The sequence below is a fragment of the Aegilops tauschii genome, chromosome 6 (genome assembly GCF_002575655.3).
Source record: "Aegilops tauschii subsp. strangulata cultivar AL8/78 chromosome 6, Aet v6.0, whole genome shotgun sequence".
Classification (NCBI taxonomy): domain Eukaryota; kingdom Viridiplantae; phylum Streptophyta; class Magnoliopsida; order Poales; family Poaceae; genus Aegilops; species Aegilops tauschii.
In genome coordinates this window covers 494,682,641-494,754,729 of record NC_053040.3, presented here as the reverse complement: position 1 = coordinate 494,754,729, position 72,089 = coordinate 494,682,641, and the positions used below count along the sequence as shown (strand labels likewise).

Here is a 72,089-nt window from a genome sequence, read left to right as displayed (position 1 = left end):
TTCGGCAAAATCAGCGGTCCGGTCAGCCGCCGGACCCTCAGCCGCCTGCACATGAAAGCAGTGCGATCATTACCTGGGATTATGATCCTCTGTTTGCCGCCTCTGGTCGGCAAATAGAGTCTCAGGGGCTACTGTCTATACAGGGCATACCTAGCGTGTACGGTAGAGTCAAAAATATATATAATACTTTGCGTACCTAAAAGCCTCTTAGCAGGCTCGTAAAAGCTTCATTTAACCCGCTTTTGACGGATGAAATCCTTTCAACCACCATACCCATCAAGGTACGATGTGCCTCTGAGATAGCTGCTTGCTCCAAAAGACTTATCAATGTGTCCGGTTGTATACCGGATAGTCCCGGGCCTTTTCTGTTGGTCTCCTTAGGAGCCGAGAACCCCGAACTTCGGGCGGCCGAAGAGTTACCTTCTGGCCTTTGCGGATCAGGAGAAACTCTCCGTGATGGCACTTCGGGGTCGTCTGCCCCACGAGGCGGGGAGGCAGGAGGGGGCGTTTCGCTCTCCATCATCTCCGGAAGAAGATCCCCCGAAGACGAACTTTGTTGAGAAGGGCTATGAGCCGGACTGCAAAACGTATGTCCCGGTTGTTATTCTCAGAGAAAAAAGATATATTTATCAAAGTGCCTTTGTTCACTTACGGCTCGGTTGATGGCTGGCCCCCTTGCGGGCGCTGTGCGCCAAGGATGCCCTTCGGCCCGGGGCCCCCTGGCGAAGGTTTCTTCCCTCGCTTGGAAGCCTCCGTTTCCGAATCTTCAGGGGCGCCCCTTTTCTTCCCATGGGGAGAGGGGATTTTGGATTTACCTCCCCGATCACCCTCCTTTGCGGAGGTACTAATTCCCCCAGTTTGGATGCGTAATGTATGAAGCCCGCTCTCGGCTTCTCTATTCCTCCCTTCATCTTCTCCTGATGGCACTTGATAGGGTGCGCGCTCAAGCATCCTGGTTAGTACAGGATCCGGCGAGCCTTCGGGAAGGGGGGCCGAACACCTGATCCTCTTCGCCTTTCTTATCCAGTCCTGGCCGAGGGTAGTTTATCAGAATAATGTGGTGACAGATATAAAGACAACAAGTTCGGTCGCGGAATTACTTACTTGGGTATCTGGACGATTGTAGTTGAGACCTGCATCCTCGGTGGTGTCCGGAAACTTTATTCGCGATCTGAAGAACAATCCATACATCCCTTCGAGCGTCATGCCGAAGAAGTGTTGAATGGTTCGCGGTCCTTCCGGGTTGAACTCCCACATACGGAGAGATCGAAGTTGGCATGGCAGGACCCGACGAACCAGCATTACTTGCATTACTTTGACAAGACTGACATCCCTCCTGAGAAGATCTCGGATGCGGCTTTGCAATGTCAGCACGTCATTAATTGGCCCCCAGTCTAGCCCTTTGTTGACCCATGACGCCAGTTGGGGCGGAGGGCCTGGGCGAAAGGCTGGGGCGGCCTCCCACTTTGTACCCCGGGGGGCTGTGATGTAAACCACTCCCGTTGCCACAGGTCGGACACCTCTGGGAAGGAGCCCTTTGGCCATAGGGCGTCGGCACCCTTGCTTATTATAGCGCCTCCGCACTCCGCGTGTCACCCATCGATCATCTTCGGCTTCACATTGAAGGTCTTGAGCCATAAGCCGAAGTGTGGGGTAATGCGGAGGAAGGCATCACACACGACGATAAACGACGAGATGTGAAGGATGGAATCTGGAGCTAGATCATGGAAATCTAGCCCGTAATAGAACATGAGCCCTCTTACGAAGGGATCAAGACTAAAGCCGAGCCCTCGAAGGAAGTGGGAAACAAATACGACACTCTCGTTGGGCTCGGGAGTGGGGATAACCCGCCCTTGAGCAGGTAGCCTGTGGGGGATTTTGGCGGTCAGATACCTAGCCTACCTAAGCTTTTTGATGTCCTCCTCTGTGATAGAAGAGGCCATCCAGCGGCCTTGAAGGTTGGATCCAGACATGATTGAAGGTCCGAAGTGCTTAGCCTGAACCTTGGGTGTTGGAACTCGAGGTAGGGAAAGGGAAGGATTGGGCGTGGAAAGAAAAGGACGGGCCTGGACCTCTTTATAAAGAGGATGAATATCAAGCGTCCTCCGCGTGACCGTTTGGAACTTACCTAAAGCCGAGGAGTCATACTAATAACACGATTGGGTTACCCATGCCCGTATTGATGAGAATCCCGTGATAAGGGGGACACGATCTCTGCTTCGACAAGACGTGCCAATAAAACCGCCTCGCAATACGTGCAGTAGCAGGCTGGGAAAAACGGTTCGTATAAAGACCGGGCTGCGGCGTGATGTCACGCTGTGAAAAGTTGTCAGCAGATCAGATTTGTGGAATATTATACTCTCTAGGGTGGTATGTGGAATTTGTTTTGCAGAGCCGGACACGATTCTTGTGTTCAAAATCTTCTATGGAATATTCGGAGAAGGAACCCGCCTTGCAATGCCGAAGACAATTTGCGCGTCGGACTCATCGTCATTGAAGTCTGGTTCAGGGGCTACTGAGGGAGTCCTGGATTAGGGGGTACCGGACTGCCGGACTATATACTTTGGCCGGACTGTTGGACTATGAAGATACAAGATTGAAGACTTCGTCCCGTGTCCGGATGGGACTCTCCTTTGCGTGGAAGGCAAGCTTGGCAATTCGGATATGTAGATCTCCTTCTCTGTAACCGACTCTGTGTAACCCTAGCCCCCTCCGGTGTCTATATAAACCGGAGGGTTTAGTCCGTAGGACCAACAACAATCATAATCATAGGCTAGCTTCTAGGGTTTAGCCTCTACGATCTCGTGGTAGATCAACTCTTGTAATACTCACATCATCAAGATCAATCAAGCAGGAAGTAGGGTATTACCTCCATCGAGAGGGCCCGAACCTGGGTAAACATTGTGTCCCCCGCCTCCTGTTACCATTAGCCTTAGGCGCATAGTTCGGGACCCCCTACCCGAGATCCGCCGGTTTTGACACCGACACCACCTACTTAGGCTACTTGAACCGTTTTCTTCGAGATTTTTCCTTTTTTATTCTTGTATTTTTCTTCTCCGTTTTCTTTGGGTTTTTTATTCTCCTTTTTCTTTCTTTTATTTTGATATGTCAACTCCATTTTTTGTATATGTCAACAATATTTTTCAAATACACGTCTAACATTTCTTCTCCAGTTTTTGCTTTTTATTTTTTATTTTTTCTTATGTTTGTTTTTGTTTTCACTCTATGTTTTCTTATATGTCAATTTTTTAATAAGTGACCAACATTTTCTTATACACATTCAACATTATCTGAACGCTTATCTGTCACTATTGCACTTTGTGTTGGAGCAAAATTATATAAGGGATTTTGTAAACCCAAATATAAACTTGCTAGAGATACCTCAAGCGTGCACGCGTATGTCGACTCGTAACAATACATGAGAGTAGTACCTTGTAAGTACATTAAAGATTCAGTTAAGCCGTACGTTGCCACTCAAGACTAACAATCAAATCCTGTCAGCATACAGTGATAAAAAAGGGCCCAACACAGTTACAAGAGATGAAAAATCATCCACAAGGAAGATCGATCGTCGTTCATTCACAAAAACAAAATTGGAAATTATAGTAGACACTGTCACCACAGCCCCGAACCCAACCCCAGAAATTTCCATGGCGCGATGGCCAACACCCAATTACCACGACTCAATGGCCGTGGACACACAGAGCAGGAGAGTAAGCATGCAAAGGAAAAGAAGCAAGTGGCTCACCTAGGCCGTAGTCGGGGAAGAAGCGTTCGTCGGAGGTGTCAAAGGAGGAAGGGGCCTCGGGGAGAGCAGGCATGATTTTGCACCAGCTCCCAGCTCTGACGCAACCTAGCAAACAACAAAAAATGTTTAGCTAGAACTCGATCATGTAGCATAGCAAAATAAAAGAAGCGCCCATTTGTTGAACTAGGATAGAAAACATCTGACAATCAAACATAGAGCAAGACTGCAATAATTTTGTTTCTGGCAAAACAAAAACCAATTTAAATGAGCTAAGAGTCTATATCTAACTTGGCAGCAAGTGATTTGGTGTCCTTTGTAAGTAAAGAGCACGAGTCTGACTAAGAGCGGACACCAAAGCTTGTGAGCAATCTTATCCATAAAAATATAGGATTGGCCAAGCAAAGCCGCACACAAGTGAGAAACATAAAAATAGATTTGCACACAGTTTGCACATAAGCAAGCAACAAAGGCAAAAATAGAATTCCACTGGAAGGGCATACAATACAAGAGGAGTTAACATGAGCAGCATGGTTGATGGCAGCACATCAGAAGCGACTCACAAACAAACAAACAAACAAACAATGCCTGAATTAATTAGGATAACATGACAAACATGCTAAGGACTCATTTGAAAGGAAGCTACTCCAGAACTCTAAATTCATGTTACCATGTTTAAGAAATCATGATAGTGACCAAACAAGAATTAGAAACGATGGCTACACTCTGGAACCTATTCAACAAGAGACATCCCTGACCATGTAAGAAATACACATTACACAACACTTACACCACACATGCCTTGCTAGAAGGACTTAAAATCATCGAAATGCCTAACTGCTACCACGGCTCGATGGCCATGGGCACACAATGCATACAAGAAAGCGTGGGAGATCAACTTAAGTGGCTTACATATGTCGGATTTGAAGAAGAAGCGGCCAGTAGAGGTGCCACACAGGAATGAGCGTTGGCACATGCAAAGCTGCTTTGGCGACCAAACTCGTGTTGGACATCATTGTTTCCGCGCCATCTTTGGTGTACAACAAGTTCCTTTGATTCATATAAGCATACGTTTCATCTAAAGAATATCGTAGATTTATCTAACCCGTGTTCTTACTCCTGGGGCATACAGTATATCTAACCTGCAAAACATCATCTGCTTAAGTCTCTTATTTTGTTATAAGAAGCTTGTGGTTTTGTTTTATTGTGTGATACATAAGCATACATTTCATCCGAAGGATATCGTATATTTATTGATCTAGGGTTCTTATTCCTGATGCATATCAAATTTGTTTGATAGATAGACAATCATGTACTTTAGCAAACCTGCAAAACATCATTTGCTTATCCATGTTGTAATTAACATGCTACTTATGTATCTCATTTCATAAGCAGCTTACATTTTCTCCACTGCTTGCAAAGTTTGCCATCAACGGAGTGCCATGCGAAGCCCCATCAAACTAACAGTAGCTAGTATCGATTAATGAGTTAGATTTGAAATTGTACCACCAGCCACCATATGGACAGATTTGTATTGTATTATCCATTGATTAATGAGCAGGAGAACAAGAACAAGAATGATGAAGATATTTGAATTAGCTTTTAACATCAGAGTAGGCGACGAATTTTAGATAGTCAACCATTGAACATGTACGCCAAGCTAGATACTTATATACTTATTTATAACTCATCTGCATAAAATAACAAAAATAAATATTATGTGAACTTATAATGTATAAATATGACTTACATTAATTTTGGTATTTTTATATGCTACATCTTACAAAACTTGTACGAGACCTCTTAGATGTTACAAAAATAAGATATACAAATTAACATGCCTTCTCATAATAATTTGTGACACTTACAAGGATATAGTGTGTGTGTGTGTGTGTGTGTGTGTGTATCCTTAAGTATCTTGGCAGAGATCTTTAAAGTTAACAGTATATAAAACATCTTCATAGGTGTTTCTGGTTTATGATTAGTTAACACAAATAGATAATTCTTTTAAAATATACAAGGTGTTTACGAGGAGCTTGCCATCCAACGACTGACATGTTACACAATGTTTATATTTGTAAGTTAATAAAAGGTGAAGCCGTTGATGCAGTTTTCAGGGAAAACTGGTGAAAACGAAAAAAATTCAAAATAGATAGAGGAAGATGAGAGGGAGGAGGGACGTGCATAAGGTTGGATGAACAACGAGCTGAACACAGAACCTTACGTTCTCTTTAGGTTGAAAGGTTAATTATGTAGTGTAACAACATTTAAGTTACAAATTCACCATTACACTTAATTACTTTGTACTCCCTCCGCCCAGAAATACTTGTCCTCGAAATGAATAAGATGGATGTATCTATAGCTAAAGTAAGTCTAGATACATCCATTTCTAGGACAAGTATTTTCGGACGGAGGAAGTACTCTCCAACTATATTTATCCAGCTTTTGCGCAAAAAAAACTGTATTTATCGAGCTATGCCATGAATGAGAAGAAAGAAGAACTAAAATTAGACTGATTTAAGTTTCTGTTAAAGATTGATTTAGCCCTTTTGTCGCTCTTTCTTCATTGTATCTGATAAATCAATTGCGGGAATCCTTGTCATCGCAAGATCCCCAAATCCCCTTGAGCTTCTCATCCTTTGGTCTCGGGGCATCACAAGAGGTTTCTTAGGCCACATGATATGAAGATTTTCTAAATATGGGGCCACCATGCCATGTATTTTGACATGGCGAAAGGAGAAGGCAAACACACGAAAGACGATATTGGACTTTACACTAAGGGCAACACTATCTGTCAGAAAAAGGGTGACACTACACTTTATATTAAAAAACACTAACTAAAAGGGTTCAACTTCAAACTCTACTACTAATCTAGCCTACCACATGCTTGAACATCTAGCCCTATCATAAATTGCAACCGCAGCATAGCAATCAACCATATCAGCTCATAGATTAGACCACTAATCAACCATGCATCCAGATCAAACCCTAACTGCAGCTCAGATCTAGCTAGAAGGAACAGAGAGAAAGGGGGATTGAACTCACGGAGGCCATGGCTGCAGCTTGAGGACGAGGGGGGACGGTCGTGGAAGATGAACGCCGGCCGGTGAAGGAGCGCCGACGCCGTGGACCGCCGGCCGATGAAGATGCGCCGCTTACTTGCTCGTCGGTGCTGATGCGCGTCGGCGGGAAAGCGCGAACGGAGGAAGAATGATGGCGGGAGTTGGGGCGGTGAGGGAGGGGCTAAATAGGGGTGGACTCGACGGGAGGTGAGCCGAAATCCTCCCGCCGAATTTTCGGCGACGCGGGCGAGCTCGCGCCATCTCTCCTGCTCGCACGAGGGAGAAGCGCGTCGCCCTCCCCTGCCTCGCCCGAGCCAGGCTCGCGAGCTACTGCCGATTCGTGCGTTTTCCCTGGGCCTGGCCTGGACGTGCTTTAAGTTTCGTGCGATGCGGGCCGCACAGTTAACACAGGAAATCAAACGAGCCAAATTCTTCCCGCGCGGGCCAGGCTGGGCCTAATGCGGGCAACCAAACACGCCCAAATTGTGCAGGCATTTGTCTGCCTGCCTTGGCCAATTTGGGAGCAAGATATGGACGGTTATTCGGTCCGTGGAAAAGAAATAAATGATTTTGTTTTTATTTATAAATAGCAAAATTTATAACATATACTCATTATACTTGCCCTTTTCAATCGGTTTGCTCCCAAAGATTAATAGTATATACCAATCAAGTAATAAAAGTGCCCCTTTTCGAAAAAAACGGTAATGATAACTCCCGAACGTTCGGGATTTAAGCATGGCAACCCGAACGTTTTAGATGGCAAGTTTAGTTTACATGAGATTAGGGAAACATGGCAATTTTCTGACAAAAAAACGAAAAAAGATAAAGTTGCCATCCCTATCAACTAAAGTTACCATCCCCTATCAACTAACGTTGCCATCCCCTATGAACTAAAGTTGCCATGTAAAAACGTTCGGAACGAAATGCTCAAAATCCGAATGTTCGGGAGTTATTGGATTCCAAAAAAATATATACTAATCAAGTATTTCCATATTTTACGTACGAGCAGGGCTATATATATTCACCATCGAAGTTCATACGATTTATTATCAAAGAAACACCATACATACATAAACAGCACATAGGGATACTCATCAATCAAGGTAAGGCAATCCGTAATCGTGGCACAAAGTAACAAACCATGAGGAAGCATTGGCAATCTCTCTCCTGTTGTATCCTCTTGACCCTCGTCTCGTCCAGCAGCGCTTCCACTCTAGATCACATGTGCAAGTACGTCGCCAGAACTAACAAGGACATCGGCTACGACTATTGCATCAAGTTTTTCCAAGCTGACAAAGCCAGCGCCACCGCCAATAACCACGGCCTTGGCGTCGTCGCCACACAGATCAGTCGCGCAGCAGCATCGGACACCCTCAAGCGAATCGACACCCTCAAGCAAATCGACACCCTCATGGCTTTAGAGAAGGACAAGAAGATCCATGCGCACCTTTCTGACAAAGCCCGACCCCCGCATCGCCAGCCCTTGGCGACACGGGGGAGAACGCGCCGCCGCACCCTAGGCCTCCTCGCCCCGATCTCCCTCCCGCCGCCGCCCGAGTTCACGCCGACGAAGCCCTGGCCGTTGGCCGTGACGGCGGCGGCGGGGACTTCTCCTTCGCGCACGGTGGTGTCTCCATCTGGCGTCGGCGACATGGACACTCCGGTGATTCGGCGGCGCGGTGCGGCGGGATCCCGGCGGCGGCAACAGCGGCGGCGCCCTTGTGGCAGTGGCCTGAACCTCGGATCTCGTCGGGCCCAGATGGGCTTAGGCGGACCGATGGATCTGGTGTGGCGCGGCGGGCTAGCGCGATGGGCCTGACGTAACCGGCTGCTCTGCCACCGTGGTGGTGCCGTGGCCGGTCATGCGGTGGTGGTTGGGTCCTTTTGGTCCGGTCCCCGGAATAGAAGGTGGCGATCCATGCACAAAAAGCCGGATGAAGTTCTTCGAACAGATCTCGGTGAAAACCTGCTCTCGGCTAGATGCAAAGACCTACGATGGCGGCGCTCTTCGGTGTCATTCCCTTCTTGAGGCATCGTCGTGGAGAAGTTCTCGGCCAATATCTGCTACTTCCGGGGGAAACCCTAGATTAGTTGATCGGAAGACGGCGGCGCTCGTGTCGTTTCCCCCTGGGGACGTCGTTCTTCGAGGTGTGCACGAACTCGAGGGACTAGTGGACCGCAACTTTGGTGGAGCGGTGCTTCATCCTACACATTGATGGCGACGGATCTCGACGGCGTGGCGCGGTGCAAATTCGGCGTCCGATGTGCGGGGATGAACTCGCGCAGGAGGACGAGTATCTGGCGTCGTGGTGGCGTCGATGACAGAGAGCCCTGACACGGTCGATGCGTAAGTTTCTGCTCTGAAGATGGATCGATGGAAGACGATGATGTCGGGCCTTGCAGGGTGCGCATGTGGTGCCCTCTGTGAGTGCGCTGGACCGGTGTGTGACCCAGTCCCGGTATGTGGCTAGGCTGGGGCATCCGACGTTAGATGTTAGACTTTGGTGCGATGTTTGTTTGGTATTAGGCTCGGACAATCGGCACCCCTTCATCAAAGGGATAGGAGTAGCAACAGGTGTTGCCTGGATGGTCGCTTCAGGCGTACTGATGTATTAGTTCGTACGGTCTTTGCGAATAATTAATAAAATGACTGCATGCATCGCCCAGATGCAGAGGCCGGGGATACATCCTCCTTTTCAAAAAATAAATAAAATGCGCGCCTTTCTAACTGCCGCGTGCTGTACTCAGCCGCGGTCAACTTGCTCGAGGTGGCGGCGAGCGAGAGCATATCCTGTACTTCCAAGCATGGAGTACTCCGGCTGCACCAGCCACATCCAGGGCCGGCCCTGAGGGGAGGGGGGGGGGGGGGGGGGGGGGGCGGCCGCCCCGGGCCCCCGAAATCCAGGGGCCCCTCCCCAGGTCAGCCGTTGTATACATGCAGGTAGCCCATTGGTCATTGGGACTTAGCTTCGTAGAAAATTTAGCCCAGTAGAGTCACAGAGAGGAAGGGACGTAATTAAGGTAGGCATCGGCAGGCAAGAAAAAAAGGCAAACCGAGTAATCACCTCGTCTCGTCTTCCTTACGATCGTGAGACGTGAGTTCGCACGATCCCTTAATTTCCTATTCCCTGTTCCGTTGGCTCCCAGACTCCCTCTCGCAAATGCATCTGTAGCCGGCACACAGTTCTCCAGGCGCTGGACGCAACGATGCACACGCGCCCAAACCCTCACAATTCACATCGCCGAGCGCCTCCGGTGTCCACTCTCCAGATGTTGGGAACATACGATCAACTCCAGATCCCGCCGGAAGTCCACATCGTGGCATCGTCGAGTGTCCGATTACCAACACCGATCCGACCAATTCTAGGTATAAATTGTTATGCCCCCTAATCCAATTGAGTAAAAGGGTGTGATCTGTGTGGGATACTGGGAAATTGGGACTATAACAATCATAATACTATTCCTTATTTCATATATATAATTTTCCTCCAATAATTAGCAGGAATCAACATTGTCGCTAATTAAATAATTTACATTCTCATACAAGATGCATAGCACGTTTTAACTTCTGGTGCAATTTTTTTTTTATTTCAGCTCCCTGTGTTATCTTGTCGTCCAGAAAGTATGCATGTGGTAATGAAACAAAAAAAAAAGAAACTTGAGGTTGGATTCATACAATCACAAAGGGGTGATTTACAATTTTTTTCAAGGAATACTAGTGCTTCTATTAACCCAGATGCTAAGTCCACGATAGTTGCCATGGATGAGAAGAATTGAGAAGGAATTGCCGGATGGGATTGACAACGACCACATCGTAAGTGACTTTGCATCGAGGAATGTCAGAAGATTTTTAAAGGTAATACGTACAAATTATTCAATATGATTGATTCGAATGCATTTTGAGTGTTTATTTGTAACATTTTATATAGACATGGATTACTAATTAATGCTATGATGCTTATACAAAGGGCCCCACAAACATAATTTCGCCCCGGGCCCCCAAATTCTCAGGACCGGCCCTGGCCACATCAGAGCCCTTGGTTGGAATATGTAGGTACAGGATAGAGTGTGGACGTCCCATCGTGCGGAATTTGCAGCAACCACCCTACATAAGTACAGAAAAACTGCAACAGTCCAATAATCTAGCTCCAGAAGTTGTGCTGCCCTGGGTTTGGAACAGAAATAAAAGGCACATCCTATACCTCGTTAGCTGATCGTTTCAGGCCCAGGAATTCAACTGATCCGCGCACACACACATATATACACAACAACAATTCTATGGTACATTTTTTTTGAGTGGTAGTTCTATGGTACAGATAGCTTCATGAATTTTGCAAGACAATATACAAAGTAGACATATATTCCGTAGGAAGTGCTCAACACAAACATTCAACAAATTGATTTAAGAAGGTAAAGGTGATTCAAAGAGTATAAAGAATTAGCAAGTCCATGAACCAAGACTTCAATTGATAAAATCAGCAGCAGAAAATGGAAAGACAACAACATCAGGTATATTAACCACCTTTGTCAAATTAGAAAGTAACACGTCATTGAATATTTCTCTTCCAAATCTGAAATAGTATATGAATCATCTCAGAACAAATTTAGCACTTCAGAGGCAAAATGCTTCCCGATGGAGCAAAATGACCATAGTACAGACCACGGGTTTACTAAAAAAAACTACACCCTAGTAAAAATTTAGCAAAATGTTGAAAAATTAAAGTGGACATCATCATGATAAACTAATTGTGCCGAAAAACTTTAGCATAGCAGGCATTAAGATGGAACATCACTGGTAGCAAATATATAGGTCCAGGTTTCACTTAATAACAGAATTAGTGAACATGTCCAGTAACACATAGTTACATAGTGCCACATTCAACCAGAGCACTTCTAGTTTTACAAAATATAAGCACGACGTTAGGTAATTGCTCCATATTGTTCTGAAGCAAGGAAGCACACGGGCCATCGAGGTAAGCACATACTAGGAACTTAGATAGTTACGACAGAGATGCACAAGAGTCAAATCTGGCAATGAATCTTCCTGGTCTCAAATCTGGCGATGAATCTTCCTGGTCTCAATTGTTGCTGATAAGGAGAGGCACTTCACGGTGCTTACCAACCATCAAGAGCATACGAAGGGGCATACGACCTTTATCAAATTAGAAGGTAACTAGAATAATGTACTGATTGATGGTGACCCTTCTCGGACGCTACTTGCTCTGCAAACAAGAAGAAAAGTGTATTGTGAAAACCTGACAAAAGATATACTATTTAAATTATGTCGTTCCAACAAAGGATTCAAATTATTGAACTTTACTTTGCTCCTAAGAGTTAGCTTCGTGTGATAGCTGCAGCACATTGTAGTCTAAAAAAACAACAATTCCATGGCAAAGTGGTGAAGAGAGAAATATCTGAATGCACTGGGCACATATATGTACTAAGCAACAAGAGTGTTGTGAAAATGGTGCTAAAGAGCTAAGATAGTTAATTCAGTAAACCAAAATAACACCAGCTTAGTCGAATGGAATATACTAAACCAATAGAAAGTGAACTCTCAGAAATTGGTGAAGTCATACACATTGCACGGGCATATGAATCTCGATCTTGCCAACAAGCACTTCATCTCCAGATACTTGAACAGGTAGATGAAATTAGTCTGTACTCATCACCTAATTGGAGTAATCAGTACAGCACTGTACTGGCAAATTGTTAATTTCAGCAATGAGTTGCTGAAATTGTACAATACCACTGAAATTAGTCTGTACTCATGTACAGGCAATGAGTTGCTGAAATTGTATAGTGTTTGAGAACTTTCTATGCAATGAGGCAATGAACAATTAATAACACCTAATTGCTCGAATACTAATCCGAGTAAAATATAGCATATATTTCAGTGATTAATTTCCTACGCCTGGTACAATACAGAGAGATATTGCTGCATCTTTTTTTTTTCAAGCTAGAATTAGCTACATCTCACAAAATCAGCATAAAGGGGACGATGGATTACAACCAAACTCACAAAATAACACAAGGTTGTAAAATCTAACAACATACCTGAAGATTGGAGTTCCTTTCTTTAGCGTCGATGGACGGCGAAGCTAGGCGCCGGATCGGGAAGAGGGAGGGCGAGGTGGAGAATGGCGGGGAGTTTCCCCAGGACGTCGGAGCACAGTACGTCAGCGCTGCGGCGACCTCGTTCGCCCAGCGTCGCAGGTCCGCCGACGGAGGCCCCAAGCCCTAACCTGTTCGTGCTCCTTGTCTAATTTGGGAACAGTCGCACGGCTTGGAGGTAGGTGACAGGGGAAATACACTAATTCTGTACGCATCTGGGGTGTCTTTTGCAAATTTCCAAGGATGGAGCGTTCGGGTTGGATCCTGTGCCTACAATATGTATCTAACGGTTGGTGTTCATGTGGTGTAGCCGGAGCACACCATCAGTTGGGAGTACACGATATTTTCCCGGCGGCGAACCTCAACGGTCAACGCCGTGGTATCGGACACCTACACGCGTGAGAATGGGTTCCGCGTGCTAGGCGTGACTTCACCACTGGCCACGGAGGACGCCAAGTTCCTTAAGGACTGCTCCATCGCTCTCATTATAACGAGCACGTTCTGGTAGCTAGCTAGCCCAACCGCCGAGGTTGTGTATGTGAATCTGGCTAACAGCTCTAGTTTTTGATAAAGGATGGATTTTATTGACTCAAAATGAAGCATCAAGTTCATCCTCAGATTCATCCTCAGAAATGGTCCATGGACACACCGCGGAGACGCCTTCTTGGTGACCGCAGTGGACGGGAGCGCCAGGCCAAGCGACGTGGAGATCGCGCACATGCCGATTTGGGTTCGCATCTATGATGCACCCCCGATCATGCTCTCTGAACCAGTGGCGCGTGTGATCGGCAGAAGGCTCGGTGAAGTGCTCGAGGTGCACACGGACAGGGAAGGTAATATATGGGCGACTATCTCAGAATCCGCATTAACCATGATGTAGATGAGCCCCTCTGTAGCACCTTAGAGTCTCATGATTTTGCTGAAAATGAAGTTTTCTTCCTAGAGGTCAAATATGAGAGAGTCCCTCGTTTCTGTAGCTACTGTGGTTTCCTCGGTCATAGCCAGCGCGATTGTAAGCTACCCGTAGACCTCCAAAAGATGAGGTTCTCGGTGGCATTGCACGCTTCTCCTTTCAAGCACAGTAATGGTAGGAATAGCTATGTCAACCTTGGCACTGTCAACGCCCGTCGCTATCTGCACTTTGACTCGGAGCTCGGATGTGGGATAAGAGCAGAATCGGAGAGGCATGCAGCAGGAAATAGCATGGACATCCCTGAGGATGTGCTGATGGACCCGACGGTGCAGGCTGCGATTGCAGCGGTTAGTGCCATCAGGCTCGGACCTGGAAAAAGCACGACGGAGGAGACGCCAGATTCAAAACTTGGAATGGAGGTGGAGGGGGTCCAACACCAACAAAACCCCTCCACATCCTACTTCGGACTCTGTCCCTGCTGCGATCGACGAGGGGGCCGCCACCAACAATTCCCCACCTCGCTCGATCGTTGATGCTCATGAAGCGAACGACGATCAGAGTTCCAAAGAGTCCAGCATGGAAGCCCCTCCGGGCTTTGGCCCCGTTCCTCGCTATCGTTCGGACCTGGCGACTGCCCCTTCACCAACCCTGGCGCCGCCGGCTCCCCAGGCCAACCTTGAGGGCCTGATCGTTGGGGGGCCTGAAGATCAGCTGCAGAACGGAATGCAGATTGGCGATGTGGAAAATGAGCACAAGCAGGAGGTACAGGCAGAGAACCAGACAGTCAAGAAGGATGCAGGCAAGCAGCAGGTTTGTGGCTCAGGGGAAAAGGTGAAAGCTAATGGGGTTCACAAAACAAATGACAAGAACACTCTGCTGGTGCTGAGGAAACCGGGTGTAAAACCAGCTGATGGATCATCCTCGGTTCTGGGAAAGCGTGGGGATCGTGGTACGGGCAGCGACAAACACAAGGATAGTACAGGCACCAATGGAAAGAGAGAGGACAAGAGCAAAAAGAATAAGACAGGTGATACAGAGGGAGAGGACAAAAGCATGGAAGGTTCAGGTGGAACGGAAGCGACCGGCTCAGGGGCTACCGGCACACTGACGGGCGCTAATGGCGGTGCCCGTCAGGGAAAATGACGGTCCTAAGTTGGAACTGCCGGGGACTTGGGCAACCCCGGACAGTCCAAGAACTCGTATGCCTCGTGCATACGTACAAACCCAAGGTGGTGTTCCTCTCTGAAACGCGGCAAAGCACCCCGTACGTTAATAATCTGAAGTGGAGGCTTGGCCTCAAACACTGTATTGCGCAGCCGGGCACTGGAAAAAGTGCCGGCATCGCGCTTTTCTATGATGAAAATGTGGAAGTAATAAAGCTTGCCGTTGGACCGAGGTATATTGATGTGCTGATCCGTTTGAGCTCAAATGGGATACAATGGCGTGGTACATTTGTTTACGGCGAACCAAAGGCTCATGAAAGACATAATATGTGGAATCTTTTGCGTAGAATCAAACCTAATTCTAGTGCTCCCTGGATGATGATAGGTGACTTCAATGAAACTATGTGTCAATCTGAACACATTTCAGTAGCAAAGAGGTCAGAGAGGAACATGGAAAACTTTAGAAAGGTACTGTCAGAGTGCAACCTGATGGACCTGGGATACAAAGGACCTATCTGGACATACAACAACAAGCAAGACGGACGCAACAATGTAAGAGCGAGGTTGGATAGAGGAGTTGCTACCCCTTCTTGGTCTGAACATTTTAAGTATGCAACGGTTGAACACATCTGTTCCTCCCGCTCGGACCACCTGCCAATCCTCTTGAGACTGGGAGGACGGAAGGAATGGAGGCCGGTAGGAGAAAAGATACAACGTCCTTTCCGATACGAGCACATGTGGGAACGAGCTGCATCCCTAAAAACGGCAATAGAAGAGGGATGGAACCACACAGCTACAGCAAACAACCTACAGGAAGTGTGCAGCAAAATCAGTCGCATGCAGCAAGATTTAAAAGGCTGGGCCAACAGAGACTTTGGGTCAGTAATAAAGAAGTCAGCATCGATTCGGAAGAGATTAAGCTATTTATGGAACGACCAATGGTCGGAAGCTAACCAGAGAGAGATCAAAAAACTCTCAGCTGAACTAGATGAACTCTTGCTGAGGGAAGAAATCATGTGGAGGCAAAGATCGAGGGCCATATACCTAAGGGAAGGCGATCGAAACACTAAATGGTTCCAGTGGAAAGCAACATGGCGGAAGAAAAAGAATGACATCTCAAAACTGAAGAATAGTGCAGGAGTGTGGATAGAAAACAGAGAGGATCTACATGATATGACGAGGAATTTCTTTCAGGAGCTATACAAGCAGGAGACTGATGTGGTCCCTGATGGTCTACTAGACCTTGTCCAAAAGTGCATCACAGAGGATATGAACATTGTCCTTACAAAACCGTTCTCACCCAAGGAAATATCCGACGCCTTGTTTCAGATTGGACCTCTCAAAGCTCCCGGGCCGGACGGTTTTCCAGCACGCTTCTTTCAACAGAATTGGGATGTGGTAAAGGAGGATGTGATAAGAGGAGTTCTAAATTTCTTTGAGAATGGTGACTTACCAGAAGGGATTAATGATACTATCATTGTTCTTATTCCAAAAGGCAAAGACCCACAATCGCTGAAGGATTACAGACCCATTAGTCTTTGCAACGTCATTTACAAAGTGATATCCAAGTGCCTAGTAAACCGACTTCGTCCTTTCTTGGATGAGATCATATCAAAGACTCAGAGCGCGTTCATCCCGGGACGCATGATAACTGATAATGCTACTATTGCCTTCGAGTGTTTTCACAAAATCCAACACAGCAGAATCAGTCATAATACCCACTGTGCTTACAAGTTAGATCTGGCAAAAGCTTATGATAGGGTTGATTGGAGATTCCTCGAGGGGACACTAGAAAGATGTGGCTTCCGCCAGAAGTGGATTAACTGGGTCATGCAATGTGTGCGTACGGTCAGATATTCAGTAAGGTTTAATGGGGAACTTCTGGCTCCTTTCATCCCAACCAGGGGGCTGCGACAGGGAGACCCTCTTAGCCCCTATCTTTTTCTCTTCGTAGCGGACGGCCTGGTCAGGCTCATCAATAAGGAGATCGAGGAAGGAAATCTGACACCTATTAAAATTGCAAGGAATAGCCCGGGCATATCCAACCTTTTGTTCGCCGATGACAGTCTGTTATTCTTCAAACCCACGGTGGAACAAGCGGTTACCATGAGGAAAGTGTTGTACATATTCCAGAAGTGTACTGGGCAATTGTTGAGTGAGAGCAAATGCTCACTCTTATTCAGTGAACATTGCCCAGCAAGTACCAGAGATGAAATCAAAAACGTGCTGGGGGTAGTGGCCGTGGCATTTGAGAGCAAGTACCTCAGACTACCCACACCCGAGGGCAGGATGAAGGATGAAAACTTCCAGCCTATCATGGACAAATTCGGAAAAAGATGCAGTGACGTCTCTGAGAACTTCATGTCGTATGCAGCAAAAGAAGTTCACGTGAAATATAGTTCAGGCACTACCGTGCTACACAATGGGTATGTTCCTCTTCTCGAAAGGCTTTTGCGAGAAATACGAAAGGATGATTAGAGACTTTTGGTGGGGAGAAGAGGAGGGCCATAGGAAAGTACACTGGATGTCTTGGGAACGTATGATAAAGCCAAAACGAGCGGGAGGTATAGGATTCAGAGACATGCACCTTTTCAATCTAGCTCTTCTAGCTAAACAGAGTTGGAGACTCCTCCAAAATCCGGATAGCCTATGCGCCAGAGTGATCAAGTCAAAGTACTACCCGCATGGCAATCTGCTTGACACTGTTTTTGCGTCAGATGCGTCACCGGTCTGGAGAGGGATAGAGGCTGGCCTGGAATTACTTAAGAAAGGAATCATCTGGAGGGTGGGAAATGGAAAGAACATCCAAATACAGAGAGATCAGTGGATTCCTAGAAATGAAGGTCTTAAAACAGCTGCGTTTGTGAGGAGATCGAGACTCCGATGGGTGAACCAACTAATGCTCCCGGATAGGAAGGAGTGGAATGTTGATCTCATTAAGCAAATCTTTCATGACTTCGATGCGGAAGAGATCTGCAAAGTCCGCATTCTGAGCGCCGAGGTGGAGGGCTGTATTGCTTGGCACTGCGAGCGGAACGGTGTGTTTTCAGTAAAAAGCGCTTATAAGCTTGCTGCATCACTCAAAGGCCAAACTGTTCCTGCAACATCTAGCTCATCCGGGACAGCGCAAGATAGGAGCATTTGGGAAGGGTTCCACCTAAAGTAAGAATATCTGGGTGGAGGATCGCAACAAATACACTAGCAACGAAAAAGAACAAGTTCAGAAGAACGTTGGAGTTGGATAATACTTGCAATCTATGTGGTTGTAGAGAGGAAGATGAATTTCATGCAGTCATTGAGTGTACAAAGAGCAGAGCCCTTAGGGATGCCCTGAGGAAAGATTGGGACCTGCCACCGGAAGCTTGTTTCCGGTGTACTGGACCAGATTGGCTGCAACTTCTGCTAAGCACTGTACCTGAGGCCACACAAACGAGGATTCTGCTGCTTCTATGGAGGTGCTGGTTTCTGAGGGATAACTGTGTCCATGGTAACGGGAAAGAAACAATCAGGCAGTCGGTCTCCTTCCTGTTAAAATATGAGGAGGACCTCCAGCAAGCTGCGCTAAATCCCATCTCTGATTCAGAGAAGGCCCCTGCCATGCTGACGGAGACAACCATCCGGGAGGCAACCCAGGAACACATGAGGTGGACTGCACCCGAGCGGGGAATCGCAAAGATCAACTCTGATGCAGCCTTCCTCCGGGACAGTGGGCAAAGCTGGGCTGGTGCCGTTGCTAGGGACTACAAAGGACACGTATTCCTTTCAGTGGGCAAGTATCTTGCGACCTCAAGCTGTGTCGAGGAGGCAGAGCTGCGTGCAGCCTTAATTGGAGTGCAGACTTTGGGAGCAAAGTATCGTGGGCCAGTGGAGCTGGAAATGGATTGCAAGGTTGCAACTGATTTGCTAAATGCCCCAGGTGTGCCTCGCTCTCCGCACTATGGGATAATCCATGACATCAAAGAAGCACTGTAGAGATTCGCATCTCACAAAATTACCTTTGTTGGGAGGAAATGCAACAACCTTGCACACGAAATGGCAGCGATAGCTAGACTGAATGGAGATGTACTTATGATCGCGTCAGTTCCTGATCCTCTTCAGACCCTGATGCTCTCGGAACGTACTCCTCTTGAGTAACTTTACTCTTGTTCCTCAAAAAAAAAATGAAGCATCAAGTGGATACAAACACAGTAAGCATACACTCGGCCTCTGGAGAGTTAGGATGCACACAGTCAACACCAACGCACACACACAAAAACCCGCCGGCACATAGCAAAGTCATATAAGACCAAAGCTATGCCTAAACGAGAGGAGAAAAACATCAAATCAAACAAAATTTGCAATCAACAATGTACAGCAACAACCGTATCCGCATCAACCATCTCATGACACATAAGACAATGAGGTTCCTCAACAGCAACGCCTTCACGAAGGGAGCAGCATTCTATGCCGCCGTCACCGGATCCAACCATCATTCTAGGTTTTCTCCCTGAAGAACCAGCCTGAGCTTATCTGAGCAATGCCTTCAACAAGATCACGACGCAAAGCATCGCCATTGCCATGTATGACCAACTCGTGTGAGACCTAGGTTTTCACCCCGGAGCTCAAGACCACATACTTGAGAAGCACCACCACCGGAGTCAATCATATGTTGTCGCCACCACTTTTTCGCTATCCTAGCAACTGCGTGTGATGGGCTACAAAACCAATCTCCGCCACTGCACAACCTTACCCTCTGCGTCAAGCTGTCGTCCATATATTGCATCTCACCATCAAAGACAACCACCGGATCTGAAGAGAGAAATTCTCGCAAAGATCTTTCGGTGGCCATTGCAACCCGGAGAGGCCACTGCACCAAATCGTGCAGCACATCACCGTCAATTGCCATCTCGCAGAAGAGAGTTTTGTCCAAGCCACCGACCTAGGGACCGACATGGCCGGATCTGAAGCCGGAAAGCAGAATTGTTCGGCAGCCAAGACCCACGACGCCGCATCACGCATGACAGCAACAACCATGGTCCCTTGGCCTAACTCCACCGAGACGTGGCAGGCCCAATGCCTAGTAGCAGCCAGCCTCCACACAAGCAGATGGATCTGGTCATCACGTCACACAAGCCTCCGCCCCCGACACAGCCTCACTGCCATGCCGCCGGTGACCGCTGTTGCACCCCACGCGAGGACGCCGAGAGCAGCCACCAGTTACGAGTCCATGATCATTTTGGGTTGTTCAATAAACTTTGTTTTGTGGTGAGTGGAGATAGCAAACATCAAAGCTATTGCACACAATTTGCGTATAATTGTAGTGATAGAAGGAATGCATATCGCTCATCAGTGCTCATGATTATTTAAGAGATTTGATGCCTTGTGATGAGATACCCACCCTAACTAATTTTGTAATCAGACTACTGATCCTAGCTAACTATCAAACCATTGGATGGAAGCTACTCCCCCTCCCCCTCCATGTCGCTCGTGCGAGCAACGCGGAGGGGAAACCCTAGCCGCTGCCCCCCGAGCCCATCCCCTACCTCTCCCCTCGCCGCCGCCGGCTCGCGCGGAACGGCGAAGCTCTGTCTGTGTCCGCGGCTGCATGGCATGTCTTCCCCTGCTCCAATGGTGGCTGGCACGGGTCGGCGAGATCGAGTGGTGGCGCGGTGCTAGAAGTGGGCGGGGCGGTGCGGCGGCAGGCTCGTGCAGTGTGGCTGGTGCATGGCGGCGGTGCAAAGGGCCTGTGGTGGTCGTCCATGGGCGTGCGTCGGGAGGTGGTTCCTGGCGTGATGCGCCAGATCTGTGATGGCGGTCGTTGCCGGGAGGCGCAGCGGCTCCCCGTCGGTGGGTGGTCGGTGTGGATGCGGAAGGGCGCCGTGCCTGGCCGCTTGGGCGGCGGGCCGACGGAGGACATGGAGCTGGCTCCTAGGGTCTCCCTGTTGGCCCCTTGAGAGGATCTAGAGTGGTGGCCTCCTCCCTTAAGCTTCTTCCTGCCCCGTCGGTTTTCGTTGCCGGCATCCATGTGCCTAGCTCTGGCGGCCGGTTGGCGATGGAGGGTTGGGTGGGCACCAGGGCTGCAAACGAGTCGAGTTCGAGCGAGTTGTATTAGGCTCAGCTCAACTTATACTAAAATTCGACAAGCTCGAACTTATCGAAGCTCGAGGTCAAGCTGTAGAAATTGGCTCATGCTCAGCTTGTAACGATCTCGAGTCCGATCTTGAGCTAAATAAGATGATTTTTTAAATTACCTATAAGAAAAAATATTAAACAAGACAAGCCAAAACACAATATAAGAAACCATTATATAATTCAACTTATAATTTTTCAACTGAAGACTAGTACTTACTACCTCCGTCTGGGTTTATTGGGCCCCTTCTCATATTTGGCTAAAGTTTGAACAAAAAATTTAACTAATAAAATGTAAACTATATGTCACAAAAATTATACCTTCGAAAAGCTCTTTGGAATACAATTCCAACCATGTACTTTTTGTAGCATATATTTTGTATATTATTAATCATATGAATGGTCAAAGTTTGGCTCAAAATACCAGGGGCCTAATAAACCCGGACGGAGGTAGTAATAGCAAGAGATCATGGATGAACTAGCAAAAGCGTCTAATCTCAAAATTTGACCAAAATAACATGATATTTTGCACATGGCTGACCACATACCATATTGGGGCTAAAATTTCTCCACACATAATTAAGCTTCTATGTATGGTAGTAGGTAATATGGAGAAAAATCGCACACAACATATATGGTAATGTTTTTATAACTGTCTATATGGTAATAATTTTCCATTTTCAAATATATATATATCAAATTTAGGTAATACAATTATATGATATCGGGCTATCGAGCTAAAATCGAGCGATCTAGTGTTGACTCAAGATCAGCTCATTTCTCAGTCGAGCCGCATAAAGTGTTCATGCTCAACTCATTTCTTTTCGAGTCAATCTCGAGTCGAGCCAAAATACGAGTCGATCTCGAGCGGCTCATGAGCCTCGAGCTTTTCTTGCAGCCCTAGTGAGCACGGACCAGGGGAAGCCCTTGGCCGACTGTTGCGGTCACGATGCCGGCGGTGGTCCTGCGTCGTTCTCCTCTGGTGGTGGTATTGAGGTCCTTCCCTCACCCTCTACCTCCGCGACCAGGTGAAAGCCCAAATTCTCCGGTTGGGTGGTGATGACACGTCATCGTCGTTGTTCTTCTTGAAGGCGCCACCTTTGGTTGGCGGAGGGGTGGCCAGGGCTTCGGTGCAGGGGGCGGTTGTCTTCTTCAGGGATGATCCTGCCCGACTGCTTTCTGTTGACGTTGATCCGGCAATGACATGGTGATGTATGGGGTGTGGCGCTGCGAGTGGAGGTGGCCGTGCTCGTAGTCTTCTCCCCGGCATCCAGTTGGTTTTGGCCTTCAGCTCGGTGATGAGAGGCTTTACCTGCCGACGGCGTGGCGTCCTACAATCCAGAGCGAGTGGGGAGTGGGACTTCATCGGAGGTAGAGACGACTGGTTGATCGACTAGGCCTCGGCGGAGTTGACGGAGCGCGGCCTCCTCCGGCCGCGGGTCACTACCCTGCCTTTGTCTTGTCGTGTGCAAGACCGTGTTCGCCGAGGGCCTCGATGCTCAGGCTTGCGCTTGTTGCATTCGACGCTTGTTAGTGGCTCTTTCGGTGTCTTGTATCTTTACTGTTCTTGCTCTTTTATTTTCCTTTGTTGTATGGTCGTTTGTTAGTGGCTCTTTCGGTGTCTTGTATCTTTACTGTTCTTGCTCTTTTATTTTCCTTTGTTGTATGGTCGTTTGTATGCTTGGACTGTTGCTTTATAATATAAGCGGGGAAAACCCTTTATCATGATGGTCGTTGGATTAGCATGGTGATGGCCTGGTGCGCACCTTTCGTTGGCTGTTTCCAAAATTGAAACCAGATTAAACATATTAGTGGGGTTTGGTAATAAGGGCATCTCCAACACTGACCTGGCAATTTTCTCTGGCATCCATCTGATAATCCCCAAGTGCAGGGAATCATCGTAGCAATTCCCAAAGGTGGAAGTGATAAGTATGGAGTGTCGAACCCACAAGGAGCTAAAGGTAAGATCAATATTCTCTCAAGTCCTATCTGCCACAGATACGACTCTACGTACACCGAATGTTTGCTTCCAACTAGAAACGAGAAATAAAACTATGTTGTGGGTATGAACTTTGCATGGTATCGGAGAGCTAAAATATAAAAGTAGGCGCTGTTATCATAAAGTTAGAATATATTACCAAATATTATAAATAGCGAGTGTGGAATAATGATGGGTCGGTGTGCGGAATTATCCTAGGCAATCGTTAACAAGACCGGTAGTCGTCATTGCAAACTCATATGAGGGAGAGGCATAAGCTAACATACTTTCTCTTCTTGGATCATATGCACTTATGATTGGAACTCTAGCAAGCATCCGCAACTACGAAAGATCATTAAGGTAAAACCCAACCATAGCATTAACATATCAAGTCCCCTTTATCCCATACACAATAACCCCCTTACTCGGGTTTATGCTTCTGTCACTCAAGCAACCCACTATAAGCGAATCATGAACGTATTGCAACACCCTACAACGGGAATCCCTCACGCTTGCGCGACACGGAGGGCACAATAGGACATCACCAAAATAAAACATACAAGTCATACCAATCTATATCATCAATCAACCCAAAGACAAAGGATATCTGCTCAAAACATCATAGGATGGCAACACATCACTGGATCATAATATGTGGCATAAAGCACCATGTTCTAGTAGGGATTACAGCGGGGTGCGGGAGAGTGGACCGCGTAAAAAAGATGAGGATGGTGATGATGATGTTGATGTTGATGAAGACGATCACCGCGATGATGATTCCCCTCCCGATGTCACTCCAGCGCCACTGAGAGAGAGGAGGAGAGGTTCTCCCCCTTGTGCTTCCTCCTCCATGGCCTCCCCCCTGGATAGGGAGAGGTTCTCCCTTTGGATCTTGGCCTTCATGGCGATGATGGCCCCTCCGGAATCCTCCTCCATGGCCTCCGGTGATGATGGCCCCCTCCGGCAGGGTTCCAGAGAGGGCCTAGATTGATTTCTCGTGGCTACAGAGGCTTGCGGTGGCGGAACTTCCGATCTAGGTTATTTTCTGGAAGTTTGGGTATTTATAAGAGAGGTTGGCGTCGAGAACAAGTCAGGGGGCCCCACGGGAAGTCCATGAGGCACAGGGGCGCGCCCTCCACCCTCATGGGGCCCACGGGCCTCCCCTCCGGTAACTCTTCGTTCCAGTATTTTTTATATTTTCCAGAAAAATTCTCCGTTGATTTTCATCGCATTCCGAGAACTTTTATTTCTGCACAAAAAGAACACCATGGTAGTTCTGCTGAAAACAGCGTCAGTCCGGGTTAGTTCTAATCAAATCATACCAAAACCATATAAAACTATTGTAAACATGGCATGAATACTTCATAAATTATAAATACGTTGGAGACGTATCACCGTCCACGAACAAGGAGGGACCAGTTCCTGGACATGGATGCGGGAGCCGAGCATCCAATGCAGCTGAAGAGATTTCCTCAATGGTTCTCGTCAAGATGCGGGAGACTGTTGAAGCCTACCTTGGCAGCACCGTCAAGGATGTTGTTGTCATTGTTCCTGCTTGCTCCACCGACTTGCAGCGGCAGGCCACCTGGAATGCAGGAGTGCTTGCTAGTCTTAATGTAATGTGTATCATCACTAAGCCGACTGTTGCTACTATGGCTTATGGCCTTCACAACAAGGTTATCGAGAGGGGTGATCTGGTAGAGAATGCTCTCGTCTTTGACCTTGCAGGTGGTACCTTTGATGACTCCCTTGTCTGTATCGAGTCTTATATTTTTTAGGTCAAGGCCAGAGCTGGCGACTCTCACCTTGGTGGTGAGGACTTTGACAACCACATGGTGAACCAATTTGTCCATGAGTTTAAAGAAAGAACAAGAAGGACATCAGAGGCAACCCCAAGGCTCTTAGGAGACTGAGGACAGCCTGCGTGAGGGCGAAGAGGACCCTCTCCTCCACTAAAGACACGGTCATTGAGGTCAATTGTTTGTATGATCGGACATCAACTTCTACTCAACCATCATCCGTGCTAGGTTTGAGGAGCTCAACATGGATCTCTTCAGGAAGTGTATGGAGATTGTGGAGGACTGCCTCAGTGATGCTTGCATGGAAATGAGCTCAGTTCATGTTGTTGTTCTTATTGGTGGCTCCTCTAGAATTCCAAAGATTCAGCAGCTCTTCCAGGAGCTCTTCAATGGGAAGGAGCTCAATAAGAGCATCAATCTAGACGAAGCTGCTGCCTTTGGTGCTGCTTTGCAGGCTGCCGTTTTGACTTGATAGAATGAGAAATTTGATTATGGACCTCCTTTTGGTGGATGCTACCCCACTTCTCTTGGTTTGGGGACGAAAGGGGGCGACATGACAGTGATGATGCCAAGGAACACGTCGCTACCCACCTTCAAGGAGATAGTCATATCTACCTTCTATGACAACCAACCTTGTATTCGTATCCAGGTTTACGAGGGTGAAGGAACCAAGACTTGTGACAATAACCTATTGGGCGAGTTTGAGTTCTCCATTCCTCCAGCATCCAAAGGCATTCCATAAATAACTGTGCACTTCGAGATCGATGCCAACGGCATCCTGGATATCTCTGCCAAGGACAAAACCACTGGCCAGAAGATGGAGGTCACCATCAACAAGAGGTTCCATTTAAAACAATAATTATTTAGTCATTAATGAGTTATGCTTGAGTGATGAGATACCCACCCATTAATTATTTTTGAAATTGAGCAAATTAGTTGAAGTTGGACAAGGAAGACAACGTAATGAGTTATGCTTGTGTATATTTGCATAGAAGTTATATTGTTATGGATCCTCCAACATGTGGTGCTTGCTTAGGATCTTTTTCTAGCCAAAAATTCATATTAAGTAGAAATATTACTTGTGCATCCAAAAACCCTTAAACCCAGTTTCTTTCCATGAGTGCCCACCATATCTACCTATGGATCGAGTAAGATCAGTCAAGTAAATTGTAATCGATGCTCCTAAATATGTTTGATCTTTTATTGTAAGGGAAAATAAGCGTTGTACAAACTTGCGATTGCAAGGTAGTAAAAGTGACGGACTGCATAATAAAGGTTGCTATCATAAGAGGCGATATAACGTGACGTTCCTTTTCATTAAGAGCTTGCGTATCCAAAAATAAAAAGCGCATGAAAACCTTTGCTTCCCTCTGCGAAGGGCCTATCTTTTACTTTTCAGTATTTACTTTTATGCAAGAGTGATACGTCTCCAACGTATCTATAATTTTTTATTGTTCCATGCTGTTATATTATCATTCTTGGATGTTTTACAATCATTTTATAACAACTTTATATCATTTTTTGGGACTAACCTATTGACATAGTGCCCAGTGCTAGTTGCTGTTTTTTGCTTGTTTCTTACTTCGGTGAAAATCAATACCAAACGGAGTCCAAACACAGCGAAACTTTTTGGAGATTTTTTTGGACCAAAAGACACACGATGGGCCGAGGAAGTACCAGAGGGGGCTTCCGAGGGGAGCATAACCCACCTGGGCGCGCGGGGGGCCCACACGCGCCCTGGTGGGTTGTGCCCACCTCGGCCGCCTCTCGCACCGCCTCTTTGGTCTATAAATACCCCGAAAATCCAAAAACCCTAGGGGAGCCGACGAAACACAATTCCAGCCGCCGCAAGTTACAGAACCACTAGATCCAATCTAGACACCATCACGGAGGGGTTCATCATCCTCATAGGTGCCTCTCCGATGATGTGTGAGTAGTTCATTGTAGACCTACGGGTCCGTAGTTAGTAGCTAGATGGCTTCCTCTCTCTCTCTCTCTCTCTCTCTCTCTCTCTCTCTCTCTCTCTCTCTCTCTCTCTCTCTCTTTTGATTCTCAATACAATGGTCTTTTGGAGATCTATTTGATGTAACTCTTTTTTGCGGTGTGTATGTTGGGATCCGATGAACTTTGAGTTTATGATCATATCTATTTTATCCATGAAAGTTATTTGAGTTTTGATCTCTTATATGCATGATTGCTTATAGCCTCGTATTTCTTCTTCGAATCTTTGGTTTAGTTAGGCCGACTAGATCGATTTTTCTTGCCATGAGAAGATGTGCTTTGTGATGGGTTCAATCTTACGGTGCTCAATCCCAGTGACAGAAGGGGATATGACACGTATGTATCGTTGCTATTAAGGATAACAAGATGGAGTCTATTCCTACATGAATAGATCTTGTCTACATCATGTCATCGTTCTTATTGCATTACTCCGTTTTCCATGAACTTAATACATTAGATGCATGCTGGATAGCGGTCGATGTGCGGAGTAATAGTAGTAGATGCAGGCAGGAGTCGGTCTACTAATCTTGGACGTGATGCCTATATAATGATCATTGCCTGGATATTGTCATAATTATTTAAAGTTCTATCAATTGGCCAACAGTAATTTGTTTACCCACCGTATACTATTTTTCTTGCGAGAAGGCACTAGTGAAATCTATGGCCCCCGGGTCTCTTCCTTATCATATTTGCCTTTGAGATATATTTTTATTCGCTTTTATTTTCAGATCTACTAATCCAAAAATCCCAAAATACTTTGCTGCACTTTATTTTATTCGCGTTTATTCGAGATCTATTATCCAATCTATCACAATTTTTATCCCGTCAACGTGACAATTTCTGGCACCGTTACCCGGAAGGGATTGCCAACCCCTTTAACATGTCGGGTTGCAAGTATTTGTTCTTTATGTGCAGGTACCGTTTAAATAGTGTTGCTTGGTTCTCCTACTGGTTCGATAACCTTGGTCACATCATTGAGGGAAATACCTACCGTAGTTGTGTTGCATCATCCCTTCCTCTTTGGAGAAATACCAACGTAGTTCGAGCCGCATCAAAGAGTCAATAGTATGCATTCTCATTTCAACCTCAATTATTCTCTAGTTGGCAAGAATCATCTGGTGAGGAAAGATCTAGGCACATATGACCAATCAAATATATTTGATCATGAATTATTATTGCTGACAATTATCTTTATGATAAATGAGTTGGGAGACGAAACATTAAGCCCATATCTTTCTCTGTGTTCAATGGATGCCATTTGTTCTAAAATATGCTTTGTGTACTGTCAATCATAGAAGACTATATGATGATTGAGTATGTGGAGCTCTTACTTAGACTTTGTTGAATAAGTTGAATTGCAATTGTTTGGTGACTAAGAATATATGTTGTTAAGTTTCAAGAGAAGGCATTGTTTGAACCATAACATGTAAACCGATTGCTACTTTATCATGATGACTTTTATGAGGAAGAGTTGTTGTTATGATGCTAGGAAAAGTGATTGAAATTAACGTTGATCAAACCTATACAATATGCAAGCATTCACACTTCATATTTTTTTATGATTTACCTACTCGAGGATGAGCAGGAATTAAGTTTGGGGATGATGATATGTCTCCAATGTATCTATAATTTATGAAGTATTCATGCCATGTTTACAACAATTCTATATGGTTTTAGTATGATTTGAATGGAACTAACCCGGACTGACGCTGTTTTCAGCAGAACTACCGTGGTGTTGTTTTTTGAGCAGAAATAAAAGTTCTTCAAATGCAGCGAAACTTTTTGACGATTTATTTTTGGAACAAAAGAGGCACCAGAAGCTTCGTGGGAGGACCAAAAGGGGCTGGAGGCGGCCACTACCCACCAGGGCGCGCCACCCCCATCAGCGTGAGACCGACGCCAAAAAATCCTATATATTCAGAAACCCCTAAAAATAACCCTAGATCGAAAGTTCCTCCACCGCAAGCCGCTGTTTCCATGAAAATTTAATTGGGAGCCCGTTCCAGCACCCTGCCGGAGGGGGAAATCATCACCGAAGGCCATCTTCATCATCTCAGCGGCCACCATGATAAGGAGGGATTAGTCCACACTCGGGGTTAAGGGTTTGTACCAGTAGCTATGTGTTTAATCTCTCTCTCTCTCTCTCCCTCGTGTAATTTGGCACGGTCTTGATGTACCGCGAGCTTTGTTAATATAGTTGGATCATATGGTGTTATGGATTTGAGAACACTTGATGTATGTTTTGTCACTCAACTCGCGGATTCCCGAAGTGACATTGGGGTAATCTAGGCATAACGGTTGATGCACGTTCTTTTCCTTGTTTCTTCGGTAGAAATCTTGGGGCACTCTTTGAGGTTCTTTGTGTTGGATTGAGTATTATGAATCTGAAATTGTTTGATGCATATCGTATAATTAACTCACGGATACTCGCGGTGACATTGGAGTATCTAGGTGACATTAGAGTTGGTTGATGTGTATCGTATGTTGTTATTTTAGTACGAACTTTAGGGTTGTTTGTGACACTTATAGAAATAGCTCAAAAGATTGACCGAAAAGAATAACTTTGATGTGGTTTCATACCTACAAATAATTTCTTCTTATATTCCCCCTTAGATAAGAACTTTGGAGTGATTCTTCATCGCACGTTGATGGATGGTTATATGATCCAATATATCTTACATTCTTAAGAAGTTGATCCCCACTACTACCAATTCTCTCAACATGCAGCCCATCCACATCATCATTAGCCACCTCAGCAATTTTCACCCACGTCACTTTTATCTCTTCGTTTTTTTCTCCATGTTCACCTAGCGCTTGATGTCATATCCCCCCGAATGTTTTTTACCAATGGGTGGCTTAAGTTACTGCTATTACAACCCACGAGCCTACCGATAATACTACACACACACGGGGCTCCCGCGACGGACTTTCACGGACCGTGCTGCCTGCTCTTCTCTAATTGCCCCCCCGCCCCCCACCCCCCGCGCGATTTTCACTGTGGGGCCCCGCCTAACTTAATCAAATTTCAACCAATCACCATTAACCACTCCGTAAACGCCCTGTAGCAACTCCGTGTGTTTAGCATCTCTCCAAACCTACCATCCTACGAGATGACCCCTCGGTGTTCCACAATCCACGTGACCACGTCCCTCCCGTTTGGATCTCTGTTCCTCGACCAGTGGAAGCGGAAGCGAAAGAAAACCTCCCCAAAGTAAATGTTCTGAATCCCTCATAAGCTGGCCTCCCGTCTCCCATCCCCACCATCTCAAGCCCTGACGAAGCGACGGCAAGAGAAGCCAGCCTCCTCTAGGGTTTACGGCGGCCGTCCCGGGGCAGAACCGGCGGGTGCGATGGCGATGGCGGAGGAACGACCGGATCTCAAGAAGATCGATGTAGAGGCTGGGTGGGGTACACATCATGATATACAACATCTGCACTACTTGCAGCAGCTCTACGGCTGCGTTGGGCATTTGTCTGATTCAAGTATGTCCAATGGAATTTATGCATCAGCACATATTCATCTTTCAAGTATTACATTACCAAGTAATTTGTTCCTGTTGAATAGCTCTATGTGCCACCATCTGCAAGTAGCCTCTCTCAATCTAATTTTTTGTTAAATATCTTGATGTATGCACAAGGCATCATAAATTATCTTGCTGCTTTCAGAAATTCATACTGAAGACTGTCTTCTTTCGTGCTTCTGGTCACCGTCTCCTTTCATGTTTCAGGTGGACTGAGTTAAATATCTTGATGTATACACAGGGCATCATAAATTATCTTGCTGCTTTCTAAACAGTGTACTGAAAACTGTCTTCTTTCGTGGTGTTGGTCATTGTCATCTTTCATGCTTCAGGTGGACTGGTTATAAGCATTACGTCCTAGGTGGTAAATAAAATAACTCAACCAATTTCAAAGTGATGTGTTACTTGGTGCAGTCCAACTCTGAACGTTTTTCTACTTTTTATTTTCTTACTGAAGGTTAATTCCCACACACGCTACAGTCTGAAGGTACATGCAAATTTTATGTTTCTGACTTGGTATACATGTTTTACTACATATCATGATGGCTCGCTTCCTTTTTGAAATTCCACAATAGTTCCTCTATACTAACGTCTGTGTAAATGTTCCATGTAGGTTTTAGGTAAAGAGCATATGCTATGGATGCATAAATAGAATATTCTGGAGTTTCTTTTGTTTGCTCGATGGCAGATCAGCAAAACTGAATAGTGTTCTAGAAATATGAACTTTTTTGCAGGGACATAAATTATGAACACTATAGTCTCTTAACACAAGGAGTTGGAGCTGCAGTTCAGCTTCGAGGACTAAATGAGGAAGATACAACATGGTCGAGCTTCTAGCATGGCAATGATAGCATTTTTTAGGTGAGCTGACTCTGCAGCTACTGAGGAAGCCGTCTTGGCTGCTCCTTTCTATCGGTGGTAAGCTTATGAGTGGGGACATCGACGACGTTTCTGGAATTGGAGGTGTTGTGATCCTCTTGACCTGTTGTTGCAATATACTTGACCATGTCAAGTAATTATGCGCTCAGTCCCTCCTGGACAGCCAGGCCAAACTGACTGGTTTCTCTCTTCTTCTCCAGTGACATGAGAGGTGAGTGGTGCAGCTTGAAATAGCCATTACAAACTCATAAATTAATGGGCATCTGAGGAGACACGCGATGGGCTTTATAATACCATTCTCGATATGAACCTCGCCATCAACTCCTTACCTAGCACCTCCATGTAGTATTTCTGATGCTGACTTAATGATCATTGTCTTTTTTAGGTCGAAGGCCTTGATCATCGTATATTCAAAGTTACATTGGACACATTCATAGTTCCTGATGGAATAAATTTTCGTTCTTCTGACTTTTCATTTATTCTATTGCTATACTATTATCCATTAGTTCACATCTAAAGATGTCATTTTGTTTGTTTTTGAGAGTTGCAGGTTAGTGATTGTTGACTTTGATGCATTGGTAGTAGATTTTAAGTTCAGTTAAACTAGGTGACATTTCTGTACAAGTTTTCGTGTATGTGGCAACATTTTTTTGTCTTATTTTGTTCTGGAAGATAGTTATGGGTTACTTGCATTTTGACGTTACTCCAAGAATAAGAATAGTTGATCAGCTCAGGTAACATGATAATTGCACGTCCATGGATCCAACATCCAAATTTATTACTTTTAGCTATATGCTGATTCTGATGCACTCTTTTCATGTATGTATCAGGCAAGTGTCATCACTTAAAGACTTTTTTGTTTCGAATTTTTTGTATTAACTCATCATTTCAATTCTTTGTATTAACACTATTGTTACAATTCGACGCAAGCAATTCTTTTGTATGCACACATTTGAAAGATATGCTTTCCCCACAAAAATAGAAATGATTTGACGAACATGCAAGTTGCTATTTTTCTATCTCTCCACATTAGAAATTTTAGCACAAAATATCCCGCAGCAACGCGCGGAGATTTATCTAGTTACAATTGTTGAAAGATTGCAGTAGCGAAAGTACGAACCCTATGCCTTGTTTTTAAGCATTGCAAAACCATTTGTGCTCACTTTTATCGTTTTCTAGCTTGCTGTTTTTATTTATTCAGATTATAAAAATACATTTCTACCATACATATTACACACGTATCACCATCTCTTTGCCGAACTAGTGCACATATACAATTTACTATTGTATTGGGCGTGTTGGGGACACAAGAGACTCTTTGTTATTTGGTTGCAGTGTTGTTTGAGAGAGACAATGTTCATCCTACGCCTCCCACGGATTGATAAAACTTAGATCATCCACTTGAGGGAAATTTGCTACTGTCCTACAAAACTCTGCACCTACACATGTGCAAACTAAGAAGTTATTGAGCTCAAATTGCATCTAAATCAAATAAACTCCCACGTACACTCCACTAAAACCCACAAATCACTCTACTTCTAGAGCATGAAATGAGCTAAACTAGCAATGAGAGATAAAAAGATGAAGTTGCTAACCTTTTAGAACACTTAGATAGTTGGTGCACCGCCAAATCTAAACAAATCTTGGGGAAAATGTTGGTGCGCCGCCAAATCTAGACAAATCTTGGAGAAAATGGAGCTTGGAGGAAGAACATAGGAGAAAGCTTAAGTGTGGCTCGGGCACGTCATATCATGTTTGTTTTGTGAACTCAAGTGGCATCATTCTATCAGGCATTTCATCGAGCACCTCTTGTGCATAGAAAGAGAAAACAAACTAGCACACATCTTCCACCTTCTATGAGGAAAAAACAGAGGAGAGGACGGGTAGGGGTCTAAAACCGGGACTGAAGACAGACCTTTAGTCCCGGTTGGAGATATAAACATTGCTATTAATCAATAAAATGGCGAGAGTTCTAAAAAAAACCGCGTTGCACAGTAGCAGCAAGAACCGAAAAAGGTTCCAAATGAGTTCTTATTTCTATTTTTCCGACACTCCATTTTTTTGGGATTCGCCATCGCACACAGATCGAGCTGGATAACATCTAGCAACTGAACCCTAAGTATACTTTGTTTTTGAGGCAACGCTCAAGTATACTTATGACTAGTGGGCAAGTATGTTTTGTGGTGTTTAAGCCGGCCGGCTGGTGACTAACTTATTGTGCGCCTCGTTCGTATCCATCTAACAACATGCACTGTGATCTCGCGCGGTGCAGAGTCAATGAACTAGCAAGAATTAATCAAATCCATCGATCTGCGATGTGTTTTCTAGCTACCTAGGAGGCTACTCCTGTATAAATAAAAAAATATAAAAGCGTTTAGATCACTTAAAGGACAAACCGATTAGTAGTAGATGCAACAGCTACCTTGTTAACAAGAAGGACTTACTCGCCTTGGTCCCAAGTCTTGGTTGAATATACTTACAACAGTTTGTACCAGCGAAAAAGAAAAAAGAATATATAACAGTTTGCATAATAATTAGGTAAGGCCCAAACTAATGCCAATACCCAATTGCCGCCGTTTGGTTGGACTTGGCATTCCATTCATCCCCACTCGAGACAGGTCTCGCCCGTGCGTGCCCAGGAACGGCGGCGGTGCACGTACGTAGCACATCCCGCCCACCTCTACCCCGAGCTCCGGCGGCCGGCGTGCCTCCACCCCGAGCTCCAGCGGCCCGGCGCAGGTAACCCATCCCGCCCACCTCCACCCAGAGCTCCGGCGGCCGGCGTGCCTCCACCCGGAGCTCCAGCGGCCCGGCGCAGATAGCCCATCCCGACCACCTCCACCGCGAGCTCCGGCAGCCGGCGTGCCTCCACGCAGGTAACCCATCCCGACCACCTCCACCCGGAGCTCCAGCGGCCCACCTCCACGCCGAGCTCCGGCAGCCGGCGTGCCTCCACCCCGAGCTCCAGCGGCCCACCTCCACGCCGTGCTCCAGCAGCCGGCGTGCCTCCACCCCGAGCTCCAGCAGCCCACCTCCACGCCGTGCTCCGGCAGCCGGCGTGCCTCCACCCCGAGCTCCAGCGGCCCGGCGCAGGTAACCCGTCTCGCCCACCTACCTCCAGGCACCACCCTCTCGCCCCGCCTCCAACCCGATCTTCGGCGGCCGGTATGTCTCCACTAAATTCCTCACTTTGACCATCCAAACAACATTTGGCACTCAATTTCTTGGTGCAAGAAGAAGATCATCAAGTTGACTTGGCGTGGTCCTAATTCTTTTATTTTAAACGTGGCTCACAGCCTGTTACAGACAACGCCCTCCCTCTTTGATTGGGGAGTACCATATATATTGTTTCTATATACTTGTTGAGTTGTTGACGGCCTCATCGGATCAGATCTCATCAAGCACGCTTTGTGCAGGGGGAGCGAGGATCGGAGGAAGCTAAGCCGGCCGACGAGAAGAAAGGAGTAGAACCAACAATAACAGGTTGGTATGCTTAGCTTCCTTCTTGCCTAACCAAGTCCGATCATTGTGAGAAGAAGCTGCTAGTGATCCAAGGCTGTTTTTCGATCTGATGATGTAGCTGATCGTGGTCAACGACGCACGGCAAATTAATTACGATGGCCGATATCACACTCGGCAGCGTGGAGAGGGTCGTGAAAGTCGCGCTCGCCATCAAGACGGCCGTGGAAACGGCTAAGCAGAACAAGAAGGATTGCGTGGAGATCGGCAAGCTTGCGGCTCATGTCAGCTCTCACACGGAGCGGCTCAAGGAGAAGACGGAGGTCATGGAGGACCCCGCGATGCGCGATACGCTGGAGGCCATGGCGAATTGCCTTGATGACGCCCTCCTGCTCATCGACACGTGCCATGGCAAGTGCTTCCTGCTCCGCTACCTGTGTGCGAGCCATGTCCAAGCAGCTGCGCCGGGCACATGAAGATATATCAAGGAAACTCCAGTTGGGTGCCTTCGCCGTCGATGTCGACATAAAGATTGCTTTGGACAAACTCGTCACACAGGTATCTTTATGGCTTAATTAGTTAATCGATTAATTGGAGCTATTAATTGGTAACACACACCTGAGGTCCTGAGCTATTTGCTTCAACTGTGTTTTCTCTAGACAAAAGATAGAGTTTTCATAAGGTTCTTAATCTTAGCATGCAAACTTGTATAGAATATAGATAGATCTGAAGTGAATCTCAGATCTGAAGCCATGCCAAATTGAGCCTATAATTTATAACGAGTTAGACAGTTTATCCCTTCTCTATAATGGGCCTCGCAGAACCCATATATAAAGTAGGCCCATAATACTTACTAATAGAAGTATTCCTAGATAGATCGAGCAGCAATTAATCATATCTTTTGCACATATTTTTTGCACTTCAGTATGCAGGACAGGCGGAAAACCCACAAAGTAGTCAACCAAGAACCGATCAAGCTAGGTACGTTAAGATATCTGCAGTGCAAATTCATGTCTCATTTTGTTGTAAATTAACATTTGCATTTTGATGATATAATTAAGATGTGGACTATTAACCTTTCTTCCGTTCTTTCTTAAAAAGATGCCATGTCTACTAAGATGGGGTAGCAGTACAGTGTAATGTATCCTAGGCTTTAAACAAACATGCAACAAAATGTTATCAACTAGTGTAACCTTAACATACATAGCAAATTCCCAAAGTTACTAACTAGTTTAATTTGGAAGATCAGCCGTCCAAAGCAGGACACATCACTCTAAACTAGACTTAAACTACTCACTAATGGCCCTTTAGCACTCATGCTGACAAAATTAAGGTTATTATGCAATTTGAAACTTTAAGAGTGCAACTTTTTATTCCTTGGCTGCTAGCTGTTGCAAGAGCACTGCACGTTCGATCGAGCTAAGTATATGAGGTACAGTATTCCAATATTTAAGATGGATTATTCATTTTTTACATAAGCAAATTAACGATATAACCATCCACATAATTTATGTACGTAAGTACATTTCGTATGCCCTGTAGCTAGCTCTTTGAGCCAGACAAATTAACTATATAACCATCCAAACACGCCTCTTTTATCTATTTCAAGGGACTACTCAAAATAAGCATTTAAATGACTTTTTTTTAAAATCCAAACTTGCAATATGTCAGAAGGCCTCTTATTTTGAATTTCCAATGGCAATAGCAGACCTGGAGTAAGGAAAAATGACAAAGGGAAGACCATGGTAGCAACAGTAAGAAGGGCAGAGTCTGATCCCTTGTCAGGTAAGGTGTGCCAATGCATTTCTGTTACTTGGACCGATGATGTAATTCCTGTCCCATGGCTTCACACATTATTTTATTTAAATTAGGTAGGCTATCTAGCAGCTAGCCTATATATTTATTTTTTACTGAATGGCTAATTATAATCATCGTGCGAACAAGTTTTGGAAGCAAAACTATGCGAACGAGTTTTGAAGGCAAAACTATTATTTCTGATCTTCCTGACTAGTGGTATGATCCGTGCACGCATGGCCACCTCCCCATCTCATGCGTCTGCTTCCCTGACAGGCATTGCACAGTTCAGTTTGTCTCAGTTGGAGGCTGCTACAAACGACTTCTCAGAAGATAGTTATGTTGAAAGAGGCTACTACAAGGTACTCCCTTGCTTCGTTTGCTAATTTTGTGTTGGATTTTCGGACAATCATCATTGTCACATTTGATCAATTTGATACAAGATATAAGTAAACACATTTCATGAATTTTGAGAAGACGATGCGATTGCTTTCAATTTCTTGGTACAACATGGCTTTTCCCGACCCATAAGGCTCGACTTGACATAACTGTAATATTAGTTGTCTGGCTCAAAGGCCATGACATATACTAAAATGGGAGTATCATACGGGAGTAAAATGGTCTTTTCCATAAATTAAAATATGGTTACCTACTCCCAACGTATTGTTTCTTTGGCCACATACACTGCATATTCCACCGTAGCATGATATTGGAGTGATTTGTGTTAATGTTATACTATTACAAAAAAGTATTATCCACGGTCTCTTTCTTCACAAAAAGCAACTTCTGGCTTCTGCACCAAATAGATTTACACATAGCATCACACTCTAAATTAAAATTACAGCACGACACTATGATACAAAGGGTTCATATTTTTCTTTCAGGTTTATTGTCATGAAGTGAATCATAACTTTGTCTTTTCTGCCAAAAAATTAACTTGTGTTTTATCTTTTCAGGGTGTATTATTGCACAACGGACTAGATGTTGTAGCCGCCATCAAGAAGTTTCCAGTCTCTAATGATCTTGAACTGCAGCATGAGCTCAATATTCGTGCAAAGCTTGAACACAGAAACATAGTTAAACTTTTGGGATATGCCAAAGTTGAAAAAAGGCTATGCTTTTTGGTCGAAGAATACATGTCGAATGCTAAAAGCTTGGAAAACATTATTATTAATGGCATGTCCTCAAGTAAAAATACTACTTCACATATGGACCTAATTTCGCTTGTTCTCACAATATATAATAACTAATACTTTCTTCTTCTTCTTCTTTTTAAATTATGCAGCATCTCGTCTTGATTGGCCCTCCTGTTTCAAGATAATTCAGGGCATAGCCAAGGGCTTACATTATCTACATAAGAAATGGGTTCTCTATATGGATTTGAAACCAAACAACATCCTCGTCCGTTCAGATATGGACCCTGTGATCATCAATTTTGGATCATCTGTAGTACTAGATGGTGATGATGATACGATCTCTGGGGACACCTTAGCGGGCACATTGTAACTGGATTGAGTTCATTGCTTTCATCTTTTCTCATGTCTCTTCTATAAAATTATTCATTACTTTTTTTTATCATTCAGGGGTTATATCGCTCCAGAAAAAATTAGTCGAGCTAATGTATCATTGAAGTCCGATGTGTTCTCTTTTGGAGTCATCCTCATTCAGATCATTACCGGCAGGAGACTTTCATCATACGATGATATACCAGAATGGGTGAGTACGTATTAAATTTAGAAGCTTGATATGAGCACCAACTTCTTCATTGCTTCTTGTAGAACAAGCCAATTATTAACCCACATAGTAGCACAGTTAGTATATTAAAATTCATCATTTTATCAAACTAGAGCTCCTGCACGGACTACAAATTTTAAGAAAGATAATTGTTAGAAATTCATGGATAAATTTGAGGCCTAGAGGTAATCAAATTGATTTCTCCCTTCTCTCTCCCTCCCTCCCTCTCTCATGATATTTGTTCCTAGCGGATACCATGAGGATTATTATGGAGACTTTAAAAGGATCCTCAAATTAGTGATAGTAAGATGATCCCTATGCTTACCAATACTAATATAATCATCATAATTCTATGTTAAAAATGAATATATATAGGTCCATGTTGGTTATTTTTTTATATAAGATTACAAAGTTCCTTTGATTTACTTATGGCCTACGCAATTTCATACCATATATGATTTCTCGTGAACAATGAAGATTTAGGTTTTTTATTTTTTTTACTTTTGGTATATATATCTTAAGATAAAATACCTACTGCCGGTCCCTTGAACTATAAGAAGAAAAAAAATACCCACTCTAGATGTGCCCTTATAGATAAGGACTGTGGTGGATCCAAATATTACAAGTGTTTATTAACACCAGAAATGTTAAAAGTTGCTTAAACAAATAATTTTGCTGGTTGGAATGGGCGTTTTTTCCCTAATGGAATCCAGAAATGCAGCTAGGAACATGTTGCTTTTTTTTACCTAGACTGCCGGATATTGGAAAGGTTATTTTATTCATGTTGCAGTTGCTACTATTTCTTGTTGCGTCCAATGGGAACTTTGTTTAGACGCTAGCTTTTCGCCTTATTTATATCTCAAATCTTGCACTGCACCGTAATTCACCGATTATTTGCAAAACTATGCTTACCTTCATTGAAACTGTTTTTTTATGCAGAGTTCAATTGAGATGATTAGATCAATGAAAGGGTTATTTGATCCGGCGCTAGCTGACGAGTCTCAGCTAATGAAGATTAACAGGTGTAGAGAGGTCGGATTGAAGTGCATTGAGTGGGATCCGAAATGTAGGCCTACCATGGCGGATGTTCTTGAGATGCTAAACAGCTAGTAAGAGTTGCCGCCCGTAGCGCCCCAGATGAGGGTTAAATTGCTATGATACCCACCATGGACATGGATTGCATTTGTTCCATATTGTAATACAACAAAAGAAGTGGTTTTCACGAACAGCTTGTCATGATCAGGTACTACGGTAGTGGTGTTGGCGGTACTGTACAAAAAAACTGGCTGAGTCATTGAGAAACGATAGTGGTCCCACCTATCACTACTGGCTGGTGCCTCAAACCTGTAGTGTACGTGATGCCTCAAGCAACAATGACTATTGATTACTGGTCGAGGGCACCAAGCAGTAATTAAAAATCCAACTAACACTAATAAGAATACATGCACTTTCAGGTTTTATGGAATAAACTATTTTCAGTTTGTTCTTATAGAATACTATCGGAATATTCCATGAAAACTTAAAGATAACTTTATAAGGTTATTTTGGTCATTTCATCTTAGAAAATACAAAGGTTCATTTTCAAATACTTGTCATCTGTTACCACTTATTTGTTTTCAAATACTTGACCTTCCTGTTTCCCGAAATAAATGCAATTTTCTATTTTTCCCTTTATAGGAATACTGCACAAACGTTCTAGAACACTAAAGATGGCTTTATCACTATATTTGGTCATTTCATCCTTAGGGCCTCTTTAGAATGGAGGAATCTCAAAAGGTAGGAATAGGAAAAAAAACATAGGAGAGTTGCATTATATTTGCAATCCTGTACGATTTGACAATGTAAGAAAGTTTGTAGTAGAGTGTTTGGATGCAATGTAGGAAAAATGAAGGAATGAGAAGAGAGAGATTGACACAAAGGAAAGTTTCCAAGTGGTTGGACCTCATGCTAGATTTCGTCTAAAATTCCTACGGATTAAGCAATTCCATAGGGATTTTGAAGGATTCTTTGTTCCAAAGGGCCACACATGGAAACAATTTATAGGACTAAAAAACTCATATATTGCGAAGTAGGCCTTAAAAAACAATTTATAGGATTATTTGTTATTGAGTTAAAGTTGGCAACTTGTATTAGAAAAATGGAGATTGTCTTGATAACCATGCCTTGGTCCAAGTCTCCATGTTCCCATTAATTTAGAAAAATACAGAAGTTAGGAGTATTTCTTCTTGACAATGGATTGTCTTTGTTTTTCCTTTGACCGGAGCACTCTCCACCCTGTCCCATGCGCCCAACACCGTTGAACCAGCATCCAACGGCAACAACCCCCATCCAAAGGAACCTTCTCGAATTCGATCGGTTCTGACTTCTGACTTGTTCATTTGGCACCGGTGCCCTCCATTATCCAGCCGGTGCCATGAAAAAAAATCAGGGAACCGGAGCAAGTAGCTGCTCCGATGCCCAGCTGATGCCAAATGCAGAAAGCAAAAAAACAATTAGCTCATGGCCCACTGTAGAGAGCTAACTAGGCTGAAGAAACTCACGTGAATAGGGCATCCGGATCCCACTTTTTATCAGTCTGCGAACACAACATTGTGAGAACGGTGCCAAATAAAATCCTCAGGGTATCGCTGTCCAGCCGGTAATATTTTCAACGCATTGGGCACCGACGACTACATAGTAGAAGGCCTTATCTTACCCCTTTCCGTCTTTCTCCACTCGCGTTCCCACCTCTAGCTGCTCATCTTGTTTTGTCATATTCCCATTGATTGGCACAGAAAATGTACTTTAGGACGCTGCCTCGTTGGTCCTTCAATTGTTTTCAGCGGCGGCCCGGCCGCTATTTAATTCACCTGCTGATCGACTAGTATTGTTGCATTATTGGTAGCTAAAAGTCTTCGTCATCGCGTAGGCGCATTTCTATTCATCGCTTGTAGCCTGCTCTCTCTCTCTCTCTCTCTCTCTCTCTCTCTCTCAGCAACAAAACCACATAGCAGATAGGTGGCACGCCCTTGGCCTTGCTCATCACCGCTCAGCACGTTCGCCAACCATCCCGGCCTCGGCCTGCACGACGCCGCTACCCTGGCTCCCTTTCCCGTCGCCGCCTACGGAGCAAGCAGCGGTGGAGGTTGAGAAGAAGCCGCCGGAGGAAGAAGACAAGAAGAAATCCGGCGGGGGAGGAGGGCAACAAGCAGGTGGTCAAGGTGCAGGTACAGCCCTGATCCTTCTCTATTCTGCAGCCAGAACAAGCTTGTAGTAGATCTGACCATGGTGGTATATATGATCTCCCCTTTCCCGTTGACTAAAGCTCGCATGTCTTGTAATGCTCCACTTCTTGGAACTTGAAGGTCCCCTAGGAGGAAGCTCACCTAGTGGCCGCGCTTGTCGACCCATATGGTGAGCTCATCTTGTTTTCTAGTTCTCGGTTGAGTGGCGCCGATAATGTCTAATACTCCCCCAATTGGATTGGCTGTAAACTTGTAAGATGGCCTGGGAAGGCGCCATTGGGATCGATCTTGGCACGACCTACTCCTGCGTCGCCGTCTGGCAGAACGGCCACGTCGAGATCGTCGCCAACGAGCAAGGCAACAGAACCACCCCATCCTACGTTGCCTTCACCAGCTCCAAGCGCCTCATCGGGGATGCGGCCAAGAACCAGGCCGATATGAATCCGGCTAACACAATCTTCGGTGAGTCTTCCTTGCCAATCTGCTAGTCAACTCCCTCCTCGGCTCCTGACAGATCTTCCCCCATTCATTTGACTTTTTCTTTTCTAGTTCTTGAATTAGATCCGTGGATCTGAGGGTGTACTTGGTAATCTTCTAGGAGTACTCGTTTACAATTGCCGATTCTTATTTTACTTGCTGTAGTTTTGGGCGGCGCTTATTATGTTTATTGTCTGTGTTATTGTTCTCAACCCATGTCCATGTGGTTTATTGCTTTGGCAAACAAAAAAAATTCACGAAAGGAAAGGGGAAGAAACCCCGACCACAGTTATTTACAAGGCATTTACGCAACGCACTCGACCACATATCATCCTAAGTGAACTACTCGCCATCGGTCCACCCATCTACTCCTGCAAATGAGATTTGGAGGTCGGCATGTAGGATGCCTGCCTGATTCCACGCCACACACTCAGAGGTTATCCGTCGTAGCACATGTTGCACGTCCAGTCTCACTCCTTCAAGCACAATTGAGTTTATGTGCTTCCACAACTCCCACATGACTAGCAGGTGGTGTGTACGGGCTTGGCATACCTTCCAGGGAGTATTGTCCGTGTGCACCATGTCGGTAGCTCATCTCCCACCAATGGTGATAGGCCGATCATGCCCACTATTAGGCCTACCTTGGTCCAGAATTTCCTTGCAATTACACATTGGATCAGGAGGTGGTTTATTGTTTTGTCGCCTTGGTCGCAAAACGGGCAAGTGTCACGGTGTGGAAGACCACGTCTCGCCAGCCTGTTTGAAGTCCACACTCTATCTCTCAGAGCTAACCATACAAAGAAGCGGCAGTGCAGGGGTGCACTTGATGACCCCCGGCGTCTTCCATTCCACACCAGAAGAAGCTTCTGCATATTTTGACCATCGCCTTGATTGTTTTTGGTGGTAGCCCCATGGCAAGCATCGAGTGCACACTGAAGGCACAGTACAGATTGTACAAGCAACATTCGGCTCCTCTTAGGTAGGGACGCTGCTTTCCATGCCGGCAGGTGCGTCGCCAGCTGGTCCACCATATCTTGGAAGTGTGCTGCTATTTGTTTTCTAATGGACAATGCTAATCCGAGGTACCGACATGGGAACGTGGCATTTGCGCACTCCAGCAACTCAGACACTAGCTGGATGTCCTCTGGCGTGCACTGAATCGGCAGTGCAGAGCTTTTCTGCCGGTTAATCTTGAGTCCCGAGGGGTGTCCAAGCAAGTCCATGATGGACGAGCATGCCAGGATGTCCCTCTCCTTTGGCTTCAGAAAAATCATCACATCATCGGCATACATGGAGATCCGATGTCGCAGCCCAGTCCTAGCCAGAGGGGCTAACAATCCCACTGCTGTCGCATGCTCAAACAGTCGTTGGAGTGGCTCCAAACATGGTATGAAGAGCATGGGTGAGAGCGGCTTCATTGTCTTAAACCTTGGCAATTGAAAACCGTGTCACCAGGGATTCCATTCATAGATATCTTGGTGGATGATGTCGCAAGTAAGCCACGGATCCAGGAAATCCACCATGCGCCAAAACCCATCAACGCCAATACTTCTAGCAAGAACGGCCATTGAACGGAGGCCGGGGACTGCTTAGGTGAGGTCCCGGTCCACGCTGGTTGGTGTGAGACCCTTCTGGAGCCGCAAGACAACGCTGGTGGCACCAGCATGTCCTGTCATGGGATTTTTTTCATCGGGCTTTCACCTGTTCATGTGCTTCGGGCCGCAAGAATACTTCTAGCAAAAACGCCACTGTTCATGTGCTTCGGGCCGGTCCGGGCTTGGGCTTGGGATTTTTTTCATCGGGCTTTGCCAAGCCCGGCCCGAACCCGACCCTGCCCGGCGAATGATCAGGTTTAGGTAAAACGCACGGATGGACATATCCAACGGGCCGATGTCGAACTCCACATGAAGCGCCACCGCGGCCGCGGCAAGGTCCACGCTTGGCCGCGGGCCGACCGTAGCGAGGACTACCGCCCGCTCCAGCTCGTCCTCCAGCGCACACAGGTCGTCACCGGCCTCCAGGAAACAACAGTCCACCGACTCCTCCTGCGGCGGCGCCGCCGCGACAGGTCCTTCGAACGGAGCTGAAAACTGGGGGCCGACCATACTGTCCACCGATCGAGCCAGCGTGAACCACGTACGACCAGGCTCTATCCAGGCATGCCGCCACAGCCGGAGGGAGGCCCGGTGGCGGTGGTGGGAGTATAGTGGGCGAGGGGGAGGCCATCCATATTGCACCCGGTGGCGGCGGCGCAAGGTTGCCCGAGGACGCAGCCGACGCGCGCAGGCGAAGAACGGGGGCGGGCCGCGCAGGCAGCGAGTCCGAGGGGCTCCTCCGGCGGGTGCAGCGGCGGGAAGTGTGGTAGCGCCCGCCGCAGCAAAGACACTTCGTAGGGTTGGTGCAGTGGCGCGAGGTGTGTCCGTCATCGTCGCCGCAGCTGTAGCAACAGCCATGGAGCGACGCGAGCAGAGCTGAGCGCGGTGGGCGGGAGAAGAGCAAGCTTGCCAGCCTGAGACGAGGGCCAGGTGGCCGATGCTCCTTCCGGCCCCGGACCTGCTGCCATGGCGCCCCACCCGAAGGTGGCGCCGGGTCGGCCCGCGGTGCCGGTGGGACGACGATGAGGGAGCGCAACCGGGGTGGGGGGTGGGGAGACGAGCCCAAGGTAGTGGGAGGGCTCAAACTGCCGGACGGGGAGCCAGAGAGCTGCACACGGCTCGCCATGCCGGCCGAGAGAGGTGGCCGTCGGAGCCGGAGTGGCTAGCGGCGCAGACGCGGCGTGGAGCGGGGAGCCAGACAACAAAATGTGACGTTCGTGTCTTTGGTCTCGCTTTGGCAACTTAGACTGGATATCTCAGTCTGAATAATTCTGTATCGCGGGCTCATAGCATGGTTACTTGACTTTACAATTGTTGTGGGTATGCTTTTGAGTGGCCTTATGTTTTTTCCTTTAACATCAGTGCGTCCTTTTTGCTACACCACTAGTACCATTCATCCCTTGACTACTGTTCGGCCATCAATCTGTTTTACCTTGATGATGAACAGAGTATTCTTTGAAAAAAGGCTTCTTCTGTGGCTATGAGTATGGCAAATAACAAGGGGAGATTGCGGTTGGTGGCGGAGGGGCTTCCCCTCGCGCCCAGCTAGGCTGGAGTTCGCCCTCCTCCCGCGCCCAGTCCGCCCCCTTGCTCCTGCCCTCTTCCCCAGCGTGTGGGTGCCGCGGAGCCTGGGACTGGTGGTTCCCACTGGCGTGCCCCCGCCATTGCTCCTCCCGCCGGATCTGGTGCGGGAGCTGTCCTCGGAGACGGTTTGGATGCTGGATCTTGCCTTCTCGTGGCAAGGGTTGAGGCCCCTAGCCCGCCATTAGGTTCAAGCCCTATCTTGCGCTCGGTCTAGTCTTTTCTCTAAAAAAAATAACAAGGGGCACAGCTTGCTGCTAAATGAACCTTCTGTTACTATATAGCCCTAGCTTTCCTAGTTAGTAATTCGGTGTAACCTGCCTGCTTGGCGCTTTATTTTTGGGCTCTGGGTTGGAACAAACGCGAGGCCTAATATTTCGTTAAGGTCGGTTTTAAATGCAAGATGATTCTCTAAGTTCTTTACAATTTTTTTAAAGTTTTTTTCGTCTGCATGACAGTGTTTGCTAAATGTTACCTACTGCCGTTTATAGAACGTCGTTGCGTCCTATAGAAAATATAATGCACTCGGGTTGCAGGAAGTTATTATTGCTTGCACCGGAAAATAATTTATCTTGCCCTCTATTCAAGTTTGGGTGATTAATTTGTATTGGTGATGTTTTATATTTACTTCAAGCACCATTCCTTAGTAAAATTAGTGCATGCAGTTACTGACGTCAAATACTTGCTGCAGATTCCAAGCGGCTCATTGGTAGGAGATTTACTGATGCTTCTGTACAGAATGACATTAAGCACTGGCCCTTCAAGGTCATTTCTGGACCTGAAGACAAGCCTATGATTGCTGTTAAATACAAGGGTGTGGAGCAGCAATTCGCAGCTGAAGAGATTTCCTCAATGGTTCTCGTCAGGATGCGGGAGACAGCTGAAGCCTACCTTGGCAGCACCATCAAGAATGCTGTTGTCACTGTTCCTGCTTGCTCCACCGACTTGCAGCGGCAGGCCACCTGGAATGCAGGAGTGCTTGCTAGTCTGAATGTAATGCGTATCATCCCTGAGCCGACTGCTGCTGCTATGGCTTATGGCCTTCACAACAAGGTTACCGAGTGGGGTGTGGTAGAGAATGCTCTCGTCTTTGACCTTGGAGGTGGTACCTTTGATGTCTCCCTTGTCGAGATCGAGTTTTATATTTTTGAGGTCCTGGCCACAGCTGGCGACCCTCACCTTGGTGGTGAGGACTTTGACAACCGCATGGTGAACCACTTCGTCCAAGAGTTTAAAAGAAAGAAGAAAAAGGACATCAGTGGCAACCCCAGGGCTCTTAGGAGACTGAGGACAGCCTGCGAGAGGGCGAAGAGAACCCTCTCCTCCACTGAAGAGGCCGTCATTGAGATCAGTTGTTTGTATGAGGACATCGACTTCTACTCAACCATCACCCGTGCCAGGTTTGAGGAGCTCAACATGGATCTCTTCAGGAAGTGTATGGACATTGTGGAGGACTGCCTCAGGGATGCTCGCATGGACATGAGCTCAGTTCATGCTGTTGTTCTTATTGGTGGCTCCTCTAGAATTCCAAAGATTCAGCAGCTTCTTCAGGAGCTCTTCAACGGGAAGGAGCTTTATAAGAGCATCAACCCTGACGAAGCTGTTGCCTATGGTGCTGCTTTACAGGCTGCCCTTTTGACCGGACCGAACAACGACAATGAGGGTTGGATGAGCGACCTCCTTTTGTTGGATGCTACCCCACTTTCTCTTGGTTTGGGGACGAAAGGGGGCGACATGACAGTGATGATTCCAAAGAACAGGGCGATCCCCGTCAAGACGGAGATAGTCATATCTACCGACTATGACAACCAACCTTGTATCCGTATCCAGGTTTACGAGGGTGAAGGTGCCAAGACTTGCGACAATAACCTGTTGGGCGAGTTTGAGTTCTCCATTCCTCCAGCATCCAAAGGCGTTCCACAAATAATTGTGTGCTTCGACATTGATGCCAACGGTATCCTGGATGTCTCTGCCAAGGACAAAAACACTGGTGAGAAGAAGAAGGTCACCATCAACAAGAGGTTCCATTTAAAACAATAATTATTTAGTTAGTAACGATGGAATTAATATGCAAGTTTTTACAAAATATCGTAAACGATATCTTGTGGTGCGGTCATATGTATCATCATAATATGCAGAGTACTCATCATGTCTAAAGCTCTGAATGCAAGACACTCAACAAACATTGTGTTGTGATTTGAATATAATTAAGAATGTTATGAACTTCAAAATACGGAGTCCTAGGACAGTGCTGAGCAATATTGTGCCTCCGTCTGTGAGGGTTTATCCTTGAAAAAAAGGGGGGTTTCCTGGCTCCGCCGCGGCGACTCACAGAAGAAGCTGCTTGCAGGCATGATCATTCAGTCCCAATTGTTCAGTGATGCATATGGTATTTGCTTATTCCGACTTACGCTTTACACAGATGCAGAATGAAATTTACACCTCCAATATAGAAATTGGGAATAACTGAAATCAGGTAAAGAATGATCAAGCAATCCACCGGGGAGGAAAATGTGCGTGTAGCCATTAGCCAGGCAATGCAATCCTGTCCCAGATTTTTCAGCGATTCGGTGTGACATTGTGTGATCCTTGTCGGTTTGGAATCCCAATGAGACCGGGTTATGCAAAAGAGGTGGTGGCTTCCTCAATGATATCATTCAAATTGAGCAAGGCACCTGAAAGCGTGACACCCTTCTAATGCTTCAGTCTTCGGAAGCAAAGGAGCGGCCGAGTTCAGAAGCATTTACACGAACACCTTATGGTCGTCTGAGATGTGTGAGAACATAAGGCTTCACACCGTCTGCTCTGACATTGTGTGGCTTGCTGCCGCTTATGTATAGGTTGGCAATGCCTGATCCTCGCAAGTTCAGATTTCCAATGAGACCGAGCTTATCAGCTACTCCTCGACTTACACATCTTCCAAATTAAGCACGACGCCTGAAAATATTTCATGCTCAGCCGTGCCTGCTCGACTGTTTGAGATGCAAGGACCGGCCGGCTCTCGTCCTATCCATCACTAATTGCAAACAGGGAAGAGCACCGTCTGCACCTGCAGGAGAAGCACCGGCCGGCTTCCGGCCTCGGCGAACATCCGGGCCTGACAACGGCCGCAGGCAGCTCCGGGACGCCACGCGACTGCCGCCCTGGCCACGGGGCTCCTCGCCTGCCGACGAGCTGTTGCGCTGCAATTTATGGGGAGCTTGCTGATGCTAGGTCTCCAGCAGTGAATGGTGGACGGGTTCGGGCTCTGCGCTCCCGGCGGACGGGCGGGAGGAGGAGCGGACCCCAACCAGGGTTCTATAAGCAAAATCCAGGGTCCTAATTATAAATATTTGGATCGCGACTATTAATTTCGATCCAAATTAGGGGCTTAGTGGCAAATGTGTCGGGGCTATCTTTCTTTCGAAACAGGTTTTCGTCCTGCTTTATAAATAAAGCCACAACCGAACAAGATACACGGCCAAACAATACAAATGTGTCGGGGGCTTGTGCAAATAATCAGTCGAGGCGACCTCTGCTGTCAGCGCCGCCGTGCGTCTCGGATCGTGCCACCACCGCCGGCGCTCTTTGGGCCTCCACTGTTTCTCCTCCCTTCTTCAGATCGGCTTCTCCACCCCTGCAGCAGGCGTCCACCATGAGCGACTCCAGCTCGTGTGTAAATCATCAAACGACAATCCAACCAGCAATCTGGTTTCATGAATCAAGAGGAGAGTAAGGAAAAATCAATTGTGATTTGAATTCTTAGCTTCACAGATTTTTTTAGGACAGACCCCTTGCATTGTAAAATGACTCACCTTTCTTATTTTTGATAAAGGGTGTCTTTATTTGACTCATAATGTAGAATCGAGGGATACAATCATAATGAATACACACCCAACCTCTGCATAACTAGGATGTATACACACACAAAATGATCACGCCGGCAAAAAGCAAAGTCATACAAGACCAAAACTATGCCTACACGGAGAGAAAAATAAAATGAAAACAACAATTGACGAAATATAGCAGTGACCATCAGCGTCAACCATCTCTTGACAACACAAAGACTACGAGAAGCATGGGCGGAGACAGCCCCAGGCAGCCCGGGCGGCTGGCTGGGGTGTGAGGCCCATCTCGTTTGTACACTGTAGCAAAACGAAGGCGGCCTGAGGCGTGAGGCCCATCTCGTTCGTTGTCTGTCGGCCTCTACCTGCCTGTGCATCGACTTGGACGAACCCGAACCAACCAGTCGGCCGTTCCCCCGACTTGGACGAACCCTAGACTTCAGGTGGCTGCGTGACCTGCATCCCTGCCCGCCGGCACCGCCCGCCGCTGCCTACCGTCGTGCCTACCCAGTCGGTCTGTTCCATCCCCTTCAATCCCCTTCTGCGGCATCACCCAATCAGGTTGCGCCGCTGCGGGCTGCTGCTCTGTCCGACGAGGCGGCGACCCCGGCGAGGAGGCGTGCTGCCCGGCATCCGGCGAGCCGCAGCACAGAGCAGACAACAGAGCAAGAGCAAATGTATCCCTTCCTAGTTCTCTTCGATGTATAGCTCTGTTCGGTGGAGCTCTGTTCTGAACTTCTGATGCTTGTGTGGTGGTTAATCAGACTAGTATTTCTGTATTATGGTTGCACTATAAAGTTCACTGCTTTTGTTTTATGAGCCCGGGTGTGATCTTTCCTGCATTATTAATTGCAGTGATCTCATTAGTACATTGCCAATTTGCCACCGCAGAGCTTGTTTTGCTGCTAGATTAGAGCAATACATTGTTAACTGAAATAAATTTTGCAATTGTTCGGAAATTCGGTATGACTTGCGCTGTTTCTATTGTTACAGGAAGGCATGATGAGTGAAAGAAACAAGACATTGATGAATTGCAATGACCTTGTCATCTTGCCATGAATATGGAATTATAAGTGATACGCACACAAGTTTTCACATTTTGCATCTGTTATTAAATAGTTTTACCTACTACACTATGCACTTTTCCGATAAAGGCTACATTATGCACTGATTTGCCTTTTAAAAATTTATCATTGAAGGTTTAGCTTCTTCTGCTATTGAAGATGTAGTCATGGGAGGCTCAGATCAACCAATCCTTTAATTTGGTACCAATCTTTGTATCATCTATATATGCTAGATATTGTCTTTTGATTTGTCTTGCTTTATTACTTGACCCATCATGGAACAAATGCTGCAATCGAATATTATGTTTGGTTTCTTATTATTTATGGAACACAGATTGATTTTGTATGCCTTGAAACTGGTGTTTTTTTTGGGGTAGTTTCTAGCCCTTTGTTTCTTGCTTGGGGCGTCAGCCAATCCTGGCTCCGCCACTGACGAGAAGGGTTCTCCAAAAGCGATGCCTCCAAAAAGGGAATGACGTAAATGTGTCGCCATCGCTGGATCCAACCACCAAAGGTCAGATCATGGTTTTCACCCTAAAGATCAAATCCGAGCAAAATCCGAGCAATGCCATCATCAGGGTAACGACGCAAAGAATGTCGCCATTGCCAGGTCTAATCAATGAGGGTCAGACCAGAGTTTTCACCCCGGAGCTCAAGACTGAGTACTCGAGAAATACCGCCCAATCGAAGTCAAATAGTGTTCTCTCCTCCACTTGCCTCGGTCCCAATAGTTGCATACGTGCATGGTCCTTACGACAAGCAATGACCACGCCCATACAGGTAGGCTGACGAGACTCGAGAAGAGGTACTCGCTACCACCCGAAGAAGTCCCGGCAAGGAGAAAGGACAGTGGCACCACCAAATCCCAAGTTTGGGACGCTCTGGAGGCCTGCACCGTCCTCACCAAGGTTTTGGTTACCGAATGAGGCAATTTTACCGAGGGGGACTGGTAAACGTGGATACCACGGTTACTGAGAAATACCGAGAATATTTCGAACGAATTTTATAGTTGAATTTTGAATTCAAATGAGTGAATGAATGAACATTCGAACCAGAGACCTCTTAAAACAGGAACTAGGTTGCTACCAATACGTTAGAACTAACTCTCATGACATTAATTAGATCCTACGTACTTTACTATAAATCGATCGTTTAAATTAAAAAAAATAAAAACTGGTATTTTTTGCTTGGTATGGGGATTTACCGAGGGGCACGGAAATACGCGGTAACCATGGGAAATCTCGAAATTTCAACCAGTAACCAAAACCTTGATCCTCACAAGTGGCAGCCAAGGCTGATCTGCATAAGACGACAGCACCACTCGCAGCCACTATCTTGTCGTCCTCACCTATGGACGTAGATCATACAAGTTTAATCCTCTCAGGTGACCACCGTGGCCGATGACCGCCCGGCAGCATGTTCGGCAGATTCATGGCGCCACCTGACCTAGCGCCCGAGCCCAAGCAGAAGACCACCATGACCACGCCTTCCCTCCCTCCAAGAGATGCGGGCGACGACAGCAACAACTGCGCTCGAGCCACCGCCTCAACCTGCCGCGCCGCAACGCCAAAGAGCCACTCCAGGAGCATCGGCATGGCATGAGCATGCTGCACATTCTCAGGATGGATCTCCACTTCCCAATCATGCAGCAGAGCAGGCGGTTGTTCGGACCAGTGCGAGCAGATCTCCACTCTTTCCTGGGAAAAGAGGAATGGATCTCGTGCTTCTGCCGAGGAATTGACGGCACCGCGAGGCTCACTCCATTGGTAAACATGGCATCCATGAATGGCGGCAACTTGCATCCGATCTGGCCACCCAACAGCCATGCAAACGTCAGATTGAACCCCACATGTAGCGCCGTCGCCGCCGCTTCAACTTCCGCCTTCACAGCATCCAAACCGCCGCTGCACCTCGTCAAGTGTTGCCTAAATTGCGACGGGGATGGAGCCCCGCCGCCGCCGTCAGCCGCGCCGGCGAGGGAAGGAAGCACGAGGAACTGCCGAGGAAAATGGATCGGGTCGCCGCCCGAGTCGCCCAGGCGGACGACGCGGGGACAGTTTTTGATGCTTTAAAAGAGGACTCACCTTTCTTATGGTTGTTGAAAGCAGAGATACCATGTGAGCTGAAAACTTTATGGTGGAGACACATAGTTCAGAGCAGGAGCGATCAGTGATGACTGTATGAACAATATGGAGCAAGCAGTTCGAAGGAGTAACCATTTCGGCATGCTTAAACTGTCTACCATGTGTTGCAACAATGCTGAGTTCTTGAATCTCCGTCGGCACTAAGCAGACCAAGTTAACAGGTTAGGCAACGCATCCAGGTCCGGTCACAAACAGCTCCTCTCTGCTACTGGATCCCCTCTGTGCGCTTTCTACAACTTCTCTGGGTGGCTCCTGGTGCAGCAACGCATCCAGTGCAGAGCCAACCTCTTGAAGAAGAATGTCCTCCATGATGTCGAGTGCGAACTCTGCCATGCTGCCGTGGAGGACTGCTATCACATCATCTTCCCCTACCCCTTGGCAACCCAAGCTTGGTCCGCTCTAGGCATCAACGTCCAAGGATGCAGCACCTCCGCTGTATGGGGTGTTCCCCATCCGACAACACAAGCCATGAAGCACTTTCAGGGTTTCATCCTTGTGTTTTGCTGGCATCTATGGAAGCACCGCAACAATGTTGTTTTCAACCAATCAGCCCCCTCCCACTCGCAACTGTGGGCTGATTGCAAGAAAGATGTACAACTCTGGAGCCACAGATGGCCCGTCAGGCCATTCTTTAAGAATGTAAGATTTCATGTTTATATTTACAAGAATGACATATAGTTAAATTAAGTAAGAGTGTATTGAGTTCATAGATAAATAGCTCATACAATGCACTATTTCATCTTTTGATCTGTTCAAGACTACATGCATTACTTTCTACTCCCTCCGTTCCTAAATATATATGTCTTTCTAGAGATTCCACTATAAAGACTACATTCAGATGTATATATACGCCTTTTAGAGTATAAGTTCACTTATTTTGCTTGGTATGTACTCTCTCCGTCCCATAATATAAGAGCGTTTCGCTCTTATATTAGTGTCAAAAACACTCTTATATTATGGGACATAGAGAGTAGTCTATAGTGAAATCTTTTAAAAGACTTATATTTAGAAACGGGGGAGTAACTAACTTATAAAATCTTGACAGAGTAATTAAGAATGATATGAATTTGAAAACACGGAGTCCTACCACAGTGCTGAGCGATATTGTGCCACCGTCAGGGTTTATCCTTGGCCCAGTGATCATCTGTATCCACAACACAAGGTGCCTTGACATTCCATTCGCCTACATAATCATTCGTCCCAATTTGTTCAGTGGTGCAAATGGTATTTCCTACCTCTGGCTTACACTCTATAACACAGTTTTAAATAGCCGGCTATAGCTTCAACAGGATGCCGCTAAATGGTCGCCTTCACAAATAGCCCGCTATAGCTCCGCTATAACTGATTTGGAGGCCTGCCGCTATTTTCCATAGCCCGCTATTTAAAACATTGCTCTACACAGATGCAGAACGAAATTTGCAGCTTCAAATGGAAATTGGGAGAAAAAACAGAATAAAGTAAAAATGATGCCTGGAACTTTACTATTCTTAGAATGACATCATCTTACAAGAGGAATCGACTTTTGTCCCTGATCGGTTGATCACCGATAACGTGCTGATTGCTTATGAGTGTATTCACTACGAGAAAGAAGGGCAAAATGGGGCGTCAAGCTTGGTATGGTGAAGGCATATGACCGGGTCGAGTGGCCGTATCTCGGAAGTATCATGCTCAAGTTGGGTTTTCAGGAGGTTTTGGTGTGTGTCGAATCAGTGAAGCTCCCTGTGAGGGTGAATGGACATCTCTCGGAGGTTTTCTCTCCGTCACGTGGAATTCATCAAGGTGATCCGATGTCTCCTGAAGGCCTGTCATCTCTCCTCAAGTACACAGGTCCTCACTATTTTGTGAAGGGAATCAGAGTGGGGATCCACACACCATGGATTTCCCATTTGTTATTTGCCGATGATTGGCTGCTGTTTACCCAGGCCACAACTCGAGGTGGACAAAGGCTGATGGATATCACCGAGGGTCAGGCCAAATGGTTAACATTATTGCCAAGTCTGCTATTTTCTTTAGTCATTGCCAAAGAAACTGATTGATTTGTCTGCAGGTCATTGCCTGCTTGCTTACAAAAGTCATGGTGAAAAGAGGGTCACTTTCCCTTCAGAAACGCTTCCCCTGTCCAATTATTGTGCACTGATGATCAAAACAGGCGCTGCTCTCGATAGCTACCAGGTGGCTCAGGTCAACTCGATCTCGGTCTCTGCTTCCAATATTATACGTCCCATCCCATGTGCATATAGCCATATATGTATCCACCTCCTTTCCCTTCCAGCTGGATGCTGTTGCTTGTCTTCACTGCATTTCTTTGCTTGACTGAACGAGCTGGTCGTTGAGAAACCAAAGAAGATATCCTATGATTATGTTTGCCAAAACAAAAATAACCTAGGATGACCACTCTTTGTCAGGATCATTTGAAATGTTAATTTGCATGTATTAGTTGCAGAAAATTTTAGTTTCTCATAGTAGAGCTATATCATGTTGTAGTTGTAGGCTTGTAGCATCGCACCATCATATCTGCAGCCAAAATTAATCAGGGCCATTTTTTCATGCATGTGCCCTATGAAACTGTGTTCTGCTGAACATTCAGATCGATCTGCTTTGTTTTTCCTTCTTCTCTATGTGAAGACCGGAGACTCAGTAATCCTAGTTTTATTTCAAAACTGTTGTCACGGTCTGACAGCCAGCCTTAGTAATATGTCATTAACACGTGTCTTCACTGATTCCTTCTTCGACTAACGACATAAATTGTTCGACTAATATAGTGTGTGGGTCGATCGGAGCAGACTTCGGGGTGCTGACTGAGCGGATAGCTAGCAGACCAGGCAGGTATCGCTTCCTCTGCCTGCTCAAAGGAGGTAGAGGTGCGAAGCGAAGGCAAAGAGGAAATAAGCTCAGTGCCTGTTTGACTAGTTAATTTGATTCTTATGATGAAAATATGACAATACGAGAATGGTTTGTCCATATCATCAGCTCATAAGATCAGCATCTGATGCCTTTCCTTCACATAGTCTTGAAGATTATTGTTGTTGCAGTCAACCGTGCAAGAGTAAGAATGTAAGATGGCTGACACATTGCATTGGGCAGTGTGGGGAAGATCGTTGAAATCGCACTCAAGATCAAGGAGGTCGTGGAGACGGTTAAGCAGAACGAGAAGGAGTGCCACGACATCCAGAGGTGCGTTGCCAGGGTCAGCGCTCTCCTCAGGAAGCTTGACGGGATGACGGAGACGATGAAGGACGAGGTGATGCGTGACGCGCTGGAGGATCTGTCCCAGTATCTAGTAAGAACGTGATTGGATGCTTGATTAGCTAAGAAAGAAGAAGAAAATTAATCAATCATTCGGATCTGTCCCAGTATACCGAACGATCACACGTTATCGCAATCCAAAAATATATCATAGCGTATGCATCTACTCCCTCCGTTCCTAAATGTAAGTCTTTATAGAGATTTCAGTATGGACTACATACAGAGCAAAATAAGTGAATCTACACTCTAAAATATGTCTATATATATCCGTATGTAGTTTGTAGTGGAATATCTATAAAGACTTATATTTAGAAACGGAGGAAGTAGTTTTGTAGATCTCGTCGTAAGAAACGTAGCAGTGCAAACCATGGTTTTGGGTACCGAGCGAAAAATTCGGATACCGGGCGGTTACCGAGTTTCTCGTTACCCCACGAGAAATCTATGTACCGACCAAAAAAATTCGCAGCTTTTTGAATATAAACATTCAGAGTCGGGTTAAATAAGGCAGGAACTCTGTAAAGACGCATGGGCAGAGTGGCCTACCGGTTTGCGTGTGCTTCCCCATCGATTAGTGCGGTCGCGGGTTCGAGTCTTGTGTATTCACTTTTTTGCACCCTTTTTCAGTGTAAAAAGGGAGACGGGCAATAAAACTAAGGCCACGGCGGGATTCGACACCTTGATCTCAAGGCAGGAAAAGGGGTCTGTAGGACCGAAACAACATATAGCATGATAAAAAAAAAACTAAATTTCAATTCAAATTTTAAACTCGGTACGAAATTTTTCCGGTATTTCCTGGTTACCGTGGTAACCGAGAATTCCGCTGCCCCGCGAGAAAAAAAGTCCACTTGGGATCCAAAACCTTGGTGCAAACGGAATCGAAAACAGATAATTGAGAAGAAAGTTTTCACATTTAGAAAAGAGTTTGAGTCGTGACCTATTGCGTGTCAGCTTTTTTTGACTGAAATAGAAAAGAGTGCGTCTAGGATGTGACATAACTATGTTTTTTTTTGAGGGAAATGTGACATAACTATGTTTCATGGCATCACCTGTTTGTGGCCTTTTTCTTGTTTTCTTTTGGGGTCCAAGCCCAGCCTAACTAAAAGTACAGTTAGCCACAGTGTGCTCCAATGGGCCTAGCCGCTACCGCCTGTAGCCTAGCGCACGTAGTAGTACAATTTGTATTATTTTTTCTTTTTCAGGTTTAGTTTTTCTTCTGGTTTTCTTCCAATTGTGTAATCTTTTGTATGGTTTTCTTTATTATAAACATTGTTCTAATATATGTTGCTCATTTGTTAAATACACACCGAATATTTTTTCATACACGGTGAATTTTTTTAAACACACATATAGGATGACATTTTTTTCAAATACACACTGAAAAAAAATTGAAGTATGACTAACTTTTTTTAACATACATTGAACTTTTTTATATACAGTGAACTTCTGTTCCAATAAACCTTTTAGCAATATACACTGAATTTTTTGAAACACATGCGGAAATTTCTCAAAAATAAATAAATAATATAGAAGAGAAAAATAAAAACTAGTCAGAAAACCAAAAAAATCATGTATTCAAAATGTTTGTGGTTTTAAAATTGTTTGGAATTCGAATTTTTTTCACAAATTCAAAACGTGTTAGCAGCAAATTCAAAAAATGTTTACGAATTTGATACATGCTCACGTATTCGTAAATTGTTCAGAAATTAGAAAAATGTTCATAAAATTCCAAAAATGGTCATGAATCCAGAAAAACATATATGAAAAAATTTTCATGGACTCAAAAAATGTTTACGGCAAATTCGAAAAACGGAAAATACGCCTTAGGGTGATGGAAAATTCAAATGTTTAGGTTTGCAGAATAGAAAATCAAAAAATGTGACAGAGAGCAGGGAGAAAAAAACTACATACTATTTTGTTTTTGTGTCAAATATACATTCTAAGGTTTTTGTTTTCTCTTGGAGAGAACAAAAAAACTCATACACATGTGTAATTATGTTTAGCATTGAAAAAGAACAAAACCAACTAGCAAGTTATTTGCTCAAGTAGAAAGATAGACGTTCCAGGTTGAGTGGGCAAATAAAACCTTCGGTCCAGTTGTGACTCAAGGGAGGACTTGCAAGTAAGGGAGGAAAAAATGGTTGGTCCGAGTTGCAATTTGAGTGTGACTTCACAACTAAGGCAAAAAAATTGGCCGGGCCTAATTGGAACCTAGTTATGAAACAGTAGCAATTAGACTACAGTAATTCCCAGCTATTGATGCCACGTCACCTCTGTCACTGTAGTTAATCCCGCATTAGTTCAAAAACCAATTCAAATTCAAAATTGAATAAAAGGCAATCAACAAAAGTTTTCAAATTTTAAAACTAAAATGTTCGGGTTGTGCCAAATAATGCGTAGGTAATTATGGTGGAGAACCACACTTTTATAAAATGTTCAAATATTCAAATGGTAATAAAACAGTAGCAAAACTATTATTTAAATACTTTAAATACTAAACAATTACAAAATATTTTATTTTAGGTGCCAAGTTAATTGTGGCAGTGGACTAATTAGTAATACTAATTTAGATACTCACTTGGCATTTTATAAAACTAAAATAAAATGTAACTAAAATAAAACAGAAAAGAAACACAAAAAAAAAAATGAAAAGAAACCCCCCGGCCAATTGGGCTTTGGCCCACCAGGCCGCCAGGCCGGCCGACCCTGCCGCGCACTCCCCCCACTCCCCTTATCCACTCACCCGAAACCCTAACCAACCACCCGCACCCCCACTCGCTCTCTCCCCCTCCCTTCGATCCAGTTCTGGATCGAGATCGGGCCGACGACCGCGCCTCGATGCCGTCGCCCTGACCTCGCCGCCTCATCCTCAACCCCCCATCACCGGACCGCCTCGCCTCCCCTCTTCCCCGATCTGGATGCGCCGCCGCCCGAGGAGCTCACCGGAGGCCACGACACCGGAGCCACCCCGTCGGCCTGCATCCTCTCCGCTGCTCGTCCCCCTCGCCCTCCTCGCGCGCCCGCTGCCCTGACTCTACTCCTCCTCTGTGAGCTCCCGCCCCCTCTCCTCGCACTCCCTCGCCCCGCGACCATCGCCGCGCCCCGCGCGCTCCGGCCCCGCGCTCACCGCGGGCGGGCCGCGCCCTGGACACGGGCGACACCGACCGGCCGTGCCCGTCGTCCCGCGCCCTCTACCGCCCCGGGGCCGCGGCCTCCTCCCTGTGCTGGCCTCACCCCGCCATCGTCTACGCGCGCGCCCACCGTGGCCGGGTCCTCGCACGCGCGCCCTGCCTCGCTCCGGGGACACGCCCTGCCTCGCTCCGGGGACGCGCTCGTTGCGCCCGCGACCTCCCGTGGCCGCGTCCGGAGTTCTTCTCCCCCTGCGCCTGCTCCACTCCCTCCGCGCCCTGGCCGCACCCACCGGCGCCCAGCCGCGCGTGCCCGTCTCGCTCCACCGTGGCCGTGGTCGCCGACCGGGTTCGCCGCCTCGTCGCCTCGGGTCCGCCCGATGGGTGCCTCGCCTGCAACGGCGCTCGTTGCCCAGCGCCCGAACCCGTTAAGGCCCCTGGCCCAATGACAGGGGGGCCCGCCCCTAAAACGTTAAAAAAAAGAATAAAAAAATATAAAAAATATATTAATTAATTAACTTAATTAATTGAGTTTGATTAACTTAATCAATTAACTAAACTAATTAATCATGATTAGTTAGTCTAGTGTATGACATGCGGGACCCACACGTAGTTGACCCAGTCAACTGCACAGTTGACTGCTGACGTCGGCATGATGTCATGCTGACGTCATCTTTTACTATTCTGGATAATGTTGATTAAATTAATTAAATAAATCCTAAAAATGATTTAAATCTTTAAAAATTAATATAAAATAATCCGTAGCTCGGATGAAAAAACTTTGTACATGAAAGTTGCTCAGAACGACGAGACGAATCTGAATACGCAGTCCGTTCGTCCGCCACGCGTCCCTAGCATAGTGAACCTGCAACATTTCACATCCGGTTCATCTGTCCGAAAACGTGAAACACCGGGGATATTTTCCCGGATGTTTCCCCCCTTCGCCGGTATCACTTACTACCGCGTTAGGGCATACCTAGCACCGCGTTTTGCCTCCTTATGTTTTGTGATGCTTTATTTGCTCCGTATTTACTGTTTCTTCCCCCTCTCCTTCTCCAGTAGACTACGAGACCGACGCTGCTGCTACCCAGTTCGACTACGGAGTTGACGACCCCTCCTACTTGCTAGAGCAACCAGGCAAGCCCCCCCTTGATCACCAGATATCGCCTATTCTTCTCTATACTGCTTGCATTAGAGTAGTGTAGCATGTTACTGCTTTCCGTTAATCCTATCCTGATGCATAGCCTGTCATTGTTACTACAGTTGTTACCCTTACCTGCTATCCTACTGCTTAGTATAGGATGCTAGTGTTCCATCAGTGGCCCTACACTCTTGTCCGTCTGCCATGCTATACTACTGGGCCGTGATCACTTTGGGAGGTGATCACGGGTATATACTATATACATTATATACATGACACATGTGGTGACTAAAGTCGGGTCGGCTCGTTGAGTACCCGCAAGTGATTCTGATGAGGGGGCTGAAAGGACAGGTGGCTCCACCCCGGTAGAGGTGGGCCTGGGTTCCTGACGGCCCCCGACTGTTACTTTGTGGCGGAGCGACAGGGCAGGTTGAGACCACCTAGGAGAGAGGTGGGCCTGGCCCTGGTCGGCGTTCGCAGATACTGAACACGCTTAACGAGATCTTGGTATTTGATCTGAGTCTGGCCATTTGGTCTATACGCACTAACCATCTACGCGGGAGTAGTTATGGGTATCCCGGCGTCGTGGTATCAGCCGAAGCTCTTCTTGACGTCAGCGACGGAGCGGCGCGCGCCGGATTGGACTGGAACGCCTGCTAGGCTAGGTCTACTTTCGGCCGCCCTCGCAACGTGCAGGTGTGCAATGGGCGATGGGCCCAGACCCCTGCGCGCATAGGATTTAGACCGGCGTGTTGACCTCTCTGTTGAGCCTAGGTGGGGCTGCGACGTGTTGATCTTCCGAGGCCGGGCATGACCCAGGAAAGTGTGTCCGGCCAAATGGGATCGAGCGTGTTGGGTTATGTGGTGCACCCCTGCAGGGAAGTTTATCTATTCGTATGACTTATTTATGTTTTAGAGTTATGTTGTGATATCTTCCCGTGAGTCCCTGATCTTAATCGTACACGTTTGCGTGCATGATTAGTGTACGATTGAATCGGGGGCGTCACAGGCCCATTTACGAGTCGACGGTGGACTTGCAACTGGGACAGAAAAACTTTGGGCCTAGTTGCGAGTCGAGGATAGAGTGGCAGCTTAAGCAAAAAAAACTTGCTGGGCCCAGTGGCAAGTTGAGGGTGACTTTCAACTTTTTTTTGAGGGGAGGGTAACTTTCAAATAAGACAAAAAACATGATCGGGCCAAGTTATGAGTCGACGGTGGACTTGCAACTGGGATAAAAAAATTGGGCCTAGTTGTGAGTCGATGTTAGACCTAGAACTGAGGCAGAAAAGGGGTTGGGCTCGGTTGCGAGTCGAGGATCGATTTGCAACTAAGTCAAAAAAAAGAGTCGGGCCTAACATCAAGCCCATTGTGAGTCGATGATGGTGGCCTTGCAACTGGACAAAAAACTTCCGTACTAGTTGCAAGTCGAGGGTGGACTTGCAACTGAGGTAGAAAATGAGGTCGGGCTAGGTACCAAGTCGAGAGTGGACTTGCAACTAAGGCAAAAAAAAAAGTCAGGCGTGGACGGAGACCAGTTGTGAGCTGGTTGTAGATTCACAACTAGGACAAAAACAACTACATACTTAGTTGCGTGTCGAGAGTGGATTTGCAGCTGAGCGAAATAAAAAGGTGATCTAGTTGCGATACTTGCAACTGAACAGAAAAAGTGTCAGCCCGGATCCTAAAAAAGTGAAAGAAGCCCTCATACCCACTCCTGTTTCCCCACCAAACCAACAAGTAGTAGGTTGGTGGGCCTCGGTATCTCTATTTGCTAAGATGGATACCTACACCACTCAATAGTTCCAAATCTTTTTTTTTATCCCATAGGAAAGAAAATGCTTCTAGCAATTTTTGACTTTCTTCCGCTGTCATACGAGATCGGGGTCAGTAGCGAGTCGATGGTCGACTTGCAAGGTATTTGTGTGGTAGTTTAGCAAGTGCAAATATGCATGGCAATTTGTAGATATTTCTGGCATTTTTATTTGTATAGTTTTTTCAGTTGGTTTTTCTTCATTTTTGTGTGTGTTTAGTATCTGCCTTTTTTGCGGGAAAAGTATCGGCCTTTTCTGTCTCGTGGTTGCATGCCCAGTCTGCGAAATCACTAATTAAGGAGTACTCGTTGCAAAGAACACTCCACTTTCTCAGGTCGCGACAAGTGGTGCACATGCAGCGCGCCACTTGTCGCAACCGGGGAGTTTTCCCTTTTTTCGTAGATCCGTTTATTCACAATGTTTTATCTCTTAAACCGTGCGTCCAAATCTCAAACCGTTTTCACCATTGGATTCCTCGCGTCGAGATCTTCAAAACTATATCCCATGTTGATAGGTTTTGACGAACCTTTTTTTTCACGAAAAAACCAGACGAAAAAACCGGGCGAAAAAACCGAACCGGGAGCACAGTTTTTTTCCCTTTCCGAAAGAGGCATGTCCGTGCGTCTCGCGAAATCACAACCGTGCCTCTCGTGGAAGCAAAACTGTGACTCTCGTGGAAGGAAAAAAATAGAAAACGCGTTTTTTTTCCGTTTCCGAGAGGCACGGCCGTGACTCTCGCGAAAGTAAAACCCTGACTCTCGTGAAAGATAAAAAAACAGAAAACGCGTATTTTTTCTCTTTCCTAGAGGCACGGCCGTGACTTTCGCGAAAGCACAACCGTGCCTTTCGCGGAAGCAAAACCGTGACTCTCACGAAAGAAAAAAATAATAGAAAACGCGTTTTGTTTTTCCCTTTCCGAGAGGCACGGCCGTGACTCTCGCGAAAGCACAACCGTGCCTCTCGTGGAAGCAAAACCGTGACTCTCGCGAAAAAAAAAACAAAAAACGCGTTTTTTTTCGTTTCTGAAAGGCACGGCCGTGACTCTCGCGGAAGAAAAATCATGACTTTCGCGAAAGGGAAAAAAAGAAAACGCGTTGTTTTCGCGCAAAATTATTTTTTTCGAAAATTTGTTTTTGATCGAAAAGCTAAGAAAGACCGGGGAAAAACCAAAACGTCGAAAAAACCCGAAAAAAAAAACCATTTAAAAGCCGAGAACTCATGCGGAAAAATAAAAAAACAAAATCCGAAGGAAGCGTCCAGAGCGCGACACGTGACGAATGGCTAAGAGCGCGCCAAGTGGCGCTGATCGTTGCGAGGCTCCCGAAGGAGCGCTCGTTAAGTAGTTGCTCCCCCCAGTCTGGCTTTGGACAATTTGTAACTTTTTTGCTTTTGATTGTATTGGGCGAGAAGGCCTAGAAGAGTTGGCTGCTGCTGACACGAGCGTTCGGGCTGGTAGGTTGTCCAACCAAACGACAAAACGTTCGTTCTGGGGAAAGTATCGTACCGAACGTCTCCCACAGCGAACGTCAGGTACGTATCGACGTCCACCCCTAAAAACAAGGTACTTATCGACGGGCAAGAATTTGTCGTGTTCAATCAGTATAATAAGAAATTCTTAGTATTTTTTTGTCAGGCGACACCCAGATTTAAACTGGGGATAAAGGATTTGTCCTTAAATAAGGCATAAAGTGGTTAGAGGATATAAAAAGTAGTTTGAGAAAGTCAAGCAGCATAGATTGGTTAGGCGACGTGCGCTAGGGTTACCCTAAACCCTCGTCAAGAACGGGCGGGCTTCCCTAGGCCACTAGCCGGCGGCGCGGATGGCATCCGGCTACAATAGCGTCGACGGCGAGAGCTCCTGCAACAAGAGAGGCGAAAGAGACGGCCAGAGCTCCTGCAACAAGAGACGCGAAATAGACAGCGACTGCATGGAGATGGAGGATGACGGCGAGGATTGCATCTATGAATACGACGACGATGATGACAGCGGCGGCGTCTACGACGATGATGAATACATGAGCGACGCGGAGGAAACAAGGGTCCACGTCGCCCCAGTGACGTACGTCGTCCTAACCGAGGACGACGTCCTCAAACGGCAGGCGGATGACACGGCCGGCATCGCCGAGGTCCTCTCGATCCCGCCGGCCTTCGCGGCCTTGCTCCTCCGGCGATACAAGTGGATGCCCTCTAACCTCCAGGACGACTGGTTCTCGGACGACCGCCGCGTCCGCGACTCCGCCGGCCTGCCGTCGGGCGGCGGCGCCCCCGTCGTTGCCACGGCGCTCAGCCCCAGGCCGCTCATCTGTGCCATCTGCTTCGACCGGTACCCCGCAGGTGCGACGAGATCGGCGTCGTGCTCCTCCCACTTCTACTGCAGCGGCTGCTGGCGCGGGTATGTCGGCGCCGCCGTCGGGGACGGCCCCCGGTGCCTCTCGCTGCGGTGCCCGGACCCGGCCTGCTCCGCCGCCGTCGTCCGTGGCCTCATCGACGCGGTCGCCGGGGCCGCCGACAGGGAGCGGTACGCACGGTTCGCGCTCCGGTCGTATGTGGAGGAGAGCGGTGGCCGGATCAAGTGGTGCCCTGGCGCCGGCTGCTCCCACGCCGTCGAGTTCGTAGGCTGCACCGGCTACGACGCCACGGACGTGTTCTGCAAGTGCAGGCACGGCTTCTGCTGGAGCTGCGGCGAGGAGGCCCACCGGCCGGTGTCGTGCGGCACGGTGCGCGCGTGGCTGGCGAAGAACAAGTCCGACTCGGAGACGGCGAACTGGATGCTGGCCAACACTAAGGTCTGCCCAAAGTGCCGGCGCGCGATCGAGAAGAACAATGGCTGCAACCACATGAGCTGTCCCTGCGGCCACCACTTCTGCTGGCTCTGCTTCAAGCCGGCGGGGACGCAGGAGCACTACGCCTGCGAGGGCGACATCTACCGGCCGAGGAGGGACGCCACCGGCAGCAAGGCCGCCGTGGAGACCAAGGAGGAGGCGACAGCGCGGCAGGCCAGGGCGTCGCTGGACAGGTACCTGTTCCACTACGAGCGGTGGGCGGGCAACCTCAAGTCGCTGGAGAAGGCGCATCAGGACATGGACAAGCTGGAGAGGTCGGAGCTCGAGGAGATGGCCGCGGCGGCCGGCGTCAAGGCGGTGACTGAGCTTGAGTTCGTGATGGAGGCGTACAAGGAGATCGTCTATGGCCGGCGGGTGCTGCGGTGGGCGCACGCGTACGGCTACTACCTGGACCCGGAGCGCGACAGCAAGAAGCGCGAGCTGTTCGACTACCTGCAGGCCGAGGCCAACGCGTCGCTGGAGCAACTGCACAAGTGCGCCGAGGTGGACAGGAAGAAGATCTTCCCCTCCCATGGTGAGGGCGAGGCCGCTGATGTCTCGATGGTGAAGAAGGTGTTCAAAGATTACAGGGAGAGGATGGTGAACTTGACCGTAGCGTCGCGGACCTTCATGGGGAACCTTGTCAAGGCATTTGAGACCAATCTGCCCGAGGTCGGCAAAATGAACTGGTGATGATATATATGATGAGTGCCCCTGTTGCGTCCAGATTTGCTTCGTCAGATTAATGGCCTTAAAGACAAGAACCCTGGATGGAATGTGGTATTTCACTTCTTTTGGTTGCTTTCTCTTCTTCTAATTTAGGTTCATCATAACTGTAATAGGCGAACGTTGCAATTTTATATTTTCTTGTTTAAATGATTTTTTATTTCAACTTTGGCATAAGGAATTGCACTCCATCGTTATTCACTATTCAAAATATTTTGGTTTGGAGAACCTATTTCCACATGCCCACGGCCAGATAAGAAACCTTTTTTGTTTTGGTTCCTCCTGTGAGCCACATAAGAACCATTTTGTTTCATTTGGCTATAGCTCTACTACATGTGGATATTGGAGAACCTATTTCCACAAGCCGATATTGGAGAAGTGTCTCATTGAAATAACTGCAACATGTCCCCGCCCATCGCAACGCATGGGGTATGATCTCTGGTACTCCGTATTAGAGAAAGAGTCAGACGTGGAGGAGTTTCGTGATTAATTGCTTGCAAGTGTGTGAGTTGATGGATATTGGTTTCCTAGGTGTGCCCTTTACATACAACAACAATCAGTTTGGTAATAGGAATGTTCCAAGTGCGCTTGCATAGAGTTTGCGCGGACTGAGGCATGGACAGATTTGTTTCCGGACGCTCGTGCGCGCCACCTGGTATCTTCGGCTTCAGACCGCTCTCCATTGTTGGTTCAGGTCGAAGCGCCAAAAGCCGACAAACGTCGAGGAGGTGGCGGACGGTACGAAATCATGTGGGAAAGACATGCGGCCCTTCCTGGTGTAATCGTGCAAGCCTGGTCAAAGAAATGTGCAGGGAATCTTGGTGAGGTTGCTTCGAATTTAAAAGACGTGATGAAGGAGTTACGGGACTGGAGTAAGGAGCACACCGGTCAGGTTACAAAGCAGATTGAAGTCTTGCACGCACAACTGGAAGATATGCATTTAAATAATGCAGAAAGATCATTGATTAGAGAGAAAATGTATGTCCCGGATGAACTTCTCCACCGAGAAGAGATGTTGTGGCTTCAGAGGTCACGAATCACATGGTTGAAGAGGGCGACCGGAATACCCAGTATTTTCATAGAAAAGCGGTGTGGACAGCAAGGAAAAAATCATATTCGCCGCCTTCAAAAAAATGATGGCACGTGGTGTACAGTTCTGAGTGACATGGAACGGATGGCAAATTCTTATTTCCAAGAACTTTACACCAAGGACTCTACTTTGTCTGCGGACGCTCTGTTGGGATGCATCGAGTCTAAAGTGACGCAGCAAATGAATGATATTCTTAATAACCCCTTTACAGAGAAGGAGGTGTCTGATGCGTTGTTCCAAATTGGACCCATCAAGGCATCCAGACCGGATGGTTTTCGGGCGAGGGTTTTTCCAGCGTAACCGGCAAGTGTTGAAGGAAGAAATTATGGCGGCAGTGTTGGATTTTTTTGCGACCGGTTCTATGCCACCTGGAATTAATGACACGTCTATTGTTCTAATACCTAAGGTATCTTCACCAACTGACCTAAAGGATTTTAGACGTATTTGTTTGTCTAACGTGATATATAAAATTCTGTCGAAATGTTTGGTTACCGGCTTCGTCCATTACTATCGGATCTTATATCAGAAAATCAAAGTGCTTTTATACCAGGGAGACTTATCACTGATAGCACAATTATTGCCATTGAGTGTATAAGTTGGACCTCTCGAAGGCCTATAATCACGTTGACTAGGATTTCTTGGAAAAGTCTCTTTTGAAATGGGGATTCTCTGCTATATAGGTTGACCGTATCATGGAGTGTGTTAAAACCGTCAAATACTGTTAAATTTAATGGGAAGTTCTTGACCCAGTTTACCCATACACGGGGCCTTTGCCAAGATGACCCATTGTCTCCCTAATTTCTTTTTGTGGTTGATGGTTTGTTTGCATTATTACATAAAGCAATTCGGGAGGATGGATTGGAGGCGTTAAAATTTTGCAGAAGAGCCCTAGATATTTCTCATCTTTTGTTTGCAGACGACACATTGCTTTTCTTTCGTGCGATGGCTGACCAAGCGACAATTGTCAAAGAGGTACTGAACACATGCTGCAGCAACCGGACAACTCATTAACCCTTATATGTGTTAAATCTTATTTTCCGACAATTGCCTAGTGTCAGTATCAAGTGAAATTAAAAGCATAGTAGAAATCACTCAGGAAGTGTTTGAGCCAAAATATCTGGGTTTACCAGTTCTAGAAGGTAGAATAAATAAAGGGAACCTCCAACCCATTCAGACTATGTGTCTTGCATGGGTCCTGACACATGATCCGGCTCGTGTAGATCCCAAGGGTCAAGGGCAGCAAATTAAGGCCCTGTTTGGTTCATAAGTCCTAGGACTTTTTCTAGTCCCAACTAAAAAGTCTCTAGTCCCTAAAAAGTTCCTCCCTGTTTGTTTCCAGGGACTAAAAAGTCCCTAGTCTCTCCCTAAAGCTTATTAAATGACCATGTTACCCCTAGTATACAGAAAAATAACAACCAAACAACACCATGGGGCGGCGGGGCAATGGGTGCATGGAGGGGCATTGTTGGAAAAGTTCCAAAAATTCCAAAAAAGACTCTCCTTGAGAGCCTTCTTCATTTAGTCCCAAAAAGCAACTTTTAATCCCTAGTAGTCCCTCCTGTTTGGTTAAAAAGTCTCTAAGAGGGACTTTTTCTAGTCCCTACACCAAAAAGTCCCTGGAAACAAACACCCCCTAAGCTGACTGCACTGGCTCCCCACGCGTTCGGGACGGGTTCCCCAGATGGTGTCTGTTGCACGGGTTCTGACACATGATATGTTTCAATGATTTTTTTCTTCAAAAGCAACTTTAATGCTAGATGCGGCAATTTTAGTGCTAAACAGAAGCAACTCCACTCCATTAGAAGTAACTAATTAGCAATAATAAGAAACTAACCAATAAGAGAGATGAACTTCAAAACAGAGCTAGATAACATCACATCACCTTCATAAGAGAGAACATGTGTTGCGCTGGTGGATAGAGATCACGGTTGTTCAGAATAGAGCTTCGCATCGGAAGAGGAAAAATACTGTTAAGGCATTAAGGAGGGAGGATGGATCGAAGTGTACTGATGATGAGGGCATGTGAGTCATGGCGGCAAATTTTATGAGGTGCTGTTCACATCTGAGGGATCGCGGGAGGGTGACAGGATCTTACAACCCATTGAAACGACAGTGACGGATGATATGAACGAGAGGCTGCTAGCTCTGTTTACAGACGAGGAGATTGAGAAAGCACTTTTTCAGATGGGGCCAACGAAGCACTACTAGGAAAAGACCTACTAGTGGCGCACCAGTTTTGCCTAGTAATGGCGCACTACTGGTGCGCCACTAGTACCACGCCACTAGTATTTTTTACTAATGGCGCACCACTGGTGCGCCATTAGTATCTGGTATACTAATGGCGCATCAGGCGGTGCGCCATTAGTATGCCTCCCAGGGGGCCATATTTACCCATGTGCTTTGCCATACTAATGGCGCACTGGGGGTGATGCGCCATTAGTATCCTTTGGCATACTAATGGCGCACTGCGGTGTGATGCGCCATTAGTATCCTTTGGCATATTAATGGCGCACGTCGGGGTGATGCGCCATTAGTATGTATATTAGGGATTTTTTTTCTTTTCTGATTTTTGCACAGATTACAAAATATATTATTGGACAGAATATAAGCAGCACCACACAGCAACAGTAGATTCATCGAATACAATAGAAGATTAGTCTCCGAATACAATTCATCATATTAGTCTCCGAATTCAAAAGACCGAACAAACATAGAACATTACAAGTCTCGAGACCGCGAGTAGCGAGTTTGTCTTCACATTACAAGTCGATATCGATCATCTAAACTACCATCACATAGAAGAGAGCTGCGGTCATCACGATGAGCATCATCGCGATGAAACTGGTCTTCATCCGGTTCCTCCAACGCTCCCTCCTCTCTCCCGCTAGATAGCGCGCGTACCTAGATTCCGCCTCCGCCCTAGTGGTGTACCCTTTGTAACTGTTACCGCTGAAACGGTGAACCTGTCTCCGACACTCCTCCCAGTCGTCGTAGACTCCGGGAACCTTACCCTTGTACACGACATACGATGGCATCTCTATGCACTAGCCAAACAACAGACAATACATAAGCAATATATAAGTATGTAACAAAAGGATCGGAAGAGAAAAGCAAGACATTAATAGCACGATTCATGGTCCTACTAATAAATAGCATCGATTACATCTAAGTTGAACGACTGTCCAAACCAAAGAGACATACAAGTTCATTTATCACTTGTTGGAGTATGCTACAGCTTCTGCAAATCACAAACTCCTTTAGTTTACATCTCAGTTTTAGCTAACACTACCGTTTCAGTGAAGGAGTCATAACTGAATAACAGGCACTAAAATGAATTTGATGGCATCAAACTGAATTTTCACTATAATATGTTCATCATTTAGCAGCAGTGTACAACCTTTGTCCTGGATTTTTTCTCTACCTTCGTATCCACTGACTGAATTTCCTCTACAGCTTGACAACCAGTGTAAACTACTGTACTGAGAACAGCAACTTCAAACTCACAGCAACAAATTGAACAGTGAGTAAGCCTGAAGATTCTTCTCTTGCAAACCCTCAACCCTAGCTACTTAATTCTCCAACCCCCTTTCCTTGTCCAAAATTCTCCAACCCCCAACCCTAGAACACATCAGAAGGAAATCAAGAGGGGGAAGAGGGGGAAGCGGCTCGGGTGCTCACCGGGGAGGTCGAGGGCGACTCGGGGTAGCCGGAGCTAGTCGAGGCGGCGCGAATTCGGCGTCGAGCGGTGGCGATGGTGGCCGAGGCGGAGGAAATCGGCGGGCGTCGAAGGGATGGCTCGAGGGCGTCCGAGCTCGTACGGGTCCTCGTAGTCGAAGAGGAAGACCTCCTCCTGGTCCTCCTCCTGGTCCTCCTCCTCCGGCTCGGGGCGCGGGGGCGGCGGCGCGGGGGAGCTGCAGTGGTGGGGGGCGCGGGGGCGCGGGGGAGCTGCAGTGATGGGGGGCGCGGGGGCGGCGGCGCCGGGGAGCTGCAGTGGTGGGGGGCGGCGGGGGTGGAGTTCGGCGGGGGTCGGGGCGGCGGCGTCATGGGTCGGGGCAGCACGCGGGTGGATCTTGGCGAGGGAGAGGGACGAAGGGGAACTGGCGAGGGAGAGTGAGGAATTAGCTATAGGGGGGAAACTTACTAATGGCGCACAAGAAGCGGTGCGCCATTAGAATGTTTTTTTATATAGCAATGGCGCACCCACGGTCGGTGCGCCATTAGTAAACTTTTTTTTATATAGCAATGGCACACCAGCCAAAGGTGCGCCATTAGTAATCTTTTTATTATTATTATTTTTTGTTGCATCTAATAATTTTTTAGAAAATGAATATGAATATGAAACAGTAATAATTTTTTATAAAAACAGTAATAATATTTATGAATATGAAAAAAATCATCAAATTTATTATTTGAAAATATAATCAATTTTTTTTTGCAATTTTAGTTGCATTCATTTGTGACGGTGGAGCGGGCCGGGGAGGGTGCGGGGGGTCGTCGGCAGCGGTGGAGCGGGGGAGGGTGCGGGGGGGGGGGGTCGGCGACGGCGGCCGGTGGAGCGGGGTAGAGGGTGCGGGGGGTGCTCGGCTGCGAGGGGGACCTGATCTGGCGAGGTGGGATAGCGATCGAGATGGAGGGGGATCGAGATCGAGTGTCCATGAAATTTAAAAATATTCATGAGTTCAAAAAGTGCCCATGAAATACAATCGAGAAATGAAGGCTACAATTTAAGAACAATCGATCTTAGCTAGCTATCTGTTCACAATCTTCTTGCCCTTATTTTTTGTAAATGGAGTTATTCTCTTGAACGGACGTCCTTTAGGTAGGGTGGTCCTGCTTCTTCTTGTGGTGTATGCTGATACTTCATCGTCGTCGTCATGTTCCATCTTCGGGTCGCCGTACTTTTCGAAGTCTTGCTCATTGGCAACTCCATCCATTCCGATGATCTTCCTTTTGCCTCTCCTCACGACAACACGACTGGGCTTTGACGGGTCGGTAATGAAGAAGCATTGGTCCACTTGGGAAGCCAGTACCCATGGCTCATTTTTCGCGGTGACGTTCGCGCCTGCGGTCTTGGATTTGGCTTCGGGTATAACCATGGTGGTGAAATACCGGTCTTCTTTTATGACGCTCTTGGCCCATCTGACACGGAACATTGGGACCTTCTCTCCAGCGTAGCTCAGCTCCCAGATCTCCTCGATCCTTCCATAGTATCTGTCCTTGTCGTTACCGGTGTAGGATTCCTGTTGGAAATATGCCCTAGAGGCAATAATAAAATGGTTATTATTGTATTTCCTTGTTCATGATAATTGTCTGTTGTTCATGCTATAATTGTATTAACTGGAAACCGTAATACATGTGTGAATACATAGACCACAACATGTCCCTAGTAAGCCTCTAGTTGACTAGCTCGTTGATCAATAGATGGTTATGGTTTCTTGACCATGGACATTGGATGTCATTGATAACGGGATCACATCATTAGGAGAATGATGTGATGGACAAGACCCAATCCTAAGCATAGCACAAGATCGTGTAGTTCGTTTGCTAGAGCTTTTCTAATGTCAAGTATCATTTCCTTAGACCATGAGATTGTGCAACTCCCGGATACCGTAGGAATGCTTTGGGTGTACCAAACGTCACAACGTAACTGGGTGGTTATAAAGGTGCACTACAGGTATCTCCGAAAGTGTCTGTTGGGTTGGCATGAATCGAGACTGGGATTTGTCACTCCGTATGACGGAGAGGTATCTCTGGGCCCACTCGGTAATGCATCATCATAATGAGCTCAATGTGACTAAGGAGTTATCCACAGGATCATGCGTTACGGTACGAGTAAAGTGACTTGCCGGTAATGAGATTGAACAAGGTATTGGGATACCGAGGATCGAATCTCGGGCAAGTAACATACTGATTGACAAAGGGAATTGTATATGGGATTGATTGAATCCT

At 46.5% G+C, this 72,089-nt stretch overlaps 2 protein-coding genes, 1 long non-coding RNA gene and 2 pseudogenes across 4 annotated transcripts; 4 read left to right on the top strand and 1 right to left on the bottom strand.

Moving 5' to 3' along the window:
- Positions 1–11,583: 11,583 nt before the first annotated feature.
- LOC120966025 (uncharacterized) lies at positions 11,584–13,054 on the bottom strand. Its single transcript, XR_005758981.2, has 2 exons — positions 12,865–13,054; positions 11,584–12,029 (listed from the first exon to the last, which is right to left on the bottom strand). It is a non-coding gene; the product is annotated as an uncharacterized lncRNA (long non-coding RNA).
- Positions 13,055–17,103: 4,049 nt separating this feature from the next.
- Positions 17,104–25,741, top strand: LOC120967254 (heat shock cognate 70 kDa protein 2-like; annotated as a pseudogene).
- Positions 25,742–33,875: 8,134 nt separating this feature from the next.
- LOC109787316 (cysteine-rich receptor-like protein kinase 44) lies at positions 33,876–39,657 on the top strand (annotated as a pseudogene).
- Positions 39,658–41,167: 1,510 nt separating this feature from the next.
- LOC109787315 (heat shock cognate 70 kDa protein) lies at positions 41,168–47,378 on the top strand. 2 transcript variants are annotated; one of them, XM_020345882.4, is made up of 4 exons: positions 41,168–41,476; positions 41,615–41,663; positions 41,752–41,956; positions 45,839–47,378. In XM_020345882.4, the coding sequence occupies exons 2-4, from the start codon at positions 41,661–41,663 to the stop codon at positions 47,185–47,187; spliced, it is 1,557 nt and encodes a 518-aa protein (XP_020201471.1). In that variant the 5' UTR covers positions 41,168–41,476; positions 41,615–41,660; the 3' UTR covers positions 47,188–47,378. The 2 variants fall into 2 exon arrangements, with proteins under 2 accessions (XP_020201471.1, XP_020201472.1); XM_020345883.4 differs by having other exon boundaries at positions 41,575–41,663.
- A 15,944-nt stretch (positions 47,379–63,322) lies between these two features.
- LOC109787274 (probable E3 ubiquitin-protein ligase ARI10) lies at positions 63,323–65,345 on the top strand. Its single transcript, XM_020345830.3, has one exon. The coding sequence runs from the start codon at positions 63,323–63,325 to the stop codon at positions 65,015–65,017; it is 1,695 nt and encodes a 564-aa protein (XP_020201419.1). The 3' UTR covers positions 65,018–65,345.
- Positions 65,346–72,089: the final 6,744 nt, after the last annotated feature.

Excerpts from the sequence above, each read along its gene's own strand:
- LOC109787274 (XM_020345830.3), top strand. The coding sequence starts at position 63,323 with ATGGCATCCGGCTACAATAGCGTCGACGGCGAGAGCTCCTGCAACAAG.
- LOC109787315 (XM_020345882.4), top strand. Across the intron at positions 41,957-45,838 it reads TCCGGCTAACACAATCTTCG|ATTCCAAGCGGCTCATTGGT; the intron begins GTGAGTCTTCCT and ends TACTTGCTGCAG.